The sequence below is a fragment of the Nomascus leucogenys genome, chromosome 17, assembly GCF_006542625.1.
Source record: "Nomascus leucogenys isolate Asia chromosome 17, Asia_NLE_v1, whole genome shotgun sequence".
Taxonomy (NCBI): domain Eukaryota; kingdom Metazoa; phylum Chordata; class Mammalia; order Primates; family Hylobatidae; genus Nomascus; species Nomascus leucogenys.
In genome coordinates, this window is record NC_044397.1 from 35,402,243 (window position 1) to 35,468,990 (window position 66,748).

The 66,748-nt window shown below is 53.8% G+C and overlaps 5 protein-coding genes across 18 annotated transcripts; 3 read left to right on the forward strand and 2 right to left on the reverse strand.

The window, feature by feature from the left end:
* The first annotated feature begins 5,992 nt into the window (after window positions 1-5,992).
* On the forward strand, window positions 5,993-20,259 carry SLC12A9 (solute carrier family 12 member 9). 3 transcript variants are annotated; one of them, XM_030797205.1, is made up of 14 exons: window positions 5,993-6,130; window positions 7,462-7,684; window positions 7,926-8,060; window positions 9,014-9,145; window positions 10,179-10,487; window positions 12,134-12,241; window positions 12,350-12,461; window positions 13,164-13,321; window positions 13,429-13,511; window positions 14,357-14,481; window positions 14,631-14,823; window positions 14,973-15,147; window positions 15,918-16,064; window positions 18,964-20,254. In XM_030797205.1, exons 2-14 carry the CDS (start codon window positions 7,504-7,506, stop codon window positions 19,848-19,850), a joined length of 2,745 nt encoding a protein of 914 aa, XP_030653065.1. In that variant the 5' UTR covers window positions 5,993-6,130; window positions 7,462-7,503; the 3' UTR covers window positions 19,851-20,254. The 3 variants fall into 3 exon arrangements, with proteins under 3 accessions (XP_030653065.1, XP_030653064.1, XP_030653066.1); XM_030797204.1 differs by having other exon boundaries at window positions 6,003-6,126; window positions 18,964-20,259; XM_030797206.1 differs by lacking the exon at window positions 5,993-6,130 and adding an exon at window positions 6,969-7,012.
* An 84-nt stretch (window positions 20,260-20,343) lies between these two features.
* Window positions 20,344-26,696, forward strand: TRIP6 (thyroid hormone receptor interactor 6). Its single transcript, XM_030797207.1, has 9 exons — window positions 20,344-20,855; window positions 21,105-21,232; window positions 21,352-21,477; window positions 21,735-22,106; window positions 23,628-23,721; window positions 23,832-24,001; window positions 24,797-24,975; window positions 25,874-25,994; window positions 26,414-26,696. The coding sequence occupies exons 1-9, from the start codon at window positions 20,747-20,749 to the stop codon at window positions 26,543-26,545; spliced, it is 1,431 nt and encodes a 476-aa protein (XP_030653067.1). The 5' UTR covers window positions 20,344-20,746; the 3' UTR covers window positions 26,546-26,696.
* A 1,638-nt stretch (window positions 26,697-28,334) lies between these two features.
* On the forward strand, window positions 28,335-41,844 carry SRRT (serrate, RNA effector molecule). Of its 3 annotated transcripts, none has more exons than XM_030797209.1 (20): window positions 28,335-28,580; window positions 28,825-28,964; window positions 34,454-34,582; window positions 34,831-34,977; window positions 35,229-35,417; window positions 37,251-37,420; window positions 37,549-37,733; window positions 37,937-38,035; window positions 38,120-38,237; window positions 38,413-38,570; window positions 38,927-38,988; window positions 39,089-39,167; window positions 39,465-39,653; window positions 39,999-40,172; window positions 40,251-40,404; window positions 40,524-40,717; window positions 40,882-41,038; window positions 41,233-41,322; window positions 41,436-41,562; window positions 41,653-41,844. In XM_030797209.1, exons 2-20 carry the CDS (start codon window positions 28,843-28,845, stop codon window positions 41,726-41,728), a joined length of 2,619 nt encoding a protein of 872 aa, XP_030653069.1. In that variant the 5' UTR covers window positions 28,335-28,580; window positions 28,825-28,842; the 3' UTR covers window positions 41,729-41,844. The 3 variants fall into 3 exon arrangements, with proteins under 3 accessions (XP_030653069.1, XP_030653070.1, XP_030653068.1); XM_030797210.1 differs by having other exon boundaries at window positions 38,416-38,570; XM_030797208.1 differs by having other exon boundaries at window positions 41,221-41,322; window positions 41,653-41,843.
* A 58-nt stretch (window positions 41,845-41,902) lies between these two features.
* Window positions 41,903-43,019, reverse strand: UFSP1 (UFM1 specific peptidase 1 (inactive)). Its single transcript, XM_003278105.3, has one exon. It carries the CDS (start codon window positions 42,449-42,451, stop codon window positions 42,023-42,025), a length of 429 nt encoding a protein of 142 aa, XP_003278153.1. The 5' UTR covers window positions 42,452-43,019; the 3' UTR covers window positions 41,903-42,022.
* A 109-nt stretch (window positions 43,020-43,128) lies between these two features.
* ACHE (acetylcholinesterase (Cartwright blood group)) lies at window positions 43,129-50,128 on the reverse strand. 10 transcript variants are annotated; one of them, XM_030797215.1, is made up of 6 exons: window positions 49,713-50,128; window positions 49,416-49,611; window positions 46,323-47,410; window positions 45,492-45,976; window positions 44,307-44,476; window positions 43,129-43,471 (listed from the first exon to the last, which is right to left on the reverse strand). In XM_030797215.1, the coding sequence occupies exons 3-6, from the start codon at window positions 47,388-47,390 to the stop codon at window positions 43,350-43,352; spliced, it is 1,845 nt and encodes a 614-aa protein (XP_030653075.1). In that variant the 5' UTR covers window positions 47,391-47,410; window positions 49,416-49,611; window positions 49,713-50,128; the 3' UTR covers window positions 43,129-43,349. The 10 variants fall into 10 exon arrangements, with proteins under 10 accessions (XP_030653075.1, XP_030653080.1, XP_030653079.1 ...); XM_030797220.1 differs by lacking the exons at window positions 49,416-49,611; window positions 49,713-50,128 and adding an exon at window positions 49,305-49,384; XM_030797219.1 differs by lacking the exons at window positions 49,416-49,611; window positions 49,713-50,128 and adding an exon at window positions 49,305-49,312 and having other exon boundaries at window positions 46,323-47,413.
* Between the last annotated feature and the right edge of the window lie 16,620 nt (window positions 50,129-66,748).

Here is a 66,748-nt window from a genome sequence, read left to right on the forward strand (position 1 = left end):
AAAATCCCTGTCCTGTTTTCTTCCGACCTAATTACCGGTGCATGCAGCCCCCAGCCACGTACCCCCTGCTTGCTCAATCGATCATGACACTCTCACACGCACCCCCTTAGAGTTGTGAGCCCTTAAAAGAGACATGAATTGCTCACTCGAGGAGCTCGGCTCTTGAGACAAGAGTCTTGCCGATGCCCCTGGCCGAATAAACCCCCTTCCTTCTTTAACTCAGTGTCTGAGGAGTTTTGTCTGCGGCTCGTCCTGCTACAGTAATAGAAATACAATGTTGGCCAGGCTGGTCCTAAATGCCTGACCTCAAGTGATCCGCCCACCTTGGCCTCCCAAAATGGTGAGAGTACAGGCATGAGCCACGGTGCCCAGCTGGGAGATGCTGTTAATATTGAAGTCAAGGCATCAGGCATACAGCAGGACTGTAGTTGGTGAGTCAGGCCATCATACTTACAGATGCGGCCTTTGGCTTTTACTTTGAGGAGAAAGGCATGTCATTGGAGAATTATGAAAGGTGGCACCCATCGGGAATGGATATTTACCTAAACAGCATCCCTCTGGCTGCTCAGTTGAGAATAGATTTTGGGACAAGTGCAGAAGTGGGAAAACCAGTTAGGAGGCTATTGTGAAAGCGGAAGAGGTAGGCCAGGCGTGGTGGCTCACGCCTGTAATCCCAGCACTTTGGGAGGCCGAGGCAGGCGGATCACGAGGTCAGGAGATCGAGACCATCCTGGCTAACATGGTGAAACCCCGTCTCTACCAAAAATACAAAAAATTAGCCAGGCGTGGTGGCGGGTGCCTGTAGTCCCAGCTACTCGGAGGCTGAGGCAGGAGAATGGCGTGAACCCGGGAGGCGGAGCTTGCAGTGAGCCGAGCTCACACCACAGCACTCCAGCCTGGGCAACAGAGCAAGACTCTGTCTCAAAAAAAAAAAAAGCAGAAGAGGTGATGGTGGCATGGACTTGGGTAGTAAAATGTGGTTGCAGACTGGTCATAACTTGAAAGTGGAGGCCAAAGGAATTGTCTATGGTGTGGATGTTGGATGTGAGAGTATTCCAGTGTAACCCCAGGTTTCCAGCCTGAGAGGACCACAGGAGGAGCAGGTGGTGGGAGTCTGAGTATTTAGTTTTGAACATACCAAGTTTGAGTTGCCCATTTGATGTCCAAGCAGAGATGGTAGTAGAGCCGGGTGCCATGGCTCACGCCTGTAATCCCAACACTGTTAGAGGCTGAGGTGGGCGGATCACATGAAGTCAGGAGTTCAAGACCAGCCTGGCCAACATGGCGAAAACCCATCTCTACTAAAAATACAAAAATTAGCCAGGCGTGGTGGCATGCACCTGTAATCCCAGCTACTCGTGAGGCTGAGGCAGGAGAATCGCTTGAACCCGGGAGGTGGAGGTTGCAGTGAGCAGAGATCTCACCACTGCACTCCAGCCTGGGTGACAGAGTAACTCCATTTCAAAAAAAAAAAACAAAAACAAGAAACAAAAAACAAAACAAGATGGTAGTAGATTGTTGGCTATACAGTCTGAAGTTCAGAGTAGAGGTCTGGGCTAGAAGTACACCCTTGGAGGCACTATTATATAGATGGTATTAAAACAGATTGGGCTGGGTGCGGTGGCTCATGTCTGTAATCCCAGCATTTTAGGAGGCTGAGGTGGGAGGATTACTTGAGCCCAACAGTTCAAGACCAGCCTGGGCAACATAGTGAGAACCTGTCTCTACAAAATATAAAAAATTAGCCGGGCATGGGTGCATGTGCTTGTAGCTACTCAGGAGGCTGAGGCAGGAGGATTGCTTGAGCCTGGGAGATGGAGGTTGCTGTGAGCTATGATGGTGCCACTGTACTCCAGCCTAGGTGACAGAGTGAGACCAAGTCTCAAAAATAAATAAATAATAAATAAATACGGAAAAAATAGAACTATGAGACTGGATGAGATCGTGAAGGGAGTGGGTATAAATGTTGACAAGAGGTTGGGCGCAGTGGATCACACCTGTAATCCCAGCACTTTGGGAGGCCAAGGCGGATCACGAAGTCAGGAGATGGAGACCATCCTGGCTAACACGGTGAAACCCCGTCTCCACTAAAAATACAAAAAATTAGCTGGGCGTGGTGGCGGGCACCTGTAGTCCCAGCTACTCGGGAGGCTGAGGCAGGAGAATTGCTTCAACCCAGGAGGCAGAGCTTGCAGTGAGCCAAGATCACACCACTGCACTCCAGCCTGGGTGACAGGGCAAGACTCCGTCTCAAAAAAAAGGAAAGAAAGAAAGAAAGAGCTAGGATAGACAACTAATATAAGGAGAGTTTTTTGTTTGGTTAGATTTTTTTTTTTGAGATGGACTCTTGCTGTGTCGCCTAGGTTGGAGTGCCTCAGCCTCCCGAGTAGCTGGAATTACAGGCGTGTACCAACAGGCCCAGCCAATTTTTGTATTTTTGGTAGAGACAGGGTTTCACAATGATGGCCAGGCTGGTCTTGAACTCCTGACCTCAAGTGATCCTCCTGCTTCGGCCTCCCAAAGTGCTGGGATTACAGGCGTGAGCCACCGTGCCCAGCCTTCACTTCCCTTCTTACCTAGCTTAAATGTCTTTTATAAGTGGGGTCTTGCTGTGTCATCCAGGTTGGAGTGCAGTGGTGCGATCACAGCTCACTGCAGCCTCAACCTCCCAGATTCACTCTAAACTGGGCTAGGCAGGCCTGGCAAGGCAGTGGGATGTGGAGGGAGTGGAACACAACATTGAGACCCAGTCAAGAAGAGGACCCAGGGCGGGCACAGTGGCTCACGCCTGTAATCCCAGCACTTTGGGAGGCCAAGGTGGGTGGATCAACTGAGGTCAGGAGTTTGAGACCAGCCTGGAGAACATGGTGAAACCCTGTCTCTGCTAAAAATGCGAAAAGTAGCCAGGCATGGTGGCAGACGCCTGTCATCCCAGCTACTCCAAGGCTGAGGCAGGAGAATCAGTTGAACCTGGGATGCGGAGGTTGCAGTGAGCTGAGATTGCACCACTGTACTACAGCCTTGGGCAACAGAGGGAGACTGTCTAAAAAGAAAAAAAAGAAGAGGACCCAGAGGAGAGTAAAATTTAGTCAAGGAGAAAGTCTGTCAGGCCTGAGCCCAACAGTTCTCTACTCACTGGATCCCCAGTTCATCCATCCTACCCTCTTTCTACTGTGCCCCTTCTCTCCCTCCCCAGCATCTTCCCTTCCTTTTTTTTTTTTTTTTGAGACAGAGTCTCGCTCTGTCACCCAGGCTGGAGTACAATGGTGTGATCTTGGCTTACTGCAACCTCTGCATCCCAGGTTCAAGTGATTCTCCCACGTCAGCCTCCCGAGTAGCTGGGACTATAGGCGCCTGCCACCATGCCTGGCTAATTTTTGTATTTTTAGTAGAGACAGGGTTTCCCCATTTTGGCCAGACTGGTCTTGAACTCCTGACCTTAAGTGATCCGTCTGCCTTGGCCTCCCAAAGTGCTGGGATTACAGGCGTGAGCCACAATGCCCAGCCTCCTTCTTTTCCCTCCCTCCCTTCTTTCCTTCCCTCCGTCCCTCCCTCCCTTCTTTCCTGCCTTCCTTCCCTTTTTTTTTTTTTTTAATTGAGATAAGGTCTTGCTCTATCACCCAGACGGGTGTGCAGCCATAGGATCATAGCTCACCCCAGCCTCCATCCTCCCACCTCAGCCTCCTGAGTAGCTGGGACTACAGGTGTGCGCCACTATGCCCAGCTGATTAAAAAAAAAAATTAGAGACAGTGTCTTCTGTGTTGCCCAGGCTGGTCTCGAACTCCTGGCCTCAAATGACCCTTCTGCCTTAACCTCCCAAAGTACAGGGATTACAGGTGCAAGTTACTACACCTTGCCACAGTCTTTTATGTTGTTTGAGACAGCTGGAGTGCAGTGGCACTATCATAGCCCACTCAACTTCCTGGGCTCAAGGGATCTTCCAGTTTCAGCCTCCTGAGTAGCTGAGACAACAGGCGTGCACCACCACGCATGGTTGTTTTCTTTTCTTCTTTTTTTTTTTGAGTTGAAGTTTTGCTCTTGTTACCCAGGCTGGAGTGCAATGCGAGATCTCAGCTCACCGCAACCTCCACCTCCCGTGTTCAAGCGATTCTCCTGCCTCAGCCTCCCGCGTACCTGGGATTACAGGTGCACGCCACCACGCCCAACTAATTTTTGTATTTTTAGTAGTGATGGGGTATCACCATGTTGGCCACAATGGTCACAATCTCCTGACCTCGTGATCCGCCCACCTCGGCCTCCCAAAGTGCTGGGATTACAGGCGTGAGCCACCGTGCCTGGCCCACTTTTAAAAAAAAATTTTGTAGAGATGAGGTCCCACTTTATTTCCCAGGCTGGTCTGGAGCTCTTGGGCTCAAGTGATCCTCCTGCCTCAGCCTTCCAAAGTGCTGAGATTACAGGCGTGACCCACCACCCCCAGCTCCTCGCCACCTTCTTTGTGCCAATCAAAATAGTCCTGAATAAAGCCTGACTTACTGTTTAAACAAGAGTCAGAGTTTTTTCTTCAATAAGCGCAGTAGAAAAGGTGAACTGAAGGGGAGGGGCTGCAGTCATTGATGAAGACAAGGTCCAAGGCAAAACCACAGAGTAACAGGGTAAGGTGGAGGTTGAGATTTACGGAAGCAGAGTTCAGTGATGGACAGGCCAGGGTATACCAAGGGAGTGCTTATAACTGACTCTGAAAAAGTTTTTTTTTTTTTTGAGACAGAGTCTCGTTCTGTCGCCCTGGCTGGAGTGCGGTGGTGCGATCTCAGCTCACTGCAACCTCTGCCTCCCAGGTTCAAGCGATCCTCCTGCCTCAGCCTCCTAAGTAGCTGGGACTGCAGGCGCACGCTTGAGTTCAGGAGTTCCAGAGAAGCCTGGGCAACATGGCGAAACCCGGTCTGTACAAAATATTTAAAAATTAGCCAGGCATGGTGGTGTATGCCTGTGTAGTTCCAGGCACTTGGGAGGCTGAGGCAGAAGGATGCTTGAGCCGGAAAGGCTGAGGTTGTAGTGACACGAGATCGCGCCACTGCACTCCAGCCTGTGTAATAATAGTTCCTGGATCCAAAAAAAAAGGAAAAAAAAAAAAAGGAAATGTATCTGAAACTTTCCAAGCTTCAATTTCTTAATCTGAAAAATTGAAATAGCGGTACCTACCTCACAGAGTGGCTAATTTAATGCAGTGCTATTTGCAAGGGATAATTTATCGAACCTTTAGGCGTTGTTCTAAAGTGCCTATTAAATGCTCACTGAACTCACAGCCTTCGGAGGGAGGTTCAAGTTTATGCCCATTTTACACATGAGGACGCGTTGGTAGGCGGTACTGCTGTTCATGGGATCTGTAAAGAGTGAAGAAGGAGTCTCAGCTCTCAGTAGAGTTCACAGGCTCTAGGATTTCTGCTGGAGGTGTGAACACTGCAGGGAGGCAAGAAAGCGAGCATCAGACGGTGCAAAGCGACCCTGGGCCCAGACCGGCGGCCAATGGCTCCCTCCGGTGGCGGAAGCAAAGAGCGCAGCTGGATCGGGCGCGAAGGGAGGATCCCCGCAGCCGGTGAGGGGCGAGGCTGGGACCCGGTGGAGGTTCTAGGGCTTTGAAAGGTTGAAGGACTAGAACTCCAGAAGTCCCCGAACGAAGTGGGCCGGAGTTCCCGGTGATGCACCTGGACCAGGTGTTGCAGCCCCGCCCACCTCCCTGCCGCCTTCCGCCGTCTTCACACGCCCCCTTTAGGGGGGTGGCTGCTCACGGCGCCTCGGAGCTCGGACTGGGGTCCGGCCCCTGCGGCGACGATTGTTTGCACCTAAGTGAAGGAGGCTGCGAGACCCGCGGCCCACGTCCTGCCGGAGACGCTTGTCTGCAGGGCTGCATTGCATCCCCGGGCGCACGTGGAGCTGGAGCAGAGCATGCTAGGGGAGCGCAGAGAGGGTCGGGCTTCCCCGGGCTCGCCCACAGGGCGGGGCAGAGGACGGGGACCAATAGCGCGCGCGTGCTGGTGGGGGTGGGGACAGGCTCCGGGCCTGGCATCCCGGTAGCCGCAGCTGTCTTTTCCGGCCCCAGTGCGCTCTCCGCCTGAGGCGGAGCCCCCCGGCTCGCAGGGATCGCCCCCGAGCGCTGCGTCCTGCGGGTGGGTGAGTGAGCGCCCCGCGGTCCCTGAGCTGTGGGGTGCACCTGGCCGGGAAGAAGGATATCTTGGCTCCTTGCACCCCAGCGGGCGCAAAGGGGCAGGAGCCCGGGTTGGGGGAGGAGGAGGACCCGGGGACCTTGTGTCGCTCGGTGGGAGCCGGTCTGTGTTTCTGTTTTGCTAGAGTGTGTTTGGGTTGGTAGAGTTTGTAGGGAGGGTGCCTCGTGTGGATGGGAGGAATCTGGGGAGGCTAAGGCGAGGAGGAGGGGGTCTGAGATGGGTCGAGGGAGAGGATTGACGGAGGGTGGGGTTTTGAAAGAGTTGGAAGTTTCTTGTTGCCTGTGGGTGGGGTGATTGCATTGGGGGGCTTGGTAGGGGCAGCTCAGGACACCGAAGGAGAGGATGGGGAAGGCTCTCCTGCCCGTAACTTACTTCCCTTTTGGGAGATTTGCTTCCTCTTGCATTGCTAGTTAAGGAAGGAGAGGCTGGAGAAGCCTGTGCCGTCAGAGAACATTTGCCCTTTTCCAGAACCGGTGCCATCCCTAGTCTCAGGAACATAAGGGAAGGTGTGGCCCCCAGGAGCTGGGAGAGACCTTGAAACCCCTGCTGACGGGTTTGGGGTACCAACTTTTGTGGGGCAGTGGCTGGTACCATTTGCAGCCCACGGGCTTTTTTGAGTTGCCGGTAAGCAGGGTGTGGGTGCGTGCGTTCCTGTTTCCTTGCGGTTGTCTCTCTCTTTTTTTTTTTTTTTTTTTTTTTTTTATTGACACAGGGTCTCGCTGTCACCCAGGCTGGAGTGCAGTGGCATGATCTCGGCTCGCTGCAGCCCTACGCCTCCAGGACTCAAGCGATTCTCGTGTCTCAGCCTCCCAAGTAGCTGTGATTACAGGCATGCACCTTCACGCTTGGCTAATTTTTTTTTTTCTTGTGAGACGGAGTCTCACTGTGTCGTCCAGGCTGGAGTGCAGTGGCGCGATGTCGGCTCACTGCAACCTCTGCCTCCTGGGTTCAAGGGATTCTCCTGCCTCAGCCTCCCAAGTAGCTGGGACTACGGGCATGAGCCACCATGCCCAGCTAATTTTTGTATTTTTAGTAGAGACGGGGTTTCACCGTGTTGACCAGGGTGGTCTCGAACTCCTGACCTCAGGTGATCCACCCGCCTCGTCCTCCCAAAGTGCTGGGATTACAGGCATGAACCACCGAGCCCGGCCAATTTTTGTATTTTTAGTAGAGAGCAGCTCTGTATTTTGGGGAGGCTTCGGGGTATTTGATTAGTGGTCTTTGGGGGTGGGCGGGCTCTGTGGGGGTGCTTTTGATGCAACATAATCTCCTTTGCAGGTCACCTTACCCATTTGTGGCTTCCTCTACCTGTGCTGAGCTATGGCCAGTGAGAGCTCACCTCTGCTGGCCTACCGGCTCCTGGGGGAGGAGGGGGCTGCCCTCCCTGCCAATGGGGCCGGGGGTCCTGGAGGGGCGTCTGCCCGGAAGCTGTCCACCTTCCTGGGTGTGGTGGTGCCCACTGTCCTGTCCATGTTCAGCATAGTTGTTTTTCTGAGGATTGGTGAGTGGGTCCTGGGGCTGGTGTGGACTGACTGTAGTATGGGAGGACATGATGGGGAGGGGTGGAGATGGGACTGGGATAAGATTAGGAAGGGGACCCAAGAGAAGTGGTTGGCTGAAGGGTTTGGGAAGGGGCTCCCTGTGGGCTTGCATTTAGCTCCACCCTGGAGCTCTGCAGAACCAGGGGGTTGGGGATATGGGGTGTGAGTCCCCTGTGACCTGATTTGCTGCTCCTGCCTCAGGGTTCGTGGTGGGTCATGCTGGGCTGCTGCAGGCCCTGGCCATGCTGCTGGTTGCCTACTTCATCCTGGCACTCACCGTCCTCTCTGTCTGTGCCATCGCCACCAATGGAGCCGTGCAGGGGGGCGGAGCCTACTGTATCCTCCAACATCGATGGACTGGGGTCTGGGCTGTTCTGCCTGCTAGGGAGGGTGTGGAAGGGGCCATTACCTTTGTTGGCTCAGGGGCAAGACAAGTGTTTTTTTTCATTCTTAAAATTTTTTTAGGCTGGGTGCGGTGGCTCACGCCTGTAATCCCAGCACTTTGGGAGGCTGAGGTGGGTGGATCACTTGAGGCCAGGAGTTTGAGACCAGCCTGGCCAACATGGTGAAAGCCCGTCTCCACTAAAAATACAAAAATTAGCTGGGCATGGTGGCACCCGCCTGTGATTCCAGCTACTCAGGAGGCTGAGGCATGAGAATCACTTGAACCTGGGAGATGGAGGTTGCAGCGTGCCAAGATCATATCACTGCACTCCAACCTGGGCAACAGAGCAAGACTCTGACACCCAGGCTGCAGTGCAGTGGCGCCATCATAGCTCACTGCGATCTCGACTTCCCGGGCTCAAGTGATCCTCATGCTTCAACCTCCTGAGTAGCCGGCACTATAGGCATGTACCACCACCCCTGTTTAATTTTTAAATATTTTGTAGAGATGGAATCTTGCTATGTTTCCCAGGCTGGTCTTGAATTCCTGGCCTCAAGTGATCCTCCTGCCTCAGCCTCCCAAAATGCTGGGATTACAGGCGTCAGCCACTGTGCCTGGCCTGGCAGGGCAAGTTTTAATAAATGTGCAGCAAGCAGGCTGGTGTAGTGAAGGAGATCAACGTTGTCCTGCACGTTGATGCCAATTTCTAATCCAACAGTCTCATCTGTTAGGCAGTGATTGTTTTACAGATGCAGAAACTGGCACTCAGAGGATATGAGTGACTTGGGCAAAGCCACATGGCTGGGGCCTGGCTGCACTCGGGTTCAGTGCTTGGAGCTATGGCAACTTCCTCACGTCGATTTCAGTCTTTTCCCTTAATGCTCACCCCTGCTTCCACTTTCAGTCATGATCAGCCGCACACTGGGGCCCGAGGTCGGGGGCAGCATTGGGCTCATGTTCTACCTGGCTAACGTCTGTGGCTGTGCTGTCTCCCTCCTGGGGCTGGTGGAGTCTGTGCTTGATGTCTTCGGGGCCGGTCTGTGCTCTGTCCGATCTGGACAGTGCTGCGGGTTTGCAGGGTCTGGGAGTGTGGGATCGTGAGGGAGAAGGTCCTCTCCAGGAGAGGGGCAGACTGAGCCATTACCTTGGCTTTCTGGAGCTTCTGCTGTGTGGCCAGCATCGTGCAGGAGATGTGGACATCCCTGAGATTGTCCTTGCCTGCAGGGAGCTAGCCATCTAATTGGAGAGACTGGGCTAAGATTCTTAAAATTGACAGAGACCACCAGGGAGAGCTAAGATGCTAGGATGGAGCTAAGAGGGAAGTGGGGAAGGTGGTCTCTCTGATAGCAGGTGGGCAGAGGAGGGCTTGTCTTGCTTTGGGTCATGGTTAAGGCTGGGTCCCTTCTTATTTATTTATTTATTTTGAGATGGAGTCTTGCTTTGTTGCCCAGGCTGGAGTGCAGTGGTGTGATCTCTGCTCACTGCAACCTTTGCCTCCCTGGTTCAAACGATTCTTTTGCCTCAGCCTCTTGAGTAGCTGGGATTACAGGCACTCACTACCACGCCTGGCTAATGTTTGTATTTTTAGTAGAGACGGGGTTTCACCGTGTTGGCCAGGCTAGTCTCGAACTCCTGACCTCAAGTGATCCACCTGCCTCAGCTTCCCGAAGTGTTGGGATTACAGGCGTGAGCCCCAGCGCCCCGCCCCTTCTTTTTTTTTTTTTTTTTTCTTGAGACAAGGTCTCACTCTGTCACCCAGGCTGGAGTGCAGTGGTACCATCTCGGCTCAATGCAACTTCTGCCTCCCGGGCTCACGCGATTCTCCCACTTCAGCCTCCCAGTAGCTGGGACTACAGGCATGCCTCCCCATGCCTGGCTAATTTTTGCAGTTTTTGTGGAGCTGGGATTTCACAATGTTGCCCAGGCTAGTTTTAAACTCCTGGACTGAAGCGATCCTCCCACCTCGGCCTCCCAAAGTGCTGGAATTATAGGCATGAGCCGCCCACCATGCCCAGCCGGTGGGGTGCGTTAGGATCGGGCCTTCTAACTCTGTCCCTACCTCTCTCCAGATGCCACAGGGCCCAGTGGGCTCCGGGTCCTGCCCCAGGGCTACGGCTGGAACCTGCTGTATGGCTCCCTGCTGCTGGGCCTTGTGGGTGGGGTCTGTACCCTGGGAGCCGGCCTCTACGCCCGGGCCTCATTCCTCACATTCTTGCTGGTCTCCGGCTCCCTGGCCTCCGTGCTCATCAGCTTTGTGGCTGTGGGGCCGAGGGACATCCCCTTGACCCCTCGGCCTGGCCCCAATGGCTCCTCCCTGCCGCCCCGGCTTGGCCACTTCACCGGCTTCAACAGCAGTACCCTGAAGGACAACTTGGGTGGTGAGCTGGGCACTGCTGTGGCAGGGATCTCGGGGTGAGGGGTGGGCAAGCGTCGGGGCTGGGCCCTTAAAAATCTCTGGATGAGCACAGGTGTCAGAGGGAATGGAAGGCAGGAGGTCTGGACTGCAGAGCAGTGCAGTTTAATTCAAGCCTGTCTAGCGTGTGTTTGGCTGGCGGCACAGGAGGAAGCCCACAAAACAGTCCCTGCTTTAGAGGAACTTGTGTTCTAGCTGAGGAGAGACGTGCATTCAAGAATTAGTTAAATAGCACAGTAAGGCCCAGCATGACTTAAACAGATCAGGATCTCCCAGGAGTGGAGAGAAGGGAGGCCTGACTATGGGCTGGGGAGGGCAGGAGCCAGGGAGCTGGAGGTGGCCTGAGATAGACAGGTGGGGGATTCAGCCAGGAGCCGGAAGCAGAGAGGGAAGGCGTCTCAGGAAAGAGCTTGAGACCAGGTGCAGTGGCTCACGCCTGTAATCCCAGCATTCTGGGAGGCTGAGGCAGGAGGATCACCTGAGGTCAGGAGTTTGAGACCAGTCTGGCCAACATGGTGAAACCCTCTCCCTGTCTCTACTAAAAACACAAAAATTAGCTGGGCACGCTGGCTTGCACCTGTAGTGCCAGATACTCGGGAAGCTGAGGGAGAATTGCTTGAACCCAGGAGGAGGAGGTTTCAGTGAGCTGAGATTGCACCACTGCACTCCAGCCTGGGCAACAGAGTGAGGTTCCGTCTCCAAAAAAAAAAAAAAAAAAAAACCATAAAATAAAAATACAAAAATTATCCAGGGGCGGTGGTGTGCGCCTGTAGTCCCAGCTACTCAGGAGGCTGAGGCATGAGAATCTCTTGAACCCGGGAGGCAGAGGCTGCAGTGAGCTAAGATCGCCACCACTGCCCTCCAGCCTGGGCTTCAGAACGAGACTCCGTCTCAAAAAGATAAGTAGGCTGGGTGCAGTGGCTCCCGCCTGTAATCCCAGTACTTTCGGAGGTCGAGGCGGGTGGACCACCTGAGGCCAGGAGTTCAAGATCAGCCTGGCCAGCATGGTGAAACCCCATCTCTACTAAAAATACAAAAATTAGCCAGGCGTGGTGGCGGGCACCTGTAATCCCAGCTACCTGAGAGGCTGAGGCAGGGGAATTGCTTGAACCTGGGAGGCAGAGGTTGCAGTGAGCTGAGATCCAACCACTGCACTCTGGCCTGGGTGACACAGTGAGACTCCGTCTCAAAATAAATAAATAAATAAAATTAAAAAGTTAGATGGGCATGGTGGTGCACACCTGTAGTCCCAGCTACTTGGCAGACTGAGGCAGGAGGATCGCTCTAGCCCAGGAGGTAGAGGTTGCAGTGAGCTACGATGGTGCCACTGCACTCCAGCCTGGATGACAGAGCAAGACCCTGTCTCTAAAAAATAAGTAAATAAATAAAAGAGCATGGATTAAGGTCTGGAGGGAGGAATATCGGCGCATTGGGGGGACGTGGCAATGTGTCTGGCTGGCCCAGGGCCAGTGCAGGAACAGGCTGGGGTCTTAGTGAGGGCAGTGCAGGGGAGGCGAGAGGACCGTGGGAATGTGTGGAGAGGGTGGCTAAGAGGCCTGGATCCCTGAGAGGGATGCTGATGCACTCTCCTCCCTGGGAGGATCCTCCTAGCTGGCTATGCTGAGGACTACACCACGGGAGCCATGATGAATTTTGCCAGCGTCTTTGCTGTCCTCTTTAACGGCTGTACAGGCATCATGGCTGGGGCCAACATGTCAGGTGAGAGTCCCTGCCTGCTGCCTCCTGGGGGTTTGGGGCTGCCACCGTGAGGGACCCAGGGGGATGGCTGGAGGGCTGACCTCACTCCCTTTGCTCCCCCCTCTCCAGGGGAGCTGAAGGACCCCAGCCGGGCGATCCCTCTGGGCACGATCGTCGCCGTTGCCTACACCTTCTTCGTCTATGTCCTGCTTTTCTTTCTCTCCAGCTTCACTTGTGACAGGTGTCTGGGGAGGGATGGGGGTGGAGTGTCGAACAAGATTGGTGCACCTGGGTCACCAAGGGAAACACAGGCTGGGGGGCTGGGGAGCAGAAACCCAGCTTGTTGGGGTGGACGGTGGCTACCGGCGATTGATAGCCAGCAGCTGCCGTGGACCCAGTACTGTTGCAGGCACTCAGCTTGGGAGTGAGGGTGGGTAGTGGCTTTCTACCCAGTTTGCATTTCCACAAATATTTGGCCTCTTGTGCATATACCATTAGGTATGACAGCCGGGTGAGGTGGCTCACACCTGTAATCCCAGCACTTTGGGAGGCTGAGGCAGGAGGATCGCTGGAGCCCAGGAGTTCCAGACCAGCCTGGGCAACAGAGCAAGAGCCTCCTGCCAAATACAAAAATTAGCTAGGTGTGATGGCAAATGCTTGTAGTCCTGGCTACTTGGGAGGCTGTGGTGGGAGGATTGCTTGAGTCCAAGAAGTCGAGGCTGCAGTGAGCTATGATTACAGCACTACACTTTAGCCTGGGGGTTGGAGTGAGACCTTGTCTCTTAAAAAACCACTGAGTGATTAAATCCAAGGCCGCCCAGTGAATACCAGGCGTATCCCTTTAGCACGTTTGATATCTGAGTCTGATCCTTAAGATCACGGCTAGAGATTTTCTTACCCCATGATGCATGATCATCCATGTCCTCCTTTTCCTCCTTCCTAGGACCCTGCTGCAGGAAGACTATGGGTTCTTCCGCGCCATCAGCCTGTGGCCCCCACTGGTGTTGATCGGAATCTATGCCACGGCGCTCTCAGCATCCATGAGCTCGCTCATTGGTGCCTCCCGCATCCTCCATGCCCTGGCCCGGGATGACCTCTTTGGTGGGTTCTCTGCCTCCTTGCTGGGTCAGAGCACGCCTTCCCTTGTCTGTCTCTCTGTCCCCGCTGAGCCCTGGCTGATGTGTCTGCTGTGGATTCTGTTTTTCTAGGAGTGATCTTGGCGCCGGCCAAGGTTGTGTCCCGAGGGGGAAACCCCTGGGCGGCTGTACTGTATTCTTGGGGCCTGGTGCAGGTGAGCCTTCTCCTTCAAGGGGCCCTTTCCCTCACCCCACCAGCTGATAGGATGGGGGTGCAGTTAGATGCAGGTTGGGAGACAAATGCAAAGACAAATGCGTATGCACTTGGGGGTGCACTGGCACTCTGCAGTGTTCACTGGCACTTTATGGGGTTCACCAGCACTTTGCAGGTTGCCCCAGTGCTTTGCAGGGTTCATTGGCACCCTGGGGGGTTCACTGGCACTTTTCAGGGTACACGGGCATTTTGCAGGGTTCACTGACACTTTATGGGTATACTAGTATTTTTCAGGGTTCACTGGCACTTTGTGGGGTGCCCCAGCACTTTGAGGGATTCACTGGCACTCTGTGGGATGTACCAACACTTTGTGGGGGTTCACTGATCCTTTGGAGGTTTGGTGGCACTCTGTGGAGGTGCATTGGCCCTTTCTGGGGTTCATTGACACTGGGGGTACACTTGCACTTTGCAGGGCTCACGGGCACTTTTCAGGGTTCACTGACACTTTGGGGTGCACTGGCACTCTCTGGGGTTCATTGACACTTTGGGGATGCGCTGGCACTTTGCATGGTTCACGGGTACTTTCCAGGGTTCACTGACACTTTGGGGGTACACTGGCACTTTCTGGGGTTCACTGACACTGGGGATACACTGGCACTTTTGGGGTTTAATAGCATTTGGGGGTTCATTGACACTTGGGGGTGCACTGGCCTTTGCAGGGTTCACTGGCACTTTCTGGGGCTCATTGACACTTTGGGGGTACACTGGCATTCTTTGGTGTTCACTGGCATTTTGGGGGTACACTGGCACCTTGGATCAACGGCACGCCTCTTGGCCCTTGCCCAGCTGGTTCTCCTGGCCGGGAAGCTAAACACGCTGGCCGCTGTGGTCACTGTCTTCTACCTGGTGGCCTATGCTGCCGTGGACCTGTCCTGCCTGAGCCTGGAGTGGGCCTCGGCTCCCAACTTCCGGTGAGAGACTCAGAGACCTGTGTCCCCAGAGAGAAGAAGGGAGGAATGGGAAAACAGGGAGGACTCGGGCTCAGGCGTGGGGCTGGGGACTGCAGCCTCGTGTACGGCCAGCCCTGAGTTTCCGTCCCTCCTCCCCTCCATGCCTGCAGCCCCACCTTCAGCCTGTTCTCCTGGCACACCTGCCTGCTGGGGGTGGCCTCCTGCCTGCTCATGATGTTCCTCATCAGTCCTGGCGCGGCCGGTGGCTCCCTGCTCCTCATGGGTCTGCTGGCTGCCCTGCTCACCGCGCGAGGAGGCCCCAGTAGCTGGGGCTATGTCAGCCAGGCCTTGCTTTTCCACCAGGTACGGGGAGCTGGTGGGGCGGTGGGGAGACGGGAGGTGGTCAAAGAACCCCTCTCTTTGGCTGGAGTTGGTGCTCCCATCCAGGAGGCGCTGAACGGGGCTGTGTATTTGATCCTGCCACTTCCCCACCGCCTCACCCCTATACCCAGGTGCGTAAGTATCTGCTCCGGCTGGACGTCCGGAAGGATCACGTGAAGTTCTGGCGGCCCCAGCTGCTGCTCCTGGTGGGGAACCCCCGGGGCGCCCTGCCTCTGCTGCGGTTGGCCAACCAGCTTAAGAAGGGGGGGCTCTACGTGCTGGGCCATGTCACCCTGGGAGACCTTGGTGAGCTGCCCTCCCACTCACTCACTCACTCCCATTCTTCTCTCCCCCTACCCTTTTTTTTTTGAGATGGAGCTTCGTTCTGTTGCCCAGGCTGGAGGGCAGTGGGATGATCTTGGCTCACTGCAACCTCCACCTCCCAGGTTCAAGTGATTCTCCTGCCTTAGCCTCCTGAGCTGGGATTACAGGCACACACCACCATGCCTGGCTAGTTTTTGTATTTTTAGTAGAGAAGGGGTTTCACCATGTTGGCTAAGCTAGTTTCGAACTCCTGACCTCAAATGCTCCGCCCATCTTGGCCTCCCAAAGTGCTGGGATTGTAGGTGTGAGCCACCACGGCCAGAACCCCTCCCCTCCTTTTTTTTTGAGACAAGGTCTTGCTCTGTCACCCAGGCTGGAGGGCAGTGGTGCCATCAGAGTTCACTGCAGCCTCAACCTCTTGGGCTCAAGTAATCCTCCTGCCTTGGCCTCCTGAGTAGCTAGGACTACAGGTGTGTGCCACCAGGCCTGGCTAATTTGTAGAGATGAGGTCTCTTTTTGTTTCCCAGGCTGGTCTAGAACTCCTGACTCAAGCAACCCTCCCACCTTGGCCTCCCAAAGGGCAGGGATTACAGGCATGAGCCACGACACCAGCCCCTCTGCCCCTTTTATCTCCTTTCCCATGACCCCTCCAAGCAGCCATAGCCCTGCCCAGGCCCATCTGTGATTTGGACTCTAGGAGACATTGAGTTTGGCCAACACTGGCTACCTTCCTTTCCTCATCTTCTCTGTAGACTCCCTGCCCTCGGACCCTGTACAGCCACAGTACGGGGCATGGCTCAGTCTGGTGGACCGTGCCCAGGTGAAGGCTTTTGTGGATCTAACCCTCTCACCCTCCGTGCGCCAGGGGGCTCAGCATCTGCTGCGAATCTCCGGCCTCGGTGAGCTGCTTTTCCCTGGATGCCCTCGGCCCTCCTCTGTGGCCACTTCAAATCTCCGCTGCCCTCCCCTAGAGAGTCAGCCACAGATTGCAAACTGCAAAAGGACCTTATAGTCGAGAGCAGATAAGACAGTGCTCAAAGATAATAGCCCCAGACAGTGTGTGATAAGGTCTAATAGGAGATGCTAGGGACTAGCGATGGGGTGGGTGATGCTGTTGCGGTTTTTTTTCCTTCTTCTTTTTTTTTTTTTTTTTTTTTGAGACGGAGTCTTGTTCTGTCTTGCCCAGGCTGGAGTACAGTGGCACGATCTTGGCTCACTGCAGCCTCCACCTCCCAGGTTCAAGTGATTCTCCTGTCTCAGCCTTCCAAGGAGCTGGGACTATAGGCACATGCTACCATGCCTGGCTAATTTTTGTATTTTTAGTAGAGATGGGGGTTTCACCATGTTGCCCAGGCCAGTGTCGAGCTCCTGACCTCAGGTGATCCACCCACCTCGGCCTCCCAAAGTGCTGGGATTACAGGCATGTGCCACTGTGCCTGGCCTTTCCTTCTTTTTTTTTTTCTGATCCAAAAATTGGGGCGTGGGCACTGAAGAGTGTATTTTTGGGGACAATGGAGCATTATTTGAATCTGCAGCTGCCTCATCAAATCAGATGGTTTTTAACTACCAGTGTTCAGAGGAAGGCAGGCCAGCCACTATACACTGATGTGGCCAGCAAAGGTTTTGCAGAGAGATGGTAATTCAGCCAGACTTTGAAAGGGGTTGGGATGTAGGAGATATAACATGTCTCCCCTGCCCCCGCCACCCAAAGCCACAAAGGATGCCGGAGGCTGTGTGGGGCGGAAGTTTGTGGATGGAGCAGTGAATTCTCAGCTTTTAGCGCTGAGGCCACCAGGGTTATCTATGCTCAGTCACTGCCTTCTCCCTTAATCCTGGACCAGTGCCCGTCACCAAAGTGCATGCTTCCTTCTCTATTCAGAGTCTGGCTAAAGTTCAACAGTGTTGGACATTGCCCAGTTCAGTGTAAATCAGAACCCTGAGAAATACTCAGGAGGGGGCGTGACTAGTTTATTTTGCAAGATCAGCTGGAGTTCACACCTGCCGAGATGTTTTGGGGTGTCATCAAGCATCATTGACCCACAGAGCATCTGAGCATCTGAGAGCCTGGTCTTCGCTTTTTGTGCAGAGACCACAATGCTCATGAAATGTTTCCTGTGGAAGATATCAGGTTGGTGCAAAAGCAATTGCGGTTTTTGCTTTTTTTTTTTTTTTGGACAGGGTCTCACTCTGTTGCCCAGGCTGGAGTGCAGTGGCACGATGTCGGCTCACTGCAACCTCTGCCTCCTGGGTTCAAGCGATTCTCCTATCTCAGCCTTCCAAGTAGCTGGGACTGCAGATACATGCCAGCATGTCCAACTAATTTTTGTATATTTTTGATAGAGACGGGGTTTCACCACATTGCCCAGGCTAATCTCGAACTTCCAACCTCAGGTGATCCGCCCGCCTCAGCCTCCCAAAGTGCTGGGATGCCATTTTAGTGGGAAAAAAAACCCGCAATTACTTTTGCACCAACCTATTCCAATAAGAGGAAAAGTATTTCCTTTAAATGGTGGATTCTCCTGTCATAGAAAATTTGATTTATGGGTTGAGCAATGTTTGTTTCATGAGAAGGGGTCTTGGAAGAGGTCTCCACGTCTCCCTGTAAACTCAGCCTGGTTCAAGGGAGCAATTATCTGATTCCACAAGGGTTGTTCAAAAATTAAGAACCAAGAGCTTGTCAGCAGGGACTTGGAGCATTGTGGTTGGCACGTGCCCAGCTCGGTGGCTCAGAGTGTGGCCTCTCATGCTGGGTGGAGGTGGATTGCGTTGACCTACCTGCCCCAGTACCTACCAGATGTGAGCCTGTGGGCGAGTGACTTCATTGCTTGGTGCTTTGGGCTCCTTATCAGTAAAAAGAGGAGACTAAATATTACCTACCTCATAGCATTACTTCAAGGTTCAAATAAGTTAAAATACAAAGTGCTTTCTACAGGACATAGCCCCTGGTAAGCGGATACCATGCAATGAACCACCATGATTAGGGTTTTGGTAAAACCTACTAGGGTTAGTGTTTACTGCAGTAAACATCCTGGGGTAGCCCTGTTTCTTTTTTCTTTTTGAGATGGAGTCTCGCTCTGTTGCCCAGGCTGGAGTGCAGTGGCGTGATCTCAGCTTACTACAACCACCACCTTCCGGGTTCAGGCAATTCTCATGTCTCAGCCTCCTGAGTAGCTGGGATTATAGGCGCCCACCACAATGCTCGGCTAATTTTTGTATTTTTAGTAGAGAGAGCATTTCACTGTATTGGCCAGGCTGGTCTCAAACTCCTGACCTCAGGTGATCGATGTGCCTCAGCTTCCCAAGATGCTGCGATTACAGGTGTGAGCCACTGCGCCCTGCCTGGTCCATTTTCTCATCTTCCCATAGCAGAGTCTGGGACGCTATTACCCTGGGGATTCAGGTCATGAGCTTGGCTGATCAGGGTGTCTGATTTGCACAGCGGAGTCAAACTCGCATCCCCTACCATGAAACAGATGCCCTGCTAGAAGCCGGGAGTGGACAGCATCCTACTCTCCATAGAATTGGAGTGCTCATTAGTGGCAAGAATCCTAATGCGAACTTTGCCTGTTTAAGTGGAGATTAGTCACTGAGATAATAAAATAAGTGCATGTGAAAGTGTTTAGGAAAAATGAAAAGTCATTATGCAAATGTGCAGAATGTTGCTGTACGAGCCCGTACACAGTGGGAATGTCATACCTATGGCTGACACACCTTGCTGTCAGTGTGTGGGAGCGTGGTGTAAACTTAGCCTGTGAGCCTGACTCCTGTCTGTTCTTGCCTTCCCCGCTCTGCCCCCAGGCGGCATGAAGCCCAACACGTTGGTCCTGGGTTTCTACGATGATGCTCCCCCGCAGGACCATTTTCTGACAGACCCGGCTTTCTCTGAGCCTGCGGACAGCACCAGGGAGGGCAGTTCCCCAGCTCTGAGCACCCTGTTCCCTCCTCCCCGGGCTCCTGGCAGCCCCCGGGCTCTCAGTCCCCAGGACTACGTGGCCACGGTGGCCGATGCCCTCAAGATGAACAAGAATGTGGTGCTGGCCCGGGCCAGCGGGGCCTTGCCCCCTGAGCGGCTGAGCCGGGGGTCTGGGGGCACCTCTCAGCTGCACCACGTGGACGTGTGGCCCCTCAACCTGCTGCGGCCCCGGGGTGGGCCAGGCTACGTGGATGTCTGTGGCCTCTTCCTGCTGCAGATGGCAACCATCTTGGGCATGGTGCCTGCTTGGCATAGCGCCCGGCTCCGGATCTTCCTGTGCCTGGGGCCTCGGGAGGCGCCTGGGGCGGCCGAGGGGCGGCTGCGGGTACTGCTGAGCCAACTGAGGATCCGGGCTGAGGTGCAGGAGGTAGTGTGGGGCGAGGGGGCCGGGACCGGGGAACCCGAGGCAGAGGAGGAAGGGGACTTTGTGAACAGTGGGCGGGGAGACGCGGAGGCAGAGGCCCTGGCACGCAGTGCCAACGCCCTGGTTCGGGCCCAGCAGGGGCGCGGCACAGGAGGAGGGCCGGGTGGGCCGGAGGGTGGGGATGCTGAGGGCCCCACCACAGCCCTCACCTTCCTGTACTTGCCTCGGCCGCCCGCCGATCCTGCCCGATACCCCCGCTACCTGGCGCTACTGGAGACTCTAACCCGAGAACTGGGCCCCACGCTGCTGGTTCATGGGGTCACTCCAGTCACCTGCACTGATCTCTGATGCCCCTGCCTCCAGGGCTAGGTAGAGAGGGCCCAGGCAGGCGGCCTATCCTGATCCTTGGAGGAGGAGGAAGAGGAGGAGGGAAGCACTGTGTCCCTTGGCCCTGCCCTTGGGACATGGAGCCCAGGGGAGGTTTGAAGGGGATCCTGGGCTTGGGCATCACGCCCACCTCCTTTGGCAGAGGGACCCCAGCACTAACTCTGGGCGGCTGTCCCCACCGTGCAGGGGAGGGAGTCCGCAGCCTCCCTTCACTGGTGCCTTGACGCTAGGGGCCAGGCCTCCTCCGTGACTCTGGGCTACCTCAGTTTCCCCACTTTGGCCAGACTCACTCACCCACTGGGGTGGTGATGTTTTCGTTCTGTTTTATTTTTCTAACTCTGCTGACCATGAATAAAAGACCAAAACACTACAGGCTGGCTGAGCAGTGCTGGTGGGTAGCTGAGAGGGAGGGGGTGGGAAGGGAGAGCTCTGTAGAGGGGTGGAGATCGGAGCCTTCAGCCTCCTGCAGCGAGGCTGCCACGTGCAGGGCCGGGGCGCGGGGCCCGGGCGCATCCGTGGACTTGGAGGCTGGCTCGGGCCCGCACCTCCCATCCCCAGCTGCCCGCAACCCCCAGTGACTCGGGCTCCCCCGGACAGCCCTCCCTTCTCGGCAGGAGGGGGCCGACTCGGGGAGAAATGGCAGTTTAGGGCCTAGGGGGCCACGTGACCCTCCCCCAGGAATGTGATGACGTCATCGGGGGCGTGGTCGTCCCCAAAATTAGGGAGGAAGAGGAAAAAAAAAAGGCAGAAAAAGTTTTCTTTTTTGGAGTCCCAAACGAGGTGCCGGACGGAAGAGGGGGTGAAGGCCAGAGGCTCGGGGCTTCAAGACCGCTGTCTGGAGTCCCCCGTTCCAGGCCATGTCGGGGCCCACCTGGCTGCCCCCGAAGCAGCCGGAGCCCGCCAGAACCTCTCAGGGAAGGGCGATCCCCCGAGGCACCCCGGGGCCACCACCGGCCCAGGGAGCAGGTAAGGCAGCCCTCTTGAGACAGAAGAGCCACCCAGCTGTGGCGCTCACCTCTGTCCTCCGGCTCCAGTCTCCCGCCCTGCCTGCTTCCTCCTGCCCCTTCCCCAAGCCGGTGGGAACAGCCGCCTGCGCTCTCTTGGGACCCTAGATTTGGGGGAGGAGGTAACGAGGGGCGGAAAGGGCGGCTCCCCAAATGTACACCCCTCCTGTCCTCCGCCACCCCACCTTTGATCTCTCTTCCCTCAACCCAGCACTCCAGCCCCACCCCAGGGTCAATTTTTGCCCCCTCCCATCTGAGCAGTGTTACCAGGCCCCAGGGGGACCGGAGGATCGGGGGCCGGCCTGGGTGGGGTCCCATGGAGTACTCCAGCGCACGCAGGTGAGAACTGGGATTGTGGGGTGGGACGTGAGGGGTCCCCTAGAACCGAGTCTGAGGGACCCAGGACAGGAGAAGGCGTATGGTAATTTGCATTCTTCCTGCTCTGGCTCCATCCTCAGGGGCTCCCTGCAGACAGGGGGGGCCTTCGCCCCGGAAGCCTGGACGCCGAGATAGACTTGCTGAGCAGCACGCTGGCCGAGCTGAATGGGGGTCGGGGTCATGCTCCACGGCGACCAGACCGACAGGTGACTCTGCCCCTCCTCCCCATCAGCACCCTGCTCCCTTCTCTGGACTCTTAGACCCAGCCCGATCCCCCCATGTGTGTAATGTGCACCCCAGCATGGAGGAAGCGTGGCTGCAAGTACCAACATGTCAGCCACTTGAGGACGGGACCTTGTCAAATGCAAAAGCCTGTACTTCCCCACACCCAGGGTCATTTCCACAAATGTGGGTCCTGGAGTGGGGTCCTTGCTTAGGAATTCTGGCCTGCGTTTCTCCTCAGGCATACGAGCCCCTGCCACCTCCTGCCTACCGCACGGGCTCCCTGAAGCCGAACCCAGCCTCGCCGCTCCCAGCGTCTTCCTATGGGGGCCCCACTCCAGCCTCTTACGCTACCGCCAGCACCCCGGCTGGCCCGGCCTTCCCCGTGCAAGTGAAGGTGGCACAGCCAGTGAGGGGCTGCGGCCCACCCAGGCGGGGAGCCTCTCAGGCCTCTGGGCCCCTCCCGGGCCCCCACTTTCCTCTCCCAGGCCGAGGTGAAGTCTGGGGGCCTGGCTATAGGAGCCAGAGAGAGCCAGGGCCAGGGGCCAAAGAGGAAGCTGCTGGGGTCTCTGGCCCTGCAGGAAGAGGAAGAGGAGGCGAGCACGGGCTCCAGGTAAGCCCTGGGGAACTGGGATTTCAGGCCCTACAGACAATGGGACACTGATTGGGTGGGGTGGCTGGTGGTGTTTTAGGGGGCTTTTTTTTTTTTTTGAGACAGAGTTTTGCTCTTGTTTACCCAGGCTGGGGTGCAGTGGTGCCATCTTGGCTCACTGCAACCTCTGCCTCCCGGGTTCAGGTGATTCTCCTGCCTCAGCCTCCCGAATAGCTGGAATTACAGGCATGCGCTGCCACGCTTGGCTAATTTTTGTATTTTTAGTATAGACGGGGTTTCACTAAAACCCCAGTTTGTTGGCCAGGCTGGTCTCAAACTCCCGATTTCAGGTGATCCTCCCACCTCAGCCTCCCAAAGTGCTGGAATTGCAGGCGTGAGCCACCACGCCTGGCCAAGGGGCTGGTTTTGGAGCAGAGTCAGAGATCTGGGATGTGGAATAGGTAAGGGCAGGGCAGTGCGGGGTCAGGGCAGGGCCGTGCAGGAGAGCAGGATAGAACTGCCCACTGGGGCCGAGCACGGTGGTTCACGCCTGTAATCCCAGCACTTTGGGAGGCTGAGGTGGGTGGATAACCGGAGGTCGCGAGTTCAAGACCAGCCTGACCAACATGGAGTAACCTTGTCTCTACTAAAAATACAAAATTAGCCAGGCATGGTGGGGCATGCCTGTAATCCCAGCTACTCCGGAGGTTGAAGCAGGAGAATCACTTCAACCTGGGAGGTGGAGGTTGTGGTGAGCCGAGATCGCGCCACTGCACTCTGGCCTAGGCAACAAGAGCAAAACTCTGTCACAAAAAAAAAAAAAAAAGAACTGCCTATGGGCCCCTGGGCTATGTTTTCAGATGAGCTTTCTAGCTGGAACTGCCTGGCCACCTTCAGAGACATTATAGCAGTCCCCAATCTTTTTGGCACCAGGGACCAGTTTTGGGGAAAACAATTTTTCCATGGACTGGGGAGGGGGATGGGAGGGGGTGGAAGGGGGATGGGAGGGGATGGGAGGGGGTGGGAGGGGGATGGTTTCAGGATGATCAAGCACATTACATTCATTGTGCACTTTATTTCTGTTATAATAATAATAGAATATATAATATATATAATATATATATAATTGTTTTGGTGTATATACCGAAACAATTATACAACTCACCATCATGTAGGATCAGTGGGAGCCCTGAGCTTATTTTCCTGCAACTAGACAGTCCCATCTGGGGGTGATGGGAGACAGTGACAGATCATCAGGCATTAGATTCTCATAAGGAGCTCGCAGCCTACATCCCTCGAACGCACAGTTCACAATAGGGTTGACGCTCCTATGAAAATCTAATGCCGCTGCTGATCTGACGGGAGGCGGAGCTCAGGCAAGTGATGGGGAGTGGCTGTAAATACAGATGAAGCTTTGCTTGCCCACTGCTCACCTCCTGCTGTGCAGCCCAGTTCCTAAGAGGCCACGGCCTGGGGGTTGAGGACCCTGGTATTACAGCATCAGGAGCTAGAGTAGGACTGAGACCGATTCCCACTTTCCAGGTGCCCCTGAGCCAGCCTCCAGAGGATGAGCTGGACAGGCTGACGAAGAAGCTGGTTCACGACATGAACCACCCGCCCAGCGGGGAGTACTTTGGTGAGCTGAGGCTGTGGGGCTGGTGGGACGTGGGAAGGGAGGCTGGGAGACAAAGGGAACAGTGGCTTCCTGGGTCTGTGAAGACTGATGCTGTTTCTCCCTGTCCTCAGGCCAGTGTGGTGGCTGTGGAGAAGATGTGGTTGGGGATGGGGCTGGGGTTGTGGCCCTTGATCGCGTCTTTCACGTGGGCTGCTTTGTGTGTTCTACATGCCGGGCCCAGCTTCGCGGCCAGCATTTCTACGCCGTGGAGAGGAGGGCGTATTGCGAGGGCTGCTACGTGGTGAGTGGCTGGGGCTGGGGGGAGGGAGTCAGTGGCTGGATGCAGGGCTCTTCCATCCAAGGTGGGAACTAGAGTGTCCCAGCCCAAAGGAGGAACGGTGCTAAAAGCCAGGTGACTGAAAGTGATGTACAAACAGGGAGGAATTCTGCAAGTATCAAGCAAGTAGCTTAACACTGGTGGCTGAAGGGAAGGACGCAGCTCTTACAAGTGTGGAGCGTCTTACAGTTAAAGAGAATGTATTAGATTCCCACGACACCCCTGTGAGGCAGGTATTACTACTGATCCTGTTTTTCTTTTTCTTTTTCTTTTTTTTTTTTTTTTTTTTGAGACAGAGTCTCGCCTTGTTGCCCAGACTGGAGTGCAGTGGCGTGATCTCTGCAACCTCAGCCTGCCCTGGTTCAAGCGATTCTCATGCCTCAGCCTCCCGAGCAGTTGGGATTACAGGTGCCCACCATCACACCCAGCTAATTTTTGTATTTTTAGTAGAGACAGGGTTTCGCCATGTTGGCCAGGCTGTTCTGAAACTCCTGGCCTCAAGCAGTCCGCCCACTCTGGCCTTCCAAAGTGCTGGCATTACAGGCGTGAGCCACGGCACCCAGCCTGATTCCTGTTTTTCTCATAGTGTTTAAATACCGTGTATAGTGCTGGGACCTGAACTCAGATCTGCTCAAGTCTGCCTTTCACCGAATCATATGCAGGGGGCTGCAGAAATTAGATGGCTGAGTTGCTGGGGTTCCTGTTGAGCTGCCATGGCTCCTGCCCGCTCCCAGATCTTCCTGCCTTCCTTCCCAACAGGCCACCCTGGAGAAATGTGCCACGTGCTCCCAGCCCATCCTGGACCGGATCCTGCGGGCTATGGGGAAGGCCTACCACCCTGGCTGCTTCACCTGTGTGGTGTGTCACCGCGGCCTCGATGGCATCCCCTTCACGGTGGATGCTACGAGCCAGATCCACTGCATTGAGGACTTTCACAGGTCAGGCCGGGCCTCCACCTTGTCTCACGATGTCTGACCTTTCCTGTCTCTCTCATCTCTTCATGCCCCAGGACTGTCTCTTCCTGTTTCCAACTCTGGCTCTCCTTCGTTCTTTGTTATTGTTATTTTTTAGAGACGGAATTTCACTCTGTTGCCCAGGCTGGAGTGCAATGGCATGATCATAGCTCACCGCAGCCTCCAACTTCTGGGCTCAAGTGATCCTCCCGCCTCAGCCTCCTGAGTAGCTGGTACTACAGGTGCACACGCCACCATGCCTGGCTAGTTTTCTTCTTTGTTTTTTTTTTTTTTTGAGATGGAGTCTCACCCTGTCACCCAGGCTGGAGTGCAGTGGCAGGATTTCAGCTCACTGCAACCTCCGCCACCTGGGTTCAAGTGATTCACCTGCCTCAGCCTCCCGAGTAGCTGGGATTACAGGCGTGTGCCACCACACCTGGCTAGTTTTTTTTTTTTTTTTTTTTGTATTTTTAGTAGAGACAGGCTTTTATCATGTTGGCCAGGCTGGTCTCAAACTCCTGAGCTCAAGCGATCCACCTGCCTCAGCCGCCCAAAGTGCAGGGATAGCAGGTGTGAGCCACTGCACCCAGTCTTCTTCTTTGTATTTTAATAAAGACAGCGTCTTGCTGTGTTGCCCAGGCTGGTCTTGAACGCCTGGCCTCAAGTGATCCTCCTGCCTTGGCCTCCCAAAGTGGGGGGATTACAGGCTAGAGCCACTGCACCTAGCCTCTCTCATTCTCTTTGACATCATCCCTTCCCCAAGACCTAAGGCCATACCTCTGGCCTCTCTGATTCCCTCCTGTGCCCCACCTTCTCTGGGTTCCATCGTTGGTGCCCTGCAACCCCAAGGCTTGACGGCCTTCTTGGTTCTTTTCCCCCGCAGGAAGTTTGCCCCAAGATGCTCAGTGTGCGGTGGGGCCATAATGCCTGAGCCAGGTCAGGAGGAGACTGTGAGAATTGTTGCTTTGGATCGAAGTTTTCACATTGGCTGTTACAAGTGCGAGGTCAGGGGCCCCCAGCACGTGCAAGGGGCTGGCAGTGTCTAGGGTGCTGGGTAGAGCATGAGAGGGGGGAACACAGAGGTCTGGGGTTGATGGAAATCTGTTGCTTCTTTTTTTTTTGAGACAGAGTCTTGCTCTGTTGCCCAGGCTGGAGTGCAGTGGCACGATCTTGGCTCACTGCAACCTCCACCTCCCGGGTTCAAGTGATTCTCCTGCCTCAGCCTCCTGAGTAGCTGGGATTACAGATGCTGGCCACCATGCCTGTCTAAGTTTTGTATTTTTAGTAGAGACGGGGTTTCACCATATTGGCCAGGCTGGTCTTGAACTCGTGACCTTGTGATCCGCCTGCCTCGGCTTCTCAAAGTGCTGGGATTACAAGCATGAGCCATGGCGCCCGGCCAATTGTTGCTTCTTTTCAACAGGAGTGTGGGCTGCTGCTCTCCTCTGAGGGCGAGTGTCAGGGCTGTTACCCGCTGGATGGGCACATCTTGTGCAAGGCCTGCAGCGCCTGGCGCATCCAGGAGCTCTCAGCCACCGTCACCACTGACTGCTGAGTCTTCCTAGAAGTACCTGCTGGGTTCTCAGTTCCAGTTCCCATCCTTCGATTGATCACTCTCCCTGATATCCACCTGTATGACTTCGTCACCAAATGCTGTCTCCTCTTTCTCCAATCAAGAAATAATAATCCCTCGAGTTTACAGAACACTTCCAAGTCTGTTGTCTGATCTGATTCTCCTAGTAGCCCATTACAAGCCCAGTCGTTGTTACTGCCTGCATTTTTTTTTTTGTTTTTTTTTTGAGACAGAGTCTGGCTCTGTCACCCAGGCTGGAATGCAGTGGCGCCATCTCAGCTCACTGCAACCTCTGCCTCCTGGGTTCAAGTGATTCTCTTGCCTCAGCCTCCTGAGTAGCTGGGATTACAGGCGCCTGCCACCACGCCCAGCTAATTTTTGTATTTTTAGTAGAGACGAGATTTCACCATGTTGGTCAGGCTGGTCTTGAACTCCTGACCTCAAGTGATCTGCTCGCTTCACCCAACCAAAGTGTTGGGATTACAGGCGTGAGCCACCGCCCCTGGCCACTGTCTGCAGTTTTACATGTGAGGATGTCAGAGCTGAGAGGTGACTCCCCCAGATTGCATGGTTCTTAAATGGTGGAACCTGAGTCTTTTTGACTCAGGTCCAGTTTTTTTTGACAACTCTTGTAATCTGTCACTACCCTCCTCTGAGTGCTGGGAGCAAGCATGCCTCAGGGAGGAGGCAAGATTTCCTCTATGTATCTATTTTGAGACAGGGCCTCACTCTGTTCCCCAGGCTAGAGTACAGTGGTGCAATCAAGGCTCACTGCAGCCCTGAACTCCTGGGCTCAAACAGTCCTCCTGGCTTCGCCTCCCCAGTAGCTAGGACCACAGGGGCATCCCACCAAGCCCAGTTATTATTTTTTTGTGTGTAGATGGGATCTTGCTATGTTGCCCAGGCTAGTCCTGAACTCTTGGGCTCAAGTCCTCCCTCCTCGACCTTCCCAAGTGCTGGGATCACAGGTGTGAGCCAATGTGCCTGGCCCTAAATATTCTGTAAAGGGGTCTTGGTATGTTGCCCAGGCAGGTCTCCAACTCCTGGGCTCAAGTGATCCTCCCACGTCGGCCTCCCAAAGCGCTGAGATTGCAGGCGTGAGCCACCTCAGCTGGCCTTCCTATTAAGGCTCACACTCAATTCACCGAGAGGGGCCTTGGTGTTACTCGGGTTGGGGGGGGGGTGGTAATCCATTGAATCTGGGCGGTCCATACTGTTGAGGGCGTTAACTTACAGCCTATTTCATCAAAGTACTGAGCGGGGTTAAAACTGAGATCTACCAATTTTACTTAAAGATGGGGCGTCTTTGTCAAGGAAAAGCAGGAACGGCGGACTGTGCATTTAGTGCGCACTGTGGCACCCAATTTTGGCTGGGTATTTGGAGCAGAAAATGGTGGGATACGATGCTTTAAAATGGTTGCTTCCATCTTCCATCCCCTAAACGCCTGCGCTTCCCAAGCCCACGCCCTGCCCGAAGAGAGTACGAAATCACCCCCGGTGAGGTCAGGAGGCCCGCGGGGGGAACACGGCTGGATGAGAACTGGCTTAGAACCCCGACACATGTGGGGTCGCCCGACCCTCGACTGCCGCTCTCCCTTCCCGCCCACAGGGCTCGTTCGCCCCCCCGAGGCCGCGCTTGGCTCAGCCGAGGTCCCGTAGTTCCTAACGCTCGAGCCGTTATCGTCTCGAAAAACCGCGCGAGACTTGCGAGATCCCCGCCCCTTTCCCATCACGCCCTGTTCTCCCCACCCTCGGGCTCTGTTTATTAGTTCCACTTCCGGCCGCGAGGGTGGAGCTTTGTGCCTCGGAGGCGTGGGTGACGCAGGCGCAGCGCGAGCCGCGCGCGCTACCGCCCATCCTAGGTTGTCCCACTTTTGTTCCCCTCTCTTCGGCCCTCTACCCAAGAGCTCCGTCTCCGTCTCGCCCTCCTCGAAGTTCTCGTCGCGCGCCCGCGACGCAGGTCGCCCTGAAATCCAGCCCGTCCAAGCGCGAGTCCAACGGCCGCGGCCGCTCCAAGGTGGGGGAGGGGAGGAGCCTGGGGGACCCTGCTGGGGCAGGAGAGGAACCGGGGTCCACGGGGGCGGGCGCGGAGAATCTCGGGGCGAGTGGAGGCGTTGGAGCCGCGTCCTCAGGCCCAGGATGGTGGGCGCCGCGGAGGGCTGGCCTTGGCGGGAGGGAAGCGGGCGAGGTGCCCACGAGGGACGGTCCCTTCCTCAGCTCGTCCTTTTACACCACTCCGACCGCCCCTCCCCGGTCCCCAGGCCCCCTCAGACCGTGCCATGGGTGACAGTGATGACGAGTACGATCGAAGGCGCAGGGACAAGTTCAGAAGAGAGCGCAGCGACTACGATCGTTCCCGCGAGAGAGATGAAAGACGTCGAGGGGACGATTGGAATGACAGGTGAGCCGTTTTTAACTTCATCTTGTCCTCGTTTCATACCGTTTCACTCCACCCGCGTCGCTTTTCTTTTCCCCCCTTGTAATTTTTATGAGGGTGAACCCTATGAAATTGCTTACTGGACCGTTTCCTGTGGTTCAGCCTATTTGCTGTTGGCCAAATAACTAGCTGTGGCTTGGTTTTTGAAATTCTCTGCAGATCAGAGCTATAGAGCTAAGAGTTTGAGTATGAAGAAGCACTGTTTATACATGCACGAAAAGCGTGCTTTTTTGCTTTTTTTAGCTTTGTTGTTGAGATGGGGTCTTGTTCTGCTGCCCTGGCTGGAGGGCATTGATTCAGTCATAGCAGCCTCCACCTCCTGGGCTCAACCGATCCTCCCGCCTCAGCCTCCTGAGAAGTTGGGACTACAGGGGGAGGCCATCACGCCCAGCTAACTTTTAGAAATTATTATTATTATTATTTAGAGACAGAGTCTTGTTCTGTTGCCCAGGCTGGAGTGCAGTGGCACAATCTTGGCTCACTGCAACCTCCGCCTCTGGGGTTCAAGTAATTCTCCTGCCTCAGCCTCCTGAGTAGCTGGGATTACAGGCACCCACCACCACGCCCGTCTAATTTTTGTATTTTTAATAGAGACGGGGTTTCACCATGTTGGCCAGGCTGGTTTGGAACTCTAGACTTTAGGTGATCCGCCCAGCTTGACCTCCCAAAGTGCTGGGATTACAGGCGTGAGCCAGTGCCTGGTCTAAAATTATTTTTTGTAGAGACAGGGTCTTGCTCTGTTGCCCAGGTTGTAAATTATAGTTTAGGAAGATTGCTTCAGAAAAATAATAATATAGAGTTGATCTGACTGGAGAGGTTGTCAGATTATTTCCCTGACAATACATGATTAGGTTTCTTGTCACTGTTTTGCCTAAAATCTCAGAGTTCATAGGGCAGTGCTGATTGGATTAATTGGTTATAAGATGTGGTTATTGACCTTAGGGTGTTACAGTGTGGGCTTGGCATGGGGAATCAGAATGGCCATGGATGTATTCTGTAAATGAGTGTATATAATGGAAGTTATAAAGAGGGTAAGCATTGAGGGAACAGATCTCTAAAAGAGGGGAGCGGTGCTGGAGTTCATGTGTCAGGGACCCACTGGAAAGTGACACTTAGCTAGACTTGGAAATATCAGTGGGAATTCCCTGGACACAAGTGACATGAACAGCTTGGAGTTGTGGACATAACGTGTGCTTTTCGCATATTCTAGTTTGGTTAGAGTCCTGTTTCTCAGGATGTCCACAGACCATAGGGGTCTCTGAGGCTAAAATTAGTTTTTGTGGTAATGTTTACGTATTATTGCCATTTCCACTGATGGTGCCATAGCAATGATGGGTAAAACTGTTGATGCTTTACCAAACATCAAGGCAGTGACAGCAAAGAGTTAAAAAAAAAAAAAAAAAAAAGCCAGCTGGGTGCAGTGGCTCACACTTGTAATCCCAGCACTTTGGGAGGCCGAGACGATCAAGAGATTGAGATCAAGAGATTGAGATCATCCTGGCCAAAATTGTGAAACCCCGTCTCTACTAAAAATACAAAAGTTAGCCAAGCATGGTGGTGCGCGCCTGTAGTCCCAGCTGAGACAGGAGAATTGCTTGAACCCAGGAGGCAGAGGTTGTAGTCAGCTGAGATCACACTCCTGCACTCCCGCCTGGCGACAGAGCAAGACTCCGTCTCAAAAAACAAAAAACAAAACAAAAAAAAGCCAGTTCCGTCAATGGTTCTTGATGAAAGAGTAAAACATTTAAATTCGATTAAATTGGAATCTTCACTGTACATCTTTTTTTTGACACAGAATCTTGCTCTGTCGCCCAGGCTGGAGTGCAGTGGGGCGATCTCAGCTCACTGCAACCTCCACCTCCCGGGTTCAAGCGATTCTCCTGCCTCAGCCTCCCGAGTTGCTGGGATTACAGGTGCGTGCCGCTATGCCTGGCTAATTTTTGTATTTTTAGTAGAGATGGGGTTTCACCATGTTTGCTGGTCTTGAACTCCTGACCTCAAGTGATCCACCCGCTTCGACCTCTCAAAGTTCTGGGATTACAGGCCTGCATTAGTTGTCTTGAGCAAGAGTATGCATGTGATTGAGTGAGCTGAACTAACAGCTTTTTTCCATGGGATGTTATTTTTACTTGAATGATTGACAAACAGTGATTGTTCATACTTGGGTATTTGGCAGACATCTTGAAAATGAACTGAGAACCTGTTACTTCAGTGTAAGCTGTCGGTATTTGTTGCCAGTGATGAAGTAGAACTTTCCAGTGAAAATTAAAATTTTGGGCCAGCACAGTGGCTCATGCCTGTAATCCCAACACTTTGGGAGGTGAAGGTGGGTGGATTGCTTGAGCCCAGGAATTTGAGACCAACCTGGGCAATGTGGTGAAACCTGTCTGTACAAAAAAATACAAAAATTAGCTGGGGGTGGTGGCACATGCTTGTAGTCCCGGCTACTCAGGAGGCTAAGGTGGGAGGATGGCTTGAGCCTGGGAGGTGGAGGTGGGAGTGAGCCTTGATGGCACCACTGCACTCCAACCTGGGCAACAGAGAGATAACCTGTCAAAAAAAAAAAAGGAAATTAAAATTTTGGAAAACTTGTACTAATGTGAGCTTGACAGCTTCCCATTAAGTAAAGACTTTCTTGGTCAGATAGGCAGTGATGCTGATGAATACATTTTGATATTGTGTGAGACACAATCAAGGTCCATTGAAAGGGAAAGATAGAACAGGGGATTTTAATGTAGCAGAGAAAGAAATATTCACTGATACTATTTCAGATTGAAGGTTCTAACTAGCCTGTGAGAAACTACTTCCTTCTTGGACAAGGTAGCATAATGAAAAGAAAAAAAACCTACCTCTTGTTGAATTTTGGGTAGTATCCAAAATGAATACCTACAGTTAATCTGAAAAGGCTTTTCCAACTCCTTATCAGCGTGAGGCCTGATTTTCTGTTTTTTTTTTTTTTTTTTTGAGACGGGGTCTTACTCTGTTGCCCAGGTTGGAGTGCAGTGGCACGATCATGGCCACAGGTCACTGCAGCCTTGACTTCCCCAGGCTTAGGTGATCCTCTCACCTCAGCCTCCTGATTAGCTGGGACTACAGGTGTATGCCATCACACCCAGCTAATTTTTTTTCTTTCTTTTTTTTTTTTTTTGAGATGGAGTCTCACTCTGTTGCCCAGGCTGGAATATAGTGGCGTGATCTGGGCTCACTGCAACCTCCGCCTCCCGGGTTCAAACGATTCTCCCGCCTCAGCCTCCCGAGTAGTTGGGATTACAGGTGCCTGCCACCACGCCCGGCTAATTTTTGTGTATTTACCAGAGACAGAGTTTTGCCATGTTGGCCAGGCTGGTCTCAAACTTCTGACCTCAAGTGATCTGCCCGCCTTGGCCTCCCAAAGTGCTAGGATTACAGGCGTGAGCTACCACTTCCAGCCAGCCAGCTAAGTTTTGTATTTTTAGTAGAAAGGTGGTTTCACCATGTTGCCCCAGCCTGGTCTTGAACTCCAGGGCTCAAGCAGTCCACCTGCTTTGGCTTCCCAAAGTGCTAGCATTCATTACAGATGTGAGCCACCATGCCCGGCCTGCCTCATTTTTCAAGCAGAACAAAATATCTCAACAGATTCAGTGTAGAAGCTATCCTCTACAAAGCCAGAACTTGGAGAGATTGGTGACAATGTAAAAACAATGCCACTTTTTCTCACCAAAATTTTTCTGGAAAACCATTTTTCATAAAAACATGTAATCTGTTTCATCTTACTGTGTAATTTAAAAATGAAAGTTTTGGAACATTTTGTTGTAATTTTGAATATAGTAAGTATTGATAGATATAACCCACATAAGCAGAAACTCTTTGGTGTCCTCAGTCATTTTTAAGAGTATTAAGGGGCCGAGGCAGGAGAATTGCTTGAGCCCAGGAGGTGGAGGCTGTAGTGAGCCGAGAGTGAGATTGTGCTACTGCACTCCAGCCTGAGCGACAGAGTGGGACTGTCTCCAAAAAAAAGAAGAAGAAGAAGAAGAAGATGAGGATGGGGGAGGCTGGTGATTGGTTGGGAGGTTGGTGGTGACTGGTGGGGAGGCTGGTGACTGGTCGAGAGGCTGGAATGACAGCCAGGAGCCCAAGTTAAAACAACAGTGTTGCTTACTGGCATGGAACTAAGGGTGTGATGTGATGAGACTTGTGTTTGAGGAAGGTCCGCCTGCCAGTGGGGAGACAGAAGCGAGAGACCAGAAGCAGGCGAGCAGCCAGGGCTGCAGGAGCCACACTGGCCAAGGACAAGGACTAGGACAGGGTGTGTGGGGATGGCAGAGAGTGGGACAGCTTTGATAGGCTTTGAGGCAGAGGATTAGCAGGAGCAGTAATTAGCGGTGAGGGTAGTGAATGACAGCTGGGGAGAGATGCTGTTCCATTGATACAGCAGAGTGGGGAGCGGGGGGGAGGAAAAGACATTTGGTCCATAGCGGTGGGATTAATAGGCTTGATTCTTTTTTCTTTTCTTTTTTTTTGGGGGGGGACAGAGTCTTGCTCTGTCACCCAGGCTGGAGTGCAGTGGCGTGATCTCGGCTCACTGCAAGCTCCGCCTCTTGGGTCCACGCCATTCTCCTGCCTCAGCCTCCTGAGCAGCTGGGACTACAGGCACCCGCCACCACGCTTGGCTAATTTTTTTTGTATTTTTAGTAGAGACTGGGTTTCACCGTGTTAGCCAGGATGGTCTCGATCTCCTGACCTCGTGATTGGCCGCCTTGGCCTCCCGAAGTGCTGGGATTACAGGTGTGAGCCACCGCGCCCGGCCGAATAGGCTTGATTCTGACAGGTTGAATTTGAGGGGGTGATGGACTTCTATTAGGGGATGATTTTTAAAAAGTTTTTTGTTTTATTTTTTAGAGACAGGGTCTCCCTCTGTCACCCGGGCTGAGTGCACTGGTGCAGTCGAAGCTTGCTGCAGCCCCGACCTCCTGCCCATAAGCGGGCCTGTAGCAGGGGTGATTCATGTGGGTCTGGAGCTCAGGCGGAAGGCCAGGCTGGGAAAAGAGTTGGAGAACCATCAGTTCTTGGGTATTGGCTGAACTCATGGAGTTAGACAAGAATCTTTGTTTTGTTTTGTTTTGAGACAGTGTCTCTGCTGCCAAGGCTGGAGTGCAGTGGCTTGCCCTGACTAGAGAAAAATCTTTTTCTGTTAGGAGTGAAGTTTTATAATTGTAGGCTTTTTAGTCTGGTAGCTCAGAGTGGAAGAAGGGCCTGTTTAGGAGTGTGGCTGTGGCATATCCAGCTGTATTTTTAATTATTGCCTTTTTAAAAAATAAATTTTTTATAGGGATAGGGGTCTCACTATTGCCCAGGCTGGTCTCGAACTCCTGGCCACAAGTGTTCTTCTGCCTCGGCCTCTCAAAAGTGCTTGGATTACAGGCATGAGCCACCGTGCCCGGTCTTTAATCTTTGTTACTTGTTCTTACGGCCAGAGAGTGGGACCGTGGCCGTGAGCGCCGTAGTCGGGGTGAATATCGGGACTATGACCGGAATCGGCGAGAGCGCTTCTCACCACCTCGCCATGAACTCAGCCCCCCACAGAAGCGCATGAGGCGAGACTGGTGAGATGGAGCGGTTTCCCTCTCCTCCCCTTCGCCTCAGTTCCACCTGGGCCTCCCCTTTCTCCCCTCACCTGTGCCTAAATCTTTGTCATTTCCTTTTCTCAGCTTCCCATCACCCATCGTTTCTTTGTCCCTTGAAACCCTTGTCTGGGAGACCATGCTGTGTGTGCCCCCGTCTGTCCATCCTCCTTCATGCTGTGGGGAGGTGACTCCCTTCTCTGCTTTACTTTTGTGTCCCCCACCTTCAGGGATGAGCACAGCTCTGACCCATACCACAGTGGCTATGAGATGCCCTATGCTGGGGGGGGTGGGGGCCCAACTTATGGCCCCCCTCAGCCCTGGGGCCACCCTGACGTCCACATCATGCAGCACCATGTCCTGCCTATCCAGGCCAGGTAAGGGCGGGGCTTCTTGGGAGAAGGGAATTGGTACGCCTAGGGGATGGATGGGGTTGCTGAAGGCCATGGCTGAAGACAGGGAGTGGGTCAGGCACACAGAGGCATGTCCCTGGGGTGGGGGTGGTAGCTGTTGGGGTTTGGGATGATGTCCATGGTGGACAAAGGAAAGGGGCACCTAGCTACTTTGGCCCCTGTAGCCTCCCACCGTTACCCAACAACCAAGCCTTCCTGACCGGGGTCCCCTCCAGGCTGGGCAGCATCGCAGAGATTGACCTGGGTGTGCCGCCGCCCGTGATGAAGACCTTCAAGGAGTTTCTCCTCTCCCTGGATGACTCGGTGGATGAGACAGAGGCCGTCAAGCGCTATAATGACTATAAGCTGGATTTCCGGAGGCAGCAGATGCAGGATTTCTTCCTGGCGCACAAAGATGAGGAGTGGTGAGTGCCCCTCCTTCCCTGAACCTCTGCCCTGGCATGTCCCCCTGGCCCCGCTGGTGGAGCCACAGCCCTGTCCTCTTCCCAGTTTCCCCTGTCCAGAACTTTCTGGGGGCGGGGGTCGGGAAGTATGACAGCATTGGCTGATGGGGTCTCCCCCTCACTTCAGCGACTGCCACGGCCCCCGCCCCGCCCTATCTCCTGTCCTGCTGTCCTCAGAGAGTGGGACACCTCCAGGCAGCAGGCCAGAGCCACTTGGCCCCTTGGGGCAGCAGACAGACTGCTTCCCACTTGTTGGTGTTGGGTCATTGTCATCCCTGATCACCAGGACCCTGTGTGGCTGTGGCATCCTCCTAAAACGACGAGTGAATCCAGACAAGAAAAGCAAAGATCTCAGGGTCGTTTGACAGAAAAAGAATTTTAATTTTTTTTCCTTTTGTGGATGTTTTAATTTTAATCAACCATCTTTTCCCCCCTTCCTGCTCCTCCTCCTCCTCATCCTCTTTCTGCTCCTCCTCCTTGAAAAGAGCCAGAACTGGGAACTACACCCGCTCATCGACGGAGCTCGGAGCAAACCCACCTCCACCCCCACCATACCCAGCCCATACATGAGCCCCTGGGCTGAGCTGCGCGGCCCCGGCCAGGCAGACAGGCAGGGCACTGCTGTGCACAATGCAGCGGTTTAGCTGAATGTGATTGCTCAGGCAGCTAGCCAGTCAGGCCCCACTGCGGAGTCCCGCGGGGCAGGGCATCTCGGCCGGGCGCCCAGCCAGGAGCCAGCCGGTGGCCCACCAGCCAGCATGGGCCTTGGGCGCCGCTAGTTAAATCTTGAGCTCTGTTTGACCAAGCGGCCAAGGTAAAGATCCTGGAGGTGATGCCTGCGGCTTTCCTTTCCTCTTCTGCCCCACTCGTGGTTCTGTTCTGTCTTCACTGTCCCCTCTCTCAAATTGCTCTGTGTCTTTGTCCTAATTTCTCATGCACCTTCATTCTTCTCTGTTCCTGTTCTTGCTCCTTGCCTAACACCACCTTCCTCCCTGTTGGTTTTTTCAGTTTCTCTCTCTGATCTTTAGTTTTTCCCTTTGTTTTCAGTTTCTGGGACTTTCTTACACTCTCCCCTTTCCTCCCTTTCCCCTTTTCCTCATACTCCTCATTTCTTCTGTTTTCCCTCTGAGGTCCTATTTGAAATGTTTTATTTTTCTTCTCCCTAACCTTCCAGCCCTCTCCTCTCTCTCCCCCTGTGGGCAGGACCTGAGGCTCTAAAGGGCACTCCAGTGTCTCCCTTCGGTCTTTCCTGTCCCTTCACCATCTTGCTTATCTTCCCACGGGTGGAGAAAGGTGCCCTGCCTGTGGGCTTTTGCTATCTGGCCCTCTGTCTTCCACCTCGGGGTGGAGGGAGTTGGCGGGAGCAGTTTTTGAATGACTGCAGTCTGGGGTTGGTGAGGAGAGGGAGGTTCTTCAGGGCCTGCTATTTCCTGAGCCTTTGTCTCTGAAGCTTTGGGAAATGACACCTTTTTACTACGTTAGTGTTTCCCAGAGACTTAAAGTGGTAAATCTGCCTCTCCAACCCTGGCGTCCCCCTGTAGTCATTGGTCTTCCCAAATCCAGAGCTCTTAGTTCCTGGTTCTCCCCCAAATCTTCTCAGAACACAACTTCTGGTTCCTTTTGGGGTGTTGGGTGGTTCTAGCGCACCCCTATCCCCTAATCTCTCTGTTTTGATGACCTTTTGTGGGTGTGAGAGGAAGGGGGATATGCCCTGTCTTTCCTGGGCCCCTTCCCACATCCTGGCCTTGGCTTCCAATAACTGTTTTGTCTTTCCCTGCCCCGCTTCATTCCCAGGTTTCGGTCTAAGTACCACCCAGATGAGGTGGGGAAGCGTCGACAGGAGGCCCGGGGGGCCCTGCAAAACCGACTGAGGGTCTTCCTGTCCCTCATGGACACTGGCTGGTTTGATAACCTTCTCCTGGACATAGACAAAGCTGATGCCATTGTCAAGATGCTGGATGCAGGTGTGCGGATTTGGAGGGGTGGCAGGCATCTGGGCCACATGGGGGTGGGGGTGTCTGGGGACCAGGTAGAAGCTGGTTGACAGGAGCCAGGGCCCTGGGGTTGTGACCTCTGTTCCCTTTGTTGGTAGCTGTGATTAAGATGGAAGGAGGCACGGAGAATGATCTCCGCATCCTGGAGCAGGAGGAGGAGGAGGAGCAGGCAGGAAAGCCTGGGGAGCCCGGCAAGAAAGAAGAAGGACGGGCTGGAGCAGGCCTGGGGGACGGGGAGCGCAAAACCAATGACAAGGACGAGAAGAAGGAAGACGTCAAGCAGGTCCGAGCCCTGGATCTCCTAGTGCTGCCCCCGGCAGCCTGGGGGAGGGGGTGGGCAGGGGTCCATAGGAGCTAGAAGTAGGGGGCTGTGTTCTGGGAGGGGTGGAGAAAATGAACCTGTGGCCTCAGCTGTGGGGGCTGGGGGACCTCTGATAAAGGTGGGAGGGGAGGTTTGACATCCCCAGTGGTTGTCTCTTACCATAGGCTGAGAATGACAGTTCTAATGATGACAAAACAAAGAAGTCGGAGGGTGACGGGGACAAGGAAGAGAAGAAAGAAGACTCTGAGAAGGAAGCCAAAAAGGTGAGGTGTCTGTGGCCTGGGGTCAGAGTGTCGGGGCTGGGGTCCTGGCATGCTGACTTGTCCCCTCTGCTGTGGCTCGCGCAGAGTAGCAAGAAGCGGAACCGGAAGCACAGCGGGGACGACAGCTTTGACGAGGGCAGCGTGTCGGAGTCCGAGTCGGAGTCAGAGAGCGGCCAGGCTGAGGAGGAGAAGGAGGAGGCCGGTAGGGTTTCTCTTCTGCTTTAAAGTGCATTCTCCTCCTAATGTGGGTGGGGAGGTGAGAGGTTGGCGACATTGACGGGAGGGAGGGTGGCTTTTAGGGGAAAGCTTCTCTATCCTCTCCACCAAAATCAGTAATAAAAATGCACCAACTCCTTCCTACCCCGCTTCCTGCCTAGAAGAAGGGCTCAAGGAGAAGGAGAAGCCCAAGGAAGAAGAATGGGAGAAGCCCAAGGACGCCGCGGGGCTGGAGTGCAAGCCACGGCCGCTGCATAAGACCTGCTCCCTCTTCATGCGCAACATCGCACCCAACATCTCCCGGGCCGAGATCATCTCCGTGAGTGGGGACCCGTGGAGTCAGGGCAGGGCCGATGGAGAAGTGGAGGGCAGAGCCGATGGAGAAGTGGAGGGCAGAGGGAAGGCAGTGGGGTCCTGCCTGTGACAGATGCCCCCGTTTCACCTGCTAGGGAGGCCCCTTCCCCAGGGCCCATGGCCTCCGAGGACTAGTCCTGATAGCGCCATTGGCTTTCAGGTGCTGGTGTTCTGAAGCCCTTTAGTGGTTTTTCCCTGCCCAAGGATGGGAAGAGTGACAAGGCAGTTAGTCTGTAGGGTTCTGAGGGCAGTGGGGGATTGGAGGAAGAAGCGAATGAATCCTTGAGTCACTACATGGGGCTGGTTTTCTGCTTCTTGCAGCTTTGTAAAAGGTACCCAGGCTTTATGCGGGTGGCGCTCTCAGAGCCCCAGCCAGAGAGGAGGTGAGTAACTCCGTGCGTTGGAGGGAAAAGTGCAGGGGAATGTTCATGGCCAACACCAACTCCCTCGCTTGACTGCGCTAACATTTTCTTTCTTCTGTAGGTTTTTCCGTCGTGGCTGGGTGACCTTTGACCGCAGTGTTAACATTAAAGAGATCTGTTGGAACCTGCAGAACATCCGTGTGAGTGCTGGGGGTGGGACTGTGGGGAAGAGGAAGGGAGACTCTTTGTGTCCCACGGGACCTCTGCGTGACTTTGTTCATCTGATAGTCTGGTTGTTCTGCACACTCTTTGACTGTTTTGTCTGCCTACATTGTCTCTGGGCAAGCCTCTAGGGCGTTAGCATGGAGGGGACCTATGTCCCCAGGGAGCTCGCAGTCTGATCAATCGCTGGTGCTCAAGAGGGGAGGGTCTTAGAGCTGCTGCTTCCCCGGCAAGTGGGTAAGTGGGGTAAGCTGCTGATGATGTCTGCCCTCCAGCTCCGGGAGTGTGAGCTGAGCCCTGGTGTGAACAGGGACCTGACCCGGCGCGTTCGCAACATCAACGGCATCACCCAGCACAAGCAGATTGTGCGCAACGACATCAAGCTGGCGGCCAAGCTGATCCACACGCTGGACGACAGGACCCAGCTTTGGGCCTCGGAACCAGGGACGCCTCCCCTGCCAACGGTCAGTGACTCCCCAAAGGACTTTGTCAGAAGCAACTGATAGTGCCTCTTCTGTGGGCACCTCTGACCTCACCTTGACCCTTTGCACCCACTCGCCTGCTCATTTGCCCCTTTGTGTGTGGGTAGCATCTCCTCCAGCTTCCAGCAGAACCGGGGAGATGCTAGTGATCATTTGTGGCTGGGGTAGAACAAAAGCTAAAATAAAAACAAATCTCAAGGGGGCAAAAGGCGCCAGTTATGTCCGGTGAACTCCTGTCCCCTCGCTGCTCTTTCACTTGTGGAAGGTCTCAGGTTACCTCCCCTAAAGGTCTTTCTCTGCCTTACTTGCTTCTCTTCCTCCCATCAGAGCCTGCCCTCACAAAACCCAATCTTGAAGAATATCACCGACTACCTGATCGAGGAAGTGAGCGCCGAGGAGGAGGAGCTGCTGGGGAGCAGCGGGGGCGCTCCTCCTGAGGAGCCTCCTAAGGAAGGGAACCCGGCAGAGATCAACGTGGAGCGGGATGAGAAGTTGATCAAGGTGCCAGTGGCAGCGCGGGGCACGTGGGGGTTCGGGCGGTGAGGGCAGGTGCTGAACGCTCGCATTCACTTCCCTTAGGTCTTGGACAAGCTCCTTCTTTACTTGCGCATCGTGCATTCCTTGGATTATTACAATACCTGTGAGTACCCCAATGAGGATGAGATGCCCAATCGCTGTGGGATCATCCACGTTCGGGGGCCCATGCCACCCAACCGCATCAGTCACGGGGAAGGTGAGCTCCAGGTTCCCCTTTGTCCCCGGCTGCCCCTGGTCTTGGTCCTTCAGCCCCTTGCCACCATCCTTCCTTCTGGCTCCCTTCCCAACCTGCCTTCCTCTGTTCCCAAACCACAGTGCTGGAGTGGCAGAAGACGTTTGAGGAGAAGCTCACGCCGTTGCTGAGTGTGCGGGAGTCACTCTCAGAGGAAGAGGCCCAGAAGATGGGGCGCAAAGACCCAGAGCAGGAAGTGGAGAAGTTCGTCACCTCTAACACGCAGGAACTGGGCAAGGATAAGTGGCTGTGTCCTCTCAGTGGCAAGAAATTCAAGGTCTGGGACGTTGGAGAATGGCCGTGCTACGGTGGTGGGAGGTGGGGTTGAGACAGGAAGCCTCACTGCACTGGCCGGCGGGAGCTGGGAATCTTTCCAGGTCGGGCCTGGGAGCGAGGCAACCATTACGTGGCTGTCCTGACCCCTCTCCTCTCTCCACCCAGGGTCCTGAGTTTGTGCGCAAACATATCTTCAACAAGCATGCAGAGAAAATTGAGGAAGTGAAAAAGGAGGTCGCGTTTTTTAACAACTTCCTCACTGATGCTAAGCGCCCAGCTCTGCCTGAGATCAAGCCAGCCCAGCCACCTGGCCCTGCCCAGAGTAAGATACGATCCATGAAGGTCGCATGTCCCCTCTCCCTTGACTACCCAGGGACTCCCGTTTCTCTTTAACATGTCACCCTGAGAAGTTTCTGCCCCATCCTCAGGCCATAGCCCTAGAAGTCAATTGTACCCGTATCCCCCTCCCCGCCCCCGCAGTAATTCATGTCCCTGTCCGTGTTGTACTCCCCCCAGGTTTGACCCCGGGACTCCCCTACCCACACCAGACTCCCCAGGGACTGATGCCCTACGGTCAGCCCCGGCCCCCAATCTTGGGCTATGGAGGTAAGTACAGGAGGGAAATGAAGGGGCTTGGTGAGTGTGTGGCTTTGGGAGAACGAAACAGAGGATGGAGTTGAGGACATAGTTTTGCAACTCAGCGCTGATCTCTGTCATAGCTGGTGCTGTCCGCCCCGCAGTCCCCACAGGAGGCCCTCCATATCCCCACGCCCCGTATGGTGCTGGTCGAGGGAACTACGATGCCTTCCGAGGCCAGGGAGGTTATCCTGGGAAACCTCGCAACAGGTGAGGAGGGCAGAGGCCCAAGTTTTGTTGCCGCCTGCAAACTCCTTTTTGGGAGCCCTCAGCTCTCATCCTTTACCTCTCATCTCACAGGATGGTTCGTGGAGACCCAAGGGCCATTGTGGAATATCGGGACCTGGATGCCCCAGACGATGTGGATTTCTTTTGAGCCATCCCCCGTTCCTCACTCCTGTATCATCCATACTTGTGACTACCTTGTCCCATCAAGCTCTGAGAATTTTTTGTACGATCAGCCTTACTGCCAATAAAAGCACTTCCACAGGGGTCCTGACTCCCGTGTATTACGTACCTCCCCCATCCTTCCAGAGTAACTCCTGAGGTGTTGCTCAGCCCTGCCACTTTTATTATTGATGTCAAAAGTGCCAGGCTCTGCAGGGACACCAGTGGGAGGTACATAGGTGCCTGTCTGGGACCCGAGAATCTCAGTTCTGTAACTTCGCCCTCAGTCCAAGGTGCGCTGCTGCTGTTTGGAGCTAAGGCTGGTCAAGCACAGGTTGTAGAAGGAGTTGGGGTCAAAGGCTGCACTCACCTCTTGCCAGCCTACCCACCCAGCAGCCTGTAGTTCACTGGGGCTTTTTGGAGTGCCCCAGTAGTGAGGGTCCAATACTAGGACATAGGCTTCCGTGCCTGACCCGACGCAGACTCCCAGCAAGGCCTTGGACCTGGCATCTGCGTCCCCCCCAACCATGACCGGGCCCCCGCCCCCTGCGAAGTGGGAGTAAAGCCTCTCCAGCTCCCCGTGCAGCCCCGCTCCCCGGGGTACGTGGCAGAGGCGTCCCTGGGACCCTCCAAAGTGAGCGAGGCAGAGGCTGGCCTCCACGCAGCCGATCCAGTCCCGGGAGCCCCGGAAGCCGGGGGGCTTGTCGCCCATGTCTTCCAGGGCCGCCTGTACGGCTGCCAGTCCAGGTACGCCCGCGGGCTGGCCCTCCGGCCACGAGCACAGCGTCTGCAGAGTGCGGTAGCCGCAGCCCCAGCCGCGGTCGTCCAGGCCGTCGCAGCCGTAGTGGTAGTAGAGGTAGTGGCCCGAGAGCAGCGCCAGGCGGGCAGGGCCGCGGCTCGGCGGGGGCAGGCCCACGTGGACGTCCCTCAGCGGCTCCAGGGCGGTGGGCGGGAGCGGAGGTCCCAGGCCAGGCACAGCGTCCTCCTAGCGGCGCGGAGCGACCTCAGGCTCCAACACTTCCTTTCGGCTCCGGGTCTTGGGCCAGCTGCCGCAGGACCGGCGCGCAGGCTGGGGACGCGCTCCCCGGGCCTCGTTGATCACCGCAGGCTGCAAGCGGCAGCCACCGAGCGGCACCGACCAAGGGGCTCCCACAATGCTCCGCCGCGTCCCGCCCGGCCCCTCCGCGGTGCCAGCCAGCCTGCCTGCGGGCCTCATTGCGCAGGCGCGAGCTCCGCCCGGCGGGGCAGGGCCGGGGGTTGGCCTTTGCCTTGTGCCCGCCTCGGAGCATGCCTGTTTCTCGCTCTCCAGCCCCGCTCCTGCATAGATTCGGCCCCCGTGATTCCGGCGTTCTGCCCCTACCCCTGGCTCCCTAGCCGCGCACACTCCCGTGGCTGTAACAGTTTATTGGCAGCCCAGAGGGGCGAAGGCACCGCGGGGGAGGGAGCTCAGCCTGAGACATGCAGAGGACCGGGAGCCCCGGGGGACGTCGGGGGTGGGGTGGGGATGGACAGGGTCTGGGGCTCGTCTGTGTTATAGCCCAGCCCTGAAATAAATAGTATATACAGCTAGGGGGCCGGGCGGAACGGGGGTCGTGGGGGTCCCTCCGGGGTCACAGGTCTGAGCAGCGATCCTGCTTGCTGTAGTGGTCGAACTGGTTCTTCCAGTGCACCATGTAGGAGCTCCAGCGGTGGAACTCGGCCTTCCACTGGCGCTCCGCCTCGTCGAGCGTGTCTGCGGCCCGGGCGCCCGGCGAGGCGGGAGGGGAGGACGGCACGAAGAAGGTCGGGGATCGGACATTTGGGCGGGTTGAAGGGGGGGCATGAGTGCAGGGAGGACGCACGGAGAAATGCAGGCGACCACGTGGGACGGTGGCAAGAGGATCAGGAGAATGTGCGAAAGACGAGAGGGAGGATGAGGGCAGAGGCGGGGCCAGAGAAGGGCAGCAGGAAGGAGAGAGGAGGAGAAAAGAATGACCGGAAGACAGGGGGACAGAGGGGACAGGAGGGGGAGGTTGGGGGAAAAAGAAGAGACAGAAATGGTTGACCGTTATAGCCCCAATGGGGGGTGCTACCCAGCCCGGGGCCTCCCTCTTCCCCGCAATGTCTGGCTTAGGTTCCAAAAGATAATTTTATAAAAGAATACTGGCTTTTCCATTTCCATTCAAACAACAAAGGCATGGGGGTCCCTGAGAAGGGTGGGAGGCACGGCCCCCTCCTCCTGCCCTGTCCAGTGTGAGTCTCTTGGTTTGAGGAGGGAGGGGGCACTGGGTCTGAGATCCCTGAGTGGGGCCCTTCCCCACGGTCCGACCACTCATTAGAGGAGGGGCCCCTATGGCCGTAGGGGAAGAGGCCGTGGTCACAGCCGCAGGAGGTGGGAGAGGAGGAGGAGGAGAAGCTGGTGGAGGAGGAGGAGGGGCAGGGGGAGGCCGGGCCTCGGAGCAGCCTCCCCATGGGTGAAGCCTGGGCAGGTGCTGGGAGCCTCCGAGGCTAGGGGGAGAAGAGAGGGGTTACACCTGGCCGGCTCCCACTCCCCTCCTCCCAGCCGCTGCCCGCTGGCCCCTGCGTACCGGTGGCGCTGAGCAATTTGGGGAGGAAGCGGTTCCAGAAGGCGCAGGCCTGGGCGCGCAGCCCCCGCCGCACCTCCAGCGGCCGCAGGTCCAGACTCACGTACTGCTGAGCCCCCGCCGTGTACGGGGGCCATTGCGGGGCCTTGGGGTCTCGGGGCTCATTGGGGTCCCTGCGGAAGGAAGGGAAGGCTCAGTCCAGACGGGCGGTGGGAGGAGGTGGCCCCCAACTCCCCGGGACCCCGGACTCTTCAGCTCTGCGGAGAGCCCCAGAGAGCCCGTCCCCACCCTCCCACCACCAAGTCACTCCTTTCCCTTCTCCAATGTGCCGGGTCATCAGAGTCTTCCCCTTCCTCATGCGCTCCCTGTCTCCTTCCGTTTCTCTCAGCTTTTCTGTTCCATCTTTGTTTCTCTCACTAAAAAAATGGCTAGAATGTCTTGAGCCCTTCCTAAGTAACCAGGACGGGTCCTATGTCTACGAACATCACATTTTTTAACAACACCCATCCGATGCTAGATTTCATTGTCCTTTTCTTGATCCAGGTAAACTAGTGTGTGTGTGAGAGAATGTGTCACTGCTAGTGACATCACTGGTTTGACTTAATCCAGCTCCAACTCCTTTGTCTTGGTCTCCCGTCTTTTTTTTTTTTTTTTCCAGAGACAGGGCCGCTCAGGCTGGAGTGCAGTGGTGCCATCATAGCTCACTGCAGCCTCAACCTCTCAGGCTCAATCAATCCTCCTGCCTCACCTTCCCAAGTAGCTGGGACTACAGGCAAGAGCCACCGTGCCTGGCTAAGTTTTGTATTTTTGTTTTCTTTTTAAGAGTCGGGGTCTTGTTATGTTGTCCAGTCTGGTCTCAAATTCCTGACCTCAGGGGATCCTACCACCTTGGCCTCCCAAAGGGCTGGAATTACAGGGGTGAGCCACTGTGCCCTGCCCCCTCCATGTCTACCTCGTCTCCTCCTCACTTTCCTTTGCCTCTGTCTCTGCAAGACCCTCTCTGCCTTCTCTGTCTCCTTTCTTTTTCTCTCCCCTTTTATCTCCTTTGTGAGCATGTCCCTCTCCGGCTGTTCTATCCTGCCCCTGTCCCACCCGTCCTTTCTGTCTCTGTGTGTCTGCCTCTCTTTGTGTGTCCTCCCGCCCCCGACTCCTGTCCTCCCCAGCCTTCTCCCCCTCTGCACTGCTGACCCTGTGCGGGCAAAGTTGGCCCAGTATCGCATCAGTCGCTGGGCGAAGATTTTCTCCTCCGCCGTGTAGTTTCGAGAGGGGTCCAGGGGGATCCCAAAGATGAACTCGATCTCGTAGCCGTGGGGCACCCCCATCCACAGAGGCCAGGAGAGCGTGGAGGCACGGTGTTCAAAGATGTAGGCGTAGACCCGGGCACCCTGGGCAGCCAGTCGCCCAGCCAGCTGGGCCACGGGGCACACGACATTGTGGTCGCCCACCACATCGCTCAGGGCCTCCCTCAGGCGTGCCGGGTCTTCGGGATGCAGCCAGTCTGTGTAATGCAGGATCACAGCCTCGGCTGCCAGGTCACTTACCTGGGGGACCCCGACCCGCACCCCGGCCAGGAACTCGGCCCGGCTGATGAGAGACTCGTTGTCTTTGCTGAAGCCTGGGGCCCCGTAAACCAGAAAATACGAGCCCTCATCCTTCACCACACCCACCAGCACCTGGGGGTGAGGGAGAGGGGGGTGGGATGGAGCGACAGGCACAGACAGACAAGTAGACAGAAACAGATGGACAGACAAAGAGCCAGAGAGATGAACAGTTACAGACCCGGAACCATGGACAGAGAGAGGACGAGATCAGGGGAGGGACGCAGAGAAAGAGAAAATAGACCCATGGTGGCTTTCCTGTTTGCCCTGCCGACCACCCTGGGATCTGAGCCCTCAGAGACGACTTCTGGGACTTCTGGGAATGGGCCTGGAGAAGCCCTCATGCCTGGGTCCCTGCAGGGAGGGGAGGGACCATTGGGACCCAGAGGAGCCAGCTTCACGCCGGCTAGCCACTAGTTACCTGCAGGCCGTGGAAGTCTCCCGCATTGATGAGGGCCTCTGGGGTGTCACTGAGGAAGTCTCCATCTACCACAGGCACGAAGGAGAACCGGAAGACGCTTTCTTGAGGCAGCACATGCCATTCGTGGTTCACCAGGACCTGCGCTGGTCGTGTCCGAAGGCAGGCTACCAGCTCTGTGTCATTCCCACCAGTGCCACCTGGAGGACAGCCCACAAGGTGGGCCAGCTGCGTGGCCCTGCGACGGGCCTCTCCCATGCCCACCGTGGCCCAGGGTCCATTGGGGGCACCGCTCTGCAGCACGGCCCTGTGGAACAGGCCCCGGCTGGGCGGGGACAGCAGGTGCATGCCCACCGAGGCGGCTCCTGCGCTCTCCCCAAACAGCGTCACTGATGTCGGGTCACCCCCAAAGGCTGCCACGTTCTCCTGCACCCACTGCAGGGCCAGCCTCTGATCCAGGAGACCCACATTGCCCGGGGCCTCTCGGCTCCCGGGCAGGGCCAGGAAGCCAAAGGCTCCCACCCGGTAGTTCATGGACACCAGCACAGTCCTCTCGGCCTGTACCAAGAAGCGGCCATCGTACACGTCCAAGGAGGAGGCCCCACTGTAGAAGCCACCCCCATAGATCCAGACGAGGACAGGGGTGGGGGATGTAGGCCGGGGGTATGGTGTCCACACGTTGAGGTACAGGCAGTCCTCGCTCAGCTCACGGTTGGGGTTCCACATCTCGGTGCCCTCAAAACCTGGGTATAGGGTGTCCACATATTGGTAGCAGACACTCTGGAAGGTTGTAGCGTCTACCACCCCTGACCAAGGCTGCTTGGGCTCCGGTGGCAGAAAGCGACGGGGTCCCATGGGTGGCTCCGCAAAGGGGATGCCCAGGAAAGCAGAGACGGGGCCCCCGGGGGTCTTCAGGCGAATGCCCCGCAGCCGGCCCCCACGCACCGTCACCAGCAGCTCTGCATCCTCCCGGCCCTCAGCCCCCACTCCTCCTCCCAGGAGCCAGAGGAGGAGGAGAAGGAGTGGGGAAGCCAGGGAAGGCGTGTGCAGCAGACACTGCGGGGGCCTCATGGCTGCAGGGCAGGCGGCGTCTGCTGGGAGAAAGAAAGGGAAAGGGTGAAGGGTCCGTCCAGAAGCCAGGAGGGAGGAGATTAGGGCACAGTCGGCCCAAGGGTTATCGCTCAGCTGCAGGGGAGGTGGGGCAGGTTGGCAAAGATGAGGGGAGAGAGGGAGGGAGAGAAGGAGACAGGCAGAGACAAGGACACAGGCGAGCGGGCAGGAGGGGAAAGAGATCAGGCAGACACCCATATCCAGACAAATGCAGGGAACAGAGAGGAGCACCCTCTCTGCCCCGCAGGGGTACACCGCCCTCACCTCTTCCTGGAACTGGGCCGGGCCCAGCTCGTGCAGTGAGGGCACCAGAGGCCTCAGTCCACGCACAGGCCACCCGACAGGGGCGCGGCCTCACGGACGGGCGGCGCCGCTGGGGGAGCTTGCGGCGGCCTGAAGGCGCAGCCCTGCTCTCCTGGGTCGGCCAGACCCGGGGCCCTGGGGGGCGGTGGGCTGGGCATTCAGGGTGTGGAAGCCTCAGGTCCCGGGGTTCCCCAAATCCTGCCTAGTCCACTCCCCACCCAACCCTGCCCCTTCTCATCCAATGTCTGGCACCGAGCGCTGATGCCCGCGGGTTCCCATCAGCTGCGCACGCTCCCAGCCCAGCCCCAGCAAACAGGCTCGCCAGCCCGCGTCCCCCAGGACTCGAGAGCCCCCCATTCGTCTGAAGCTGCCGTGCACGCCGCCGCCGGCGGAGGGCAGTAGAGACCGAGAAAAGGTCGGCGCTCCCCGCCCCGAGCCCGGAGCCGGGAACTTGGGGTGGGGGGCCTGGGGGCTCCAGGGCCTTGCAGAGCCGCCTGAAGGGCGAGCCGGGACGCCTGTGTTCCCGGGGCTCCGGAGATCCCCGGCTGCAGGGGCGGGGGCGCTATTTTGGGGGCAGCAGCTGCTACGGTTCCGGCATCTCCAGCCAAAGGATCAAAATTCCCCGGGTGGGAACTCCCCCCTCTCCCACCGGTCACCCCTCGCCCAGCCCCCGCCGCCCTGAGCTGGGGGGTGGTGGTGCTGCTGGAGATTAACTAGGAAACCCGAGTGGCGCTAATTATAACTCGGGGCTTCCGCCGAGCCTCCCCTTCCCAAAAAATAGAGATGGAGTCTCCGCGGGAGGGGGCGTCCTGGGCCTCGGAGGGGGCCTCTGCGGGGCGCTGCGCAGGGGCGCTGGGCTTGTGGCCCTGGGGATGGGGGTGCCCAGCCCGGCGCCGGGAACCTGCGCAACTCGGGTACCGCCCCAATTAGGGGGTGTCTTCCAGTGGCCCCGGACTAGCGAGCGATTGGGGGAAGGGGCGCTCGGGGGTCCCCGCGGGAATCGGAGCGCAGAGGCGGCGGCCGTCCCCGCGGGCTCGGGCTCCTGCGTGGGCGTCGGTGAGTGTGAGGCGGCCGGCGAAGAGTTCCGGACGAGTGCGGGGCAGCGGAGGGCGGCGCGGGGCAGGCCCGGGGACGCGGGAGCCGTCCCGTTAGGGGGGCCTGGACCCCTCGGGGAGCGCACGATGCCCCGGATGCGGGCCTTAAGGAGAGTCCCGGGCGGGGAGGGAGACTCACCTGAGGCGGCCGAGCCGGGCCGGGCCGGGCCGCGCCGGGAGCTGGAGGCGGCCGATGTTCCCCGGCGCAGGCTGAGCCGACTCTGACAGCCGCCGCCTCCGGCCCCCCGCACACACCCCCTCCGGGCCTCACGGCGCCCTCGCCCGCCCCCGCCCACTGTCTCCGCCCCCGCCCCTCCCCGCTCCTCCGGGCGGCCACCTCCCCTCTCTCTCCCTCCCTTGGAGCGGAGACCCGGAGACCCCGGGGCCCAGACGCACTCCAGTGCCAGACGCCGACCGACAACAGACGCGCAGTGACAGACGCGACCCAAAGACCTGCAGCGGCGGAGTAGACACCCACGTGACAGACAGACGGACAGAACCCCTTGGAGACAGACACGCGCAGACGGACGACCTCATGCAGTGACAGGCACAAACGCAGGGACCGACTTTCACAGACGGACGGACACACTTGGACACCCTGTCGGTCTCGCTCGAGGCTGAAGTTAGCGCAAGGCCAAGGAGCCATGCATCCCCGGCCACGACACAGACGGGTGGCATGGGAGGAGAGGGATGTGGGAGTGTGGCCGAGGACCGTCCCCTTAGGGGTCCAGGTGGCACTGGTGCAGAAAAGGTGACGTGGGACACTCCTGGGGATGAAAGGACACCTGTGGGAATGGAGACGTAAAACGGGATCGCTAGTGGAAATGTAGTGGGGGGGGGCATGGAGACAGGAGACCCCGGGGGAGGAAGGGGTGACTTGGGGCACCTGAGAAGGCAGGCCAGCGTGGTAGCACGCGCAAGGCTGCCGGGCGAGGCCGCACTCCGCGGCGGCAGTGGAAACTTCTGGAACCCCCGCAGGTGGGTCTGTGCTGGTTCCCTGACGGGTGACCTCGGACTTTCGTCACCAGGGTCCGGTCGGGGCATGACATCACCAGGCCTAGCATTCATTGGCCGCGCGGCTGGCAGGTGGGAGCGGCCTGGCCCGGGCGCCCCCAGCCTGCTCCGAGGGGCCTGACCCACGCAGATTGCCCCCCGCCCCGCCCTCCAGGAGGTCACCCGTGTGGACAGGGCTGCTGCAGCGGGGTGCCCACGCCCGAGGTGCAGGCGGCAATACCGCGCGGCGCCTGCTTCCTGGAGGCGGCCGGCTCGGGAGCCCCCGGGCCCCGGCGTGGGAGAGCGGCCGGCGCAGGCCAGCGTCGGGGCGTGCGTGCGCGCGCGCGGCGGTGCGGGGCACGGTGTGGGGTGGGCGCGTGCGCACACGCTCCCTCTGGCCGCGGCGCGCCCCGCAGCGCCCCGCAGCGCCCCGGGCACGCGGGCGCCGCCGCCAGGGACCGCGGGCACCGGGTCTCGGGGCCTCGCAGGGGTTGAATCCGGAGTCTTGCCAGTCCCTGGGCCGCGCGGTTCCCGGCTCTCCAAGCTGGGCACGCCCCACGCCCGCTCGCCCCACGGGAACCGGGTCCTGCAGGCACGGACTCCCGCGCTCCGCTCGCTGGAGACGGCCGCCAGGTGGCGCAAAAAGCAGCCACTCGGGCCTTGGAGGCTGGACTGGGTTGGGGGTGTTGGGGAGGTGAACCCCTCGCCGTCTGTGCCTACTGTCTCCGGCTCTCCCCGCCCCAGTCTCAGGCAACCCCAGATCCCCTGCCTGGACACCGAGGCTCCTTGTATCCGGCCTTCAGCGTTCTGGCCGCACTAGTTGAAGGCTCCCCACTGGCCAGACGATGTGCCCTAGTTGAGATCCCTGAAGGGCAGGTGTAAGTGCTGTGCATGGGGGAGGGGACAGGAGGATGGACGGTGGGTGTTGTTGCTGCGGGAGGAATGGATCTGAGGCAGGTTTCTAAGCGTGGTAATTATGAATTATTAAAATGATGGGGTCGCATGTGGCCCCTAGTGCAGTGCCTGTAATCCCAGCACTCTGAGAGGTCGAGGCAGCAGGATCGCTTCAGTCCAGGAGTTGGAGACCAGCTTGGGCAACATAGCGAGACTCCCTTCTCCCCTAAAAACTAAAATGATGGAAACAAACCATGAATGAGTGCTCTGAGGCCTGCCCCAGTCCTGAGGCTTTAGGGATTTTTGGCCCTGCTAGTGATGAAGGCTTGCCCCTGTCACCCTCCAGACGAGCTGTGCCACGCAGGTGTCACCTAACCTCTGTCGTCACGAGTTTCTAGGCCTGTACAATGAAGATAGGGAGGGCAGGGACAGTTTATCACCAGGGTTATCATTTCCTGGAACTATCCCTCTTTTCACCTTGAGCTCTCAGCAACCTTTGTCAACACAGGCACCTAACCTGTCAAACCAGGAGGCGTTTCCCTACATAGTCTAGCATAGTAAACTCCCCACCCTCCACAGCTGTCACTGCAGGGATGTCCTTGATTTTTCCCATTTCTTCTCTCACAATTTCTGTTTATCCAGGAATGAGCCTTGCTTCTACTACCAGTTCTGCCAATTCAGAGAATTCCCCTACCCCTCTTTTATCTCTGTCTCCCACCTTGGAAGGAGGCCCCATTTTTTTTTTTTTTTGGACAGAGTCTTGCTCTGTCGCTCAGGCTAGAGTGTAATGACGCCATCTCAGCTCGCTGCAACCTCTGCCTCCTGGGCTCAAGGATTCTCCTGTCCCAGCCTCCTGAGTAGCTGGGACTAGAGGCGCCTGCCACCACACCCGGCTAAGTTTTGTATGTTTAGCAGAGGTGGGGTTTCACCAGGTTGGCCAGGCTTGTCTCGAACTCCTGACCTCAGGTGATCCTCCTGCCTTAGCCTCCCAAAGTGTTGGGATTTACAGGCATGAGCCGCCATGCCTGGCAGGGAACCCCACTTCTATTACAGACTTTGATCCACATCTTCTAACACAAAAGATTCTTATTTCCTCTATTTATTGGTTAATATTCAATTCAGCTGTATGAGACCAAAAACCAAATAATGTCTTTAACAAGATATAATAGAGGCCGGGCGCGGTGGCTCATGCCTGTTGTAATCCCAGTACTTTGGGAGGCCAAGGCAGGCAGATCACCTGAGGTTGGGAGTTCAAGACCAGCCTGACCAACGTGGACAAACCCCGTCTCTACTAAAAATACAAAAAAATTAGCTGGGCATGGTGGCCCATGCTTGTAATCCCAGCTACTCAGGAGGCTGAGGCAGGAGAATCGCTTGAACCTGGGAGGCGGAGATTGTAGCGAGCGGAGATCATGCTATTGCACTCCAACCTGGGCAACAAGAGCGAAACTCCGTCTGAAAAAAAAAAAAAAAGAAATGTATTTCTTAGGCCAGGTGCAGTGACTGTCATCCTAGAACTTTGGGAGGACAAGGAGAGAGGATCACTTGAGGCCAGGAGTATGAGGCCAGCATGGCCAGTGTGGTGAGACCCTATCTCTACAAAAAATAAAAATAATTAGCTGGGTGTGGTGGTGCATACTTATAATTCTAGCTACTTGGAGCCTGAGGCAGGAGGATCGCCTGAGGCCAGGAGTTTGAGACCAGCCTGGGCAACATGGTAAAACCTTGTCTGTACTAAAAATACAAAAATTAGCTCGGTGTAGTGGTGCATGCGTGTACTCTCAGCTACTTGGGAGGCTGAGGCACAAGAATTGCTTGAACCTGGGAGGCAGAGATTGCAGTGGGCCAAGATCTCGCCACTGCACTCCAGCTTGGGTGACAGAGGGAGACTCTGTCTTAAAAAAAAAAAAAAAGACCTAGAAATCGGTCTTGCAGGGTTGGCATGGTGCCCTCAATGTCAGGGTCCAGGCTTCTTTACACAGAACCTTGTTGCTCCTTACACAGTATCTTGTTACTGCACCATCTTCTGCATGTGACTTCCACTGCATGGCATAGAATGGCTGCTGGAACATCAGCCATCACATCTACATTCCAGCCAGCAGGAAGGAGGAGGGGCTGAAGAACAGTATCTCCTATTTATTTATTTATTTATTTGACAGAGTCTCACTCTGTTGCCCCAGGCTGGAGTGCAGTGGCGTGATCTTGGCTCACTGCAACCTCCACTTCCCAGGTTCAAGCGATTCTCCTGCCTCAGCCTCCCGAGTAGCTGGGATTACAGGTGCGCACCACCATGCCTGGTTAATTTTTTGTATTTTTAGTAGAGATGGGGTTTCACCATGTTGGCCAGGCTGGTCTCAACCTCCTGGCCTTAAGTGATCCACCTGCCTCAGCCTCCCAAAGTGCTGGGATTACAGGCCTGAGCCACCATATCCGGCCGAACTCTTCCTTTAATGATGAGCCTTTGCCCAACCCCCCATTAAGTGAGATTGTAACCTGGCAGAATTGGGAGCCTGAGGCCACACAAAGAACATTCCTCCCTCTGCCCACCCCTTCCTATGTCCCCTACTTAATGTTGGGCCAGCCTTCCTGCTGGATCCAAGTTATGTCATCCTACACAGGATAGGCTGATTTCTCTTTGCGGCTTATCCATCCTTTTTACCCTTTTCTCTCTTGCTAGTTATGAGCATTTCACACATTTTTTATAGCTTGTCTCTACAAAGTCTTACTTTGTTTTCACAATTTTGTTAAATATTTAATGAGTGTACAGTATTTCCCATGCAATTGGCCAAATAACCTTTTGCTTAGTTGAGACTCTTTTCTGGCCGGGGGTAGAGGGGAGCGTGGGTGGCATACCCTTGTGCTCAGATTTTTTTTTTTTGTCTCATTCTGTCACCCGGGGTTGGAGTGCAATGGTGTGATCATATCTCAATGCAGCCTTGAAGTCCTGGGCTCAAGCAGTAATCCTACTTCAGCCTTCTGAATAGCTGGGACCACAGGTGGCACCACCGTGCCCAGCTAATTTTTAAATATTTTATTAATTTGTAGAGACGGGGTCTTGCTATGTTGCCCAGGCTGGTCTTGAACTCCTGGGCTCAAGCGATCCTCCCACCTCTGCTTCCCAAAGTGCTGGGATTACAGGTGTGAGCCACCACGCCCGGCCATCAGAACTGATCAGTACTTTTCTTGGCATTCCTTTTTGCCCATGAACTTGAGTGCTTCTGAAAGAAGTGAAATATGCAATTTAATTCACCAGTAGTACATTGAACTCCACGTTGCCACTCATCTTCCCTGGTATGACCTGGCATCCATCTGATATGGTCCCTGGCATGCTGGTCCAACTGGCTCTCAGATCCTGGTCTCACGGGTTCCAGCCAACCCTGACTTGGTTTTCAGTTTAAATGTTAGCAGTGCACCTTGAATGGCTTCTTGGGAACAGCTGGTGAGGTTACACTAGGTGCTATAGATGTTTGACACCCAGAGAGCTCCTGGCCACTCCTAGCTGCCCTGCAGGTATCAAGTGGCCAAGTGAGAGCTGTGCCGGAAGCACAGGTTCCATAGATGACCTTGGCTGGGGTTCTAGGGACACTGAGTATTTAACACAAGATTGGTGCAGAAGTGAGGAGGACTGGTTTGGGATTCTGCCACCTGGCTTGGGGACAGTGCAGGCTGGCTGTGAGGTTGGCCCAGTGGCCAGCTGGATCCCTTAAACGTCCACAACGTTGGGGACAACAGGGTGGAGTGGAAGAGTAGCCCAGATCCAATGTTGCTTTCACAGTAGCATGTATGGGGAGGAAGAGCTTGTTTGCCAGCCGCTTCCTGAATGCTTTGCTAAATATCATTCATTTAATTCTCGCTTGTAGCATTCAAATGGGGTAGGCTGTATTTTCTTTGCTTTTTTTTTTTTTTTTTTTTGAGATGAAGTCTCGGTTTTGTTCCCCAGGCTGGAGTGCAATGGCGTGATCTTGGCTCACTGCAACCTCTGCCTCCCGGGTTCAAGTGATTCTCCTGCCTCAGCCTACCGAGTAGCTGGGATTACAGGTGCATACCACTACGCCCGGCTAATTTTTTATATTTTAAGTAGAGACGGGGTTTCACCATGTTGGCCAGGCTGGTCTCAAACTCCTGACCTCAGGTGATCCGCCCACCTTGGCCTCCCAAAGTGCTGGGATTACGGGCATGAGCCACTGCGCCCAGCTCCAGTGGGGTAGGCTGTATTTTCACTACGATTTTTTTTTTTTTTTTTGAGACAGAGTCTCACTCTGTTGCCCAGCCTGGAGTGCAATGGTGTGATCTTGGCTCACTACCTCCTGGGTTCAAGCAATTCTCCTGTCTCAGCCTCCTGAGTAGCTGGGATTACAGGTGCCTGCCATCACGCCCAGCTAATTTTTGTATTTTGAGTAGTAACGGGGTTTCACCATGTTGACCAGTCTGGTCTCCGACTCCTGACCTCAGCTGATCCACCTGCCTTGGCCTCCCAAAGTGCTGAGATTATGGGCATGAGACACCACACCCAGGCTATTCTTAGTACAAATTAACAGCTGGGAAGCTGAAACTGATGCCCAGAGGCGTTATATACAGGTAATGATACGGAGGTTGTTTCGTTTCATCAGCTGGTAAATTGCAGGCTTTGGACTTTGGGTGAGAACTCTGACCTGGATGGGCTGGGCTGTTTCGCAGTGACTATCTCCTTCTGTGATTTCTGGAAAATCAACTAGAGTCTCTCAGGCCCTCCTGGCCCCTCCCTTCCAAGGAGAGAGGTGTGGGGGTGTGTGCATTGTCACGGGGTGGGGGTCCCTGCCTGAGTCCCTGTGCTTCCTGGGAGATGTTTATCTTCTGCCTCCCATTCTCCCCCAGGTTCTTCTTCCTCTTTTTTTTTTTTTTGAGACAGAGTCTCACTGTGTTGCCCAGGCTGGAGTTCAGTGGTGCGATTTCCCCTCATTGCAACTTCTGCCTCCCGGGTTCAAGCGAATCTCCTGCCTCAGCCTCCTGAGTAGCTGGGATTAGAGACCCATGCCACCAAGCTTGGCTATTTTTTTTTTTTGATAGATACAGGGTTTCGCTATGTTGCCCAGGCTGGCCTTGAACTCCTGGGCTTGAGCGGTCCTCCTGCCTTCAGCCTCCTGAGTAGCTGGAATCGATTACAGGTGTGAGCCACTGCGCCTGGCTTCCCTACTTTCATTCAGTTGTGACACCCTCCCATCCTTGTCCTGGGCACACTTACAAATGTCTGTGCTGCAGGCAACAGTGATGGCCGGAAACGAGAGCGGAAAGATCTTAGAAGAGTGGGGAGAAGTTATTTCCTGGCTGGAGAATATCTTTTTAAGTTACATTTTGGGCCAAGCACGGTGGCTCACGCCTTTAATCCCTGCACTTTGGGAGGCTGAGGTGGGTGGACTGTTTGAGCCCAGGAGTTTGAGATCATCCTGGGCAACATAGGGAGACCCCTTTCTCTACCAAAAATACAAAAATTAGCTGGGTGTGGCAGTGCGTGGCTGTGGTCCCTGCTACTCAGGAGGCTGAGGTGGGAGGATCGCTTGGACCTAGGAAGTCAAGGCTGCAGTGGGCTGAGATCGTGCCACTGCACTCCAGCCTAGGGGATAAAGGGAAACCCCGTCCTAAAAAAAAAAAAAAAAAAGGTTATATTTTATTTGGACAGTTAGTGAATTCATAAAATTGAAAAGGTATAAAGTGAAAAGTTCTCTTCTTCCCTGCCTTCTTCGACCCAGTATTCATTCCTAAAGCAGTGTTAGCTGTGGTCCTGTATTGCATGTATTACCCACTTTTTTTCTTCATTGTTTTCTGTAGCCCAAACAGGTACATGCATATATCATCAATAGGTATTTTTCTGCCCTGAATCCATGTTTTTACATAATTGTAGCATCCTTTACACACTCTTCTGTACTTGACTTAAAAAAAGAAACCTAGCTAATAGTATATCTTAAGGATAGTTCCAGATTCGTACATCATAGACTTTCTCATTTTTTTTTTTTAGACGGAGTTTAGCTCTGTCACCCAGGCTGGAGTGCAGTGGCGCGATCTCCAATCACTGTAACCTCCGCCCCCCAGAGTTCAAGCGATTCTCCTTCTTCAGCCTCCCAAGTAGCTGGGATTACAGGCGCCCACCACCACACCTGGCTAATTTTTCCATTTTTAGTAGAGGCAGGGTTTCTCCATGTTGGCCAGGCTGGTCTCGAACTCCTGACCTCAAGTGATCCACCCGCCTCGGCTTCCCAAAGTGCTAGGATTACAGGCATGAGCCACCACACCTGGCCCTCATTCTTTATTTTTTCCCTTTTTAATGAAAAGCTGCATACTTTATATTGCGTGAAGGTAGCATAATTTTATTTATTTATTTATTTGGAAATGGAGTTTTGCTCTTGTTGCCCAGGCTGGAGTGCAATGGCATGATCTCAGCTCACCGCAACCTCCGCCTCCCGGGTTCAAGTGAGTCTCCTGCCTCAGCCTCCCGAGTAGCTGGGATTACAGGCATGTGCCACTACTCTCGGCTAATTTTTTATTTTTAGTAGAGATGGGGTTTCTCCATGTTGGTCAGGCTGGTCTCCAGCTCCCGACCTCAGGTGATCTGCCTGCCTTGGCCTTCCAAAGTGCTGGGATTACAGGCGTGAGGCACCTTGCCCAGTTGAAAGTAACATAATTTAATTTGCCCCCCACTGATGAGCATTTAAATTGCTTTCAGTTACTTGCTATTACAAACTTAGTGCACAAATCATTTTGTAGTGTTGCAAGTATATCCCTGGGATAAATTCCTCAACATGTATTACTGGGTCACTACCTCCTGCAATATGTAAGAGTTATTGGTTGCTTATAGTTTTGCCAACATAGTATATTTAAAAATAAAATAAAATTGGCTGGATGTGGTGGCTTATGCCTGTAATCCCAGCACTTTGGGAGGCTGAGGTGGGAGGATCGCTTGAGCCCAGGAGTTCAAGACCAGCATGAGCAACATAGTGGGACTCCCAGCTCTCCAAAAAATAAAAAATTGCTGAGTGTGCTGGCTCGTGCCTGTAGTCACAGCTACTTGGGAGGCTGAGATGGGAAGACCGCTTGAGCCCAGGAGTTTGAGGCTGCAGTGATCTGTGATCATGCTACTGTACTCCAGCCTGCGTGACAGAGTGAGAACTTGTCTCAACAAACTCCAAAAACAAAACAAAAAAGTTGTCCCATTTAAGAGGTGAATGGTATTTCAGTACAGCTTTACTTTATTTATTTATTTATTTATTTTTGAGAAAGAGTCTTGCTCTGTCACCCAGGCTGGAGTGCAGTGGCACAATCTTGGCTCACTGCAACCTCCGCCTCCCGGGTTCAAGTGCGCTCCTGAGTAGCTGGGATTACAGACGCACGCCACCATGCGCAGCTCATTTTTGTATTTTTAGTAGAGACGAGGTTTCACCATGTTGGCTAGGCTGGTCTTGAACTCCTGACCTCTTGCTGCCCCGGCCTCTCAAAGTGCTGGGATTACAGGTGCGAGCCACTGCGCTGGACCAGTTACTTTATTTTTAAAAAATTTAAAAATTAATTAATTTTTAAATTAATATATTGAATTAAGTAAGCATTAAGGGTTTAATTAGCTATTTCTTTTGAGACAGAGTCTTGCCCTGTCACCCAGGCTGGAGTGCAGTGGTGCTATCTCGGCTCAGTGCAATCTTTGCCCACTGCAATCTCTGCCTCCCGGGTTCAACTGATTCTCTTGTGTCAGCCTCCCGAGTAGCTGGGATTACAGGCATGCTCCATCATGTCCAGCAAATTTTTGTATTTTTAGTAGAGACGGGGGTTTTGTCATGTTGGCCAGTCTGGTCTTGAACTCCTGACCTCAGGTGATCCACTCACTTTGGCCTCCCAAAGTGCTAGGATTACAGGCGTGAACCACGGCACCTGGCCTACTTTCTATTATGAGGAAATTTGAGCATCTTTTCATGTGTTTTCCAGTTTTCCAGCTTATTAAGTTCTGCTCTTACCTTTATTAACTTCTATGTGTTCTCTTAGGTTTATTTTATTGTTTGTTTTACAACTTCTGGAATTGGATTTCTAATTAATTTTATTTATTTATTTATTTTTTAGAGACGGGCTCTTGCTATGTTGCCCAGGCTGGAGTTCAGTGGCTATTTACAGGCACAAAACTACTGATCTGCAGGGAGTTTTGACCTGCTCTGTTTCTGACCTGGGCAGGTTCACCCGTCCTTAGACAATCTGGTGGCCCCCCGCTCCCAGGAGGTCACCACGTTGATGCCAAACTCAGTGCAGACACTGGATTGGCATAGTGCCCTACAGCTCAGAATTCCTGGGCTCAAGTGATCCTCCCACCTCAGTAGCTGGGTCTGTAGGTGCACCACCACACTTGGCTGTTTATTTATTTTCATTCTTTCTTATTTATTGACATAATTACTTTAATGCTATACATTGTCCTCTGAGCATTGCTTTTGCTATATCCTGGAGGCCTTATCTGTATTCTTTTCATTATTTCTATTTTCTTTTCTTTTTTTTTTTTTTTGAGATGGAGTCTTGCTTTGGCACCCAGGCTGGAGTGCAGTGGCGCGATCTTGGCTCACCGTAACCTCCGCCTCCCGGGTTCAAGTGATTCTCCTGCCTCAGCCTTCTGAGTAGCTGGGATTATCAGTGTCCACCACCACACCTGGCTAATTTTTGTATTTAGCAGAGATGGGGTTTCACCATGTTGGCCAGGCTAGTCTTGAACTCCTGACCTCAGGTGATCTGTCCACCTCAGCCTCCCAAAGTGCTGGGATTACAGGTGTGAGCTACCATGCCCGACTAGTGCCCTCTGTTTTGGACACTTCCTCATTCTTTGTCTTTCATGACCTTGACACGTTTGAAGACCACTGGCCAGTTAGTTTGTAGAATGTCCCTCAATCTGGATTTGTCCCAATCACTGTGTTAATAAGTATCACATTATTTATATTAAAAATTTTTACTTTTTTGAGACAGAGTCTTGCTCTGTCACCCAGGCTGGAGTGCAGTGGTGTGATCTTGGCTCACTCGGCTCACTGCAGGCTGCGCCACCCAGTTCAAGTGATTTTTCTACCTCAGCCTCCTAAGTAGCTGGGACTACAGGCACCCACCACCACGCCCGGCTAATTTTTGTGTTTTTCCTAGAGAGGGGGTTCGCCATGTTTGCCAGGCTGGTCTTGAACTCCTGACCTCAAGTGATCCACCTACCTGGGCCTCCCAAAGTGCTGGGATTACAGGCGTGAACCACTGTGCCTAGCCTTGGTCTTCATTTAATCTGAGATGAACAGTGGATGGAAGCATCTTTTTTTTTTTTTTTTTTTTTTTTTTGAGATGGAGTCTCACAGTGTCTCCCAGGCTGGAGTGCAGTGGCACCATCTCAGCTCACTGCAACCTCCGTCTCCCGGTTCAAGCAATTCTCCTACCTCAGCCTCCCAAGTAGCTGGGATTACAGGCACCCACCACCACACCCAGCTAATTTTTGTATTTTTAGTAGAGATCGGGTTTTGCCATGTTGGTCAGTCTGGTCTTGAACTCCTGATCTCAGGTGATCCTCCTGCCTCAGCCTCCCACAGTGTTGGGATTACATGGCACCCAGCCGGAAGCATCTTTGTTGCCCAGGATGGAGTGCCATGGTGCAATCTCAGCTCACTACAATCTCTGCCTCCCGGGTTCAAGCAATTCTCCTGCCTCAGCCTCCTGAGTAGCTGAGATTACAGGCATGTGCCACCATGTCTGGCTAATTTTGTATTTTTAGTAGAGACAGGGTTTCACCGTGTTGGTCAGGCTAGTCTCGAACTCCTGACCTGAAGTGATCCACCTGCCTTGGCTTCCCAAAGTGCTGGGATTACAGGCGTGAGCCACCACGCCCAGCCGGAAGCATCTTAAAATGTAAAATTGCAGATGCAGGTTTAGCAATTTAGACACTTGCACCCAAGATGCACATATTACTAGAGCAATGCCAAGCAAATGTGATTCTGTGGGGTTTCTGTTTGATTTTTAATTTGGAAAGGATTCTGGCTGAGTGAGGTGGCTCACACCTGTAATCTCAGCATTTTTGGGAGGCTGAGGTGGGCAGATCACTTGAGGCCAGGATTTTGAGAGCAGCCTGGCCAACATGGTAAAACCCTGTCTCTACTAAAATTATAAAAATTAGCTGGGCATGGTGGTGGGCACTGGTAATCCCAGCTATTTGGGAGGCTGAGGCAGGAAAATTGCTTGAAGCTGGGTGGCAGAGGTTGCAGTGAGCCAAGATTGTGCCACTGCACTCCAGCCTGGGTGATACAGCAAGACTCCGTCTCAAAAGAAAAAGATTCTAAGGCATGGCAAATAAGATTTAAAGTTGTACAATACTATGTCAAATCTCAATGTGACTTAAATGTAGGAATTATAACCAGGATGTCCTTCAGTCCTTGGATTTCTCCAGCCTTCTTCATTTGTTGATATAGTTTGGATGTTTGTCCTTTCCAGATTGCACGTCGAGATGTAATCCCCAGTGTTGGAGATGAGCCCTTGGTTGGAGGTATTTGGCTCATGGGGGTGGATTTCTCATGAATGGTTCAGTGCCAACCCCTTGGTGCTGTTTTGCAATAGTGAGTGGGATCTGGTTAAGAGTGCGGCACCTCCCTCCCACACTCTCTCTTGCTCTCTCTCTTGCCCTGTGACATGCCAAGCCCCCTTCAACTTCCCCTGTAAGTGGAAGCTTCCTGAGGTCCTCACCAGAAGCAAATGCTGGCGCCATGCTTCCTGTACAGCCTGCAGAACCGTGAGCCAAATAAACCTCTTTTCTTTATAAATCACCCAGTCTTAGGCATTTATAGCAATGCAAGAGTGGCCTAACACGTTTGTTTTGCAACTATGAGTGTGAATAAACATATTGGTTCTTTTCAATGCTGAAAACATTGTGCTTTAATTGTGAGACACATAAGGCTGGCATATGGGTTGCCAAAATTATGATTCTTGAATGTCCTGGCAGATATTTCAAAGTAAAATAATGAAAAGTTATAGAAAGGAATTGAGGAATAAAAGAATTTAAATAAGAATAAGTTTAATAAATTTAAATAAGAATTTAAGGCCAGGCATGGTGACTCATGCCTGTAATCCAGCATTTGGGAGGCCGAGGTGTGTGGATCACCTGAGGTCAAGAGTGTGAGACTAGCCTGGCCAACGTGGCGAAACCCCGTCTCTACTAAAAATACAAAAATTAGCCGGGCATGGTGGCAGGCGCCTGTAATCCCAGCTGCTCAAGAGGCTGAGGCAGGAGGATCACTTGAACCTGGGAGGCGGAGGCTGTAGTGAGCCAAGATCGCACCACTGCACTCCAGCCTGGGTGACAGAGTGAGACTCTGTCTCAAAAAAAAGGCTGGGTGCGGTGGCTCATGCCTGTAATCCCAGTACTTTGAGAGGCTGAGGCGGGTGAATCACCTGAGGTTAGGAGTTCAAGACCAGCCTGGCCAGCATGGCGAAATCCTGTCTCTACTAAAAAATACAAAAAATTATCTGGGCGTGGTGGTGGGCACCTGTAATCCCAGCTACTTGGGAGACTGAGGCAGGAGAATCGCTTGAATCTAGGAGGTAGAGGTTGCACTGAGCTGAGATTGCACCACTGCCCTCTAGCCTGGGCAACACAGTGAGACTCCGTCTCAAAATAAACAAACAAACAAACAAATGAATAAATAAATAAATAAAATAAATAAATAAATAAAAAGGTGTTCAGCTCTATAAAGATCTACTTTTCCCCAAATCTATTTTTTTCTTTTTAAGGGACAGGGTCTTGCTCTGTCACCTAGGCTGTAGTACGGTGGCATGATCATAGCTCACTGCAGCCTCAAATTCCTGGGCTCAAGTGAGCCTCCCACCTCAGCCTCCCCAGTAGCTGGGAGTACAGGTGTGTGCCACCACGCTGGGCTAATTTTTGCATTTTTTGTAGAGAAGGGGTCTTGCTATGTTGCCCAGGCTGGTCTCGAACTCGTGAACTCAAGCAATCTGCCCGCCTCAGCCTCCCAAAGTGCTGGGATTACAGAAGTGAGCCACTGTGTCTGGTCTACATTTTTATTCTAAATTGAGCATTAAGGGAATGCAGTCTTTTAATCAGAACTCTGCCAATGCTTTTTATCTAGTCGCCTATTGCCTCTTTTGTCTTCTATGAAATTTTTGTCTCAAGAAAAGCAGGATTACATTTTTTTTCCTTGACAGATTGAGTTGGTGGTGTGTATTCTTGGTTACCAAAATGCTCACATAGCTTTAGGTTTTGAATGGGTAAATATTCATGATGCATGAAAAAGCATAATACGTATTGTGTGATCTCAGTCCCATAAGATTGGATGTTCTGCCTACACCCAGGACCCTAGAAGGAATGTCAAGCTGTAAAATGCTGGTGATTGTGGATGTTTGTTGTTTTTTGCTTCCTGTGTTTTTCAATTTTCAATTTTTTTATTTTTATTTTTTAGGCGGAGTCTCGCTCCGTTACCCAGGCTGAAGTACAGTGATGCAGTCTTGGCTCACTGCAACCTCCGCCTCCTGAGTTCAAGCGATTCTCCTGCCTCAGCCTCCTGAGTAGCTGGGATTACAGGCACATGCCACCATGCCCGGCTAATTTTTGTAATTTTAGTAGAGATGAGGTTTCACCATGTGGGCCAGGCTGGTCTTGAATTCCTGACTTCAGGTGATCCGCCCGTCTTGGCCTCCCAAAGTCCTAAGATTACGGGTATGAGCCACCGTGCCCGGCCTATCTCTTCTATCTAATTGTATTTTTGTACCTATCAACCAACCTCTCTTCACTGCCCCCTCCCTACACTCTGATAACTGTCAGTCTACTCTACCTCCACGAGGTTCTTCCTTTTTTTTTTTTTTTTTTGAGACAGAGTCTTTCTCTGTTGCCCAGGCTGGAGAGCAGTGGCATGATGTTGGCTCACTGCAACCTCCGCCTCCTGTGAGTCAAGTGATTCTCCTGCCTCAGCCTCCCGAGTAGCTGGGATTATAGGTGTGCAGCACCATGCCCAGCTAATTTTTGTATTTTTATAGAGATGGAGTTTCACCATGTTGGCCAGGATGGTCTCAAACTCCTGACCTCAAATGATCTGCTCCCCTCGGTTCCCAAAGTGCTGGGATTACAGGCGTGAATCTCACTGGTGTGAGAACTTAGAGGCACCTCTCCCACCCACGCCCAGCCGGCCTCTTCTAGAATTTTATATAAATGGAATAGTCATATTGTCTACTATTTGACTTTTTTCACTATCCTAATGTTGTTGTAATTCTTCCAAGTCAGTTCACATATATTTCATTCCTTCTTATTGCCAAATAAGATTCCATTGTATGGATATACCAAAATATATCCCTTCACCATCTGATAGCCTCCCTTCTTAATTTTTAGCTATTATAATTTTTAGCTATTATAATTTTTAGCTATTATAATTAGTACACTCAAAACTCTTGTGTGTATACATGTTCATTTCTCTTAAGTAAATACCTAGATCAAGATAATCAGGCTGGACGAGGTGGCTCATGCCTGTAATCCCAGCACTCTGGGAAGCTGAGGCTGGAGGATTGCTTGAGTCCAGGAGTTTGAGACCGGTTTGGGCAACATGGTGAAACTCTGTCTGTACAGAAAAATAAAAAAAATTAGCCGGGTGTGGTGGTGCATGCTTGTAATCCCAGCTACCCAGGAGGCTGAGACAGGAGGATTGCTTGAACCCGGAAGGTTGAGGCTGCAGTGAGCTGTGATCACACAACTGCATTCCAGCCTGGGTAACAAAATGAGACCCTGTCTCAAAAAAAAAAAAAAAAAAAAAGAAAGAAAAAGAAAGATGATGGGGCGCAGTGGCTCACACCTGTAATCCCAGCACTTTGGGAGGCTGAGGCGGGTGGATCACCTGAGGTCAGAAGTTCGAGACCAGCCTGGCCAACATGGTGAAACCTGGTCTCTACTAAAAATACAAAAAAATTAGCTGGGTGTGGTGGTGGGCACCTGTAATCCCAGCTACTTGGGAGGCTGAGGCAGGAGAATTGCTTGAACCTGGGAGGCGGAGGTTGCAGTGAGCTGAGACTGTGCCACTGCACTACAGCCTGGGCGACAGAGAGAGACTGTTTCAAAAAAGAAAAAGAAAAAAAATGATAATCAGCAGGACCAAGAAATGGGAACAAAGACTGTTTGCTGCTCACAACAGATGCTACTCGGTGTCACCATGAGCTTGTTAGGTAAACATCCAAAGAGAGAGGGAGGAAAGAAAAAATATATTTTAGCCACCTAGAATTACGAGTAGTTCTACAAATTATACTAAAAAAAAAAAGAAGGAAAAAAGGTACTGATTATCTTGCGGTGGGGGGTGTCCCCAGAGAGGCTGCTGGTTGGAGACACAGGGCCCCTTTCCTCTTCCCAATTTCCCTCTTGTCAGCCAGAGACAAAGAACTCAGGCTTCAGGTGGCTCAAAACGTAAAGGAAGAAAAAAAGAAAAAAAAGAGGCCGGCCACAGTGGCTCACGCCTGTAATCCCAGCACTTTGGGAGGCTGAGGTGGGTGGATCACGAGGTCAGGAGTTCGAGACCAGCCTGACCAACATGGTGAAACCCCGTCTCTACTAAAAATCTAAAAATTAGCTGGGCATGGTGGTGGAGGTAATCGCCATTTGCACACCAGGCTGGGCAACAAGAGTGAAACTCTGTCTCAGAAAAAAAAAAAAGAGAGAGAGAGAGAGAGAGAGAGACTGCTGCTTCAGGAAGTTAGAAGTCCAAGAAAAAAAGGAGAACTTTAAACTTTAAGTATTGAGCAAACACCAGGTCTAGCAAACATAATGTTAGCTCTAGATTACTTATTGATTAATGAGCAAACCTGAAGGTACAGGGAGAAAATAAAAGGTGACTAACTAAATTATATATACATATAAAATATACATACATAATATATGTGATACAATACATATATTAATGCATATATGTACACATTATGTATATATTATATGTATATTGTATATTAATATATAATACACTATATATTATTATATGTACCATATATGTATATTACATATATATGTATATTACATATATATTCTATATACATATTATATTATATATGTATATATAATTTATCTAGTCACCTTTTATTTTCTCCTTGTACCTAGAAGTACAATATATAGTTAAATATATTGTATATATTATATACTATATATTATATATGTAGAAATGTATACCTTATATGTACATATGTATATTATATGTAATACATTATACGTATTATACATATATAATATACATATGATACATATATAATATTTTAATATAAATATAAATAGACAAATTGAGTATACAATATATTTTCTATAGTTTGATTCAACTGGAAATTCAAAATTCATATAACAAAAATATAAAAAAGGACACTGGGTTTTGTGCCTCTACAATGTAGGTTCTAACTTTAACCTTTCAAAAAATGCACTAGGCCAGGCTTGGTGGCTCACACCTGTAATCCCAGCACTGTAGGAGGCCAAGGTGGGAGGATTGCTTTAGGCCAGGAGTTTGAGACCAGCCTGGGCAACATAGTGAGACCCTTGCCTTTACAAAAAAAAAAAAAAATTAGCCGGATATGGTGGTGAATGGCTGTTGTCCCAGCTACTCAGGAGACTGAAGCAGGAGGATTGCTTGACCCCTGGAGGTTGAGGCTACAGTGAACCATGATAGTGCCACTGTACTTCAGCCTGGGTGACAGAGGGAGACCCTGCCTCCAAAATAAAAAAAAGAAGAAGAAAGGAGCCCCATCCCACATGCCAGATGCCAGACAACATCACCCCAAAATCTCACTGCTGGAGATGCCATCATCTCAGATGACATCACCCCAACCCAGGGCCTTGACACTGGAGATGACTTCACCCCTTATACTAAACCTTCACTCCTTGCTTGGGTGGCAAACCTAGGTCATGCCCATGGATTTACCTCTCCTAAGACACAAATGGACACAGGACATTTTTACTTTTCTTTCTGAACTCCCTGCCTGCATAGGCTATGATCTTAGTACGCTGCTTGCTCTCTGCTCAAACGTACACCCCCTCATATCCATCCCTAAAAG

Excerpts from the sequence above, each read along its gene's own strand:
- UFSP1 (XM_003278105.3), bottom strand. The coding sequence starts at position 42,451 with ATGGGCGACAAGCCCCCCGGCTTCCGGGGCTCCCGGGACTGGATCGGC.
- ACHE (XM_012496468.2), bottom strand. The coding sequence starts at position 47,627 with ATGGGTGTCTGCCTGATCTCTTTCCCCTCCTGCCCGCTCGCCTGTGTC. Across the intron at positions 44,477-45,491 it reads GCCAACTTTGCCCGCACAGG|GGACCCCAATGAGCCCCGAG; the intron begins GTCAGCAGTGCA and ends TTCCTTCCGCAG. Across the intron at positions 44,227-44,306 it reads CAAATTGCTCAGCGCCACCG|CCTCGGAGGCTCCCAGCACC; the intron begins GTACGCAGGGGC and ends TTCTCCCCCTAG.
- TRIP6 (XM_030797207.1), top strand. The coding sequence starts at position 20,747 with ATGTCGGGGCCCACCTGGCTGCCCCCGAAGCAGCCGGAGCCCGCCAGA. Across the intron at positions 23,722-23,831 it reads GCCCAGCGGGGAGTACTTTG|GCCAGTGTGGTGGCTGTGGA; the intron begins GTGAGCTGAGGC and ends CCCTGTCCTCAG. Across the intron at positions 24,002-24,796 it reads ATTGCGAGGGCTGCTACGTG|GCCACCCTGGAGAAATGTGC; the intron begins GTGAGTGGCTGG and ends CCTTCCCAACAG.
- SRRT (XM_030797208.1), top strand. The coding sequence starts at position 28,843 with ATGGGTGACAGTGATGACGAGTACGATCGAAGGCGCAGGGACAAGTTC. Across the intron at positions 37,734-37,936 it reads AGAAGGAAGACGTCAAGCAG|GCTGAGAATGACAGTTCTAA; the intron begins GTCCGAGCCCTG and ends CTCTTACCATAG. Across the intron at positions 39,168-39,464 it reads GGAACCTGCAGAACATCCGT|CTCCGGGAGTGTGAGCTGAG; the intron begins GTGAGTGCTGGG and ends TCTGCCCTCCAG.
- SLC12A9 (XM_030797205.1), top strand. The coding sequence starts at position 7,504 with ATGGCCAGTGAGAGCTCACCTCTGCTGGCCTACCGGCTCCTGGGGGAG. Across the intron at positions 7,685-7,925 it reads AGTTGTTTTTCTGAGGATTG|GGTTCGTGGTGGGTCATGCT; the intron begins GTGAGTGGGTCC and ends CTCCTGCCTCAG. Across the intron at positions 10,488-12,133 it reads CCTGAAGGACAACTTGGGTG|CTGGCTATGCTGAGGACTAC; the intron begins GTGAGCTGGGCA and ends GGATCCTCCTAG.